General features: G+C 43.8%; 1 long non-coding RNA gene across 1 annotated transcript; it reads right to left on the bottom strand.

The window, feature by feature from the left end:
• Positions 1 to 16,881: 16,881 nt before the first annotated feature.
• LOC125078960 (uncharacterized) lies at positions 16,882 to 51,280 on the bottom strand. Its single transcript, XR_007121022.1, has 3 exons — positions 51,215 to 51,280; positions 19,090 to 19,937; positions 16,882 to 17,204 (listed from the first exon to the last, which is right to left on the bottom strand). It is a non-coding gene; the product is annotated as an uncharacterized LOC125078960 (long non-coding RNA).
• Positions 51,281 to 72,089: the final 20,809 nt, after the last annotated feature.

Here is a 72,089-nt window from a genome sequence, read left to right as displayed (position 1 = left end):
TGGTGACGCAGCAGAGGAAGGGTAGGGTCGCCTACGGTGAAGAGCTCAGGCTTTGGGGTCAGACTGACATGGCTTCAGCTCTTGCCTCTGCCCCTTTACTATTTATATCACTTTGGAAAATTTACTCAACTTCTCTAACACATTCCTTCAAACAACAGTGGGACTACTACTTAGCTTGTGGCATTTCTGTGAGGCATACGTGAGATAATGAATTAATGAGTTCACTTTCTGTTTGGTTGGCACATAGAAAAACTCCATTTTTAGTTATTATTGTGAAAACCTTGGAGAACAACGAAAAAATATTTCTCCCAAGACTGGATCTTCCCTAGTCCCCAGCCCACTCAGCAGACAAAGCCTAGAGATAAGGCTCTACCTCCCTTTCTGTTAAGTATCTTTCTGCACTTAGGAGCACTCCCACCCGGCATTTGCTGTTCTTGTGGTTATGTTAGCCTGTGTGTCTCGAAAGGTCCACAGCAAATGGATGCCCAAGCTTGCTTGTAGATATCACACCATCATCATCCCACAAATGCCTGCTTCCTGCTGAGCCCATGCCCTGAGTAGCACTTGGACCTCTCCAAGAACAAAGGCTTCAGTACTTGGGCTTGTTGCTCAAAATGGGTAAAATCTCTGTGATATTTGTAATGTAATTCCAGGACAGGGGAAAAAGTGTTTCAAATGGAAAGTGGATTGTAGGCTAAAAAATGAGCACTCGTTTCCTCCTTTTTGAAACCCAGGCTCATAATGAATGCTTCCCATTGAAAATACTGAAGAAGAATTAGAAAGGAAAAAAGTGTTTCTAAAGGAGGTATTTCAGACTGTGGGCTGGTATGTATGCCTGGTCATTCGTTCTATTATTTGCTAACTTCATTCTGCTGATCTTTCTTTTGAAGCTTTCCTTCAGTTGGACTCTTCTTTCAATTTCATCTTTGAATTTAATAAAAAGCCCTCTCTCCCCACACTATCTGCTCCCCTTAAGAGCTCTGGGCATTAAAAAACCTGGGGTTAACATCCCCAAAAGAAAGACACACATGGCAACTGTCTAATGGTTACAATTTCTTTGCAATTCACATTGGCGATGACGATGATAAACATTTACATGGTACTCACTGTATTCTGGGTCCTGTTCTCAGAGCCCCTGCTTTATTAACTCATTTGAGCTTAACAACCCTATGGATGAGGTAATATTGTCACTTTATTCTGCAGATGAAGAAAGTGAGGCACGGGAAGGTTAAATAATTTGGTCAAGGTCACATAGCTAGGGAGATACGGAGTTAGGATTTCAACCCAGACAATCCATCAACTCCCTGTCTGTAACCACCAGTTTTTGATGACCAAACCCCTCTGCATCCTTGTGATTTTATGATGTTAGCCTGTTACCTTATCACTGAAATTAAGATTAACGATCACCTCTGTAATAGTTTCATTAAAATTTCACAAGATAGCAAGACAAACCAGCATGGCATATAAACACTGCAGAATATTTCCATTCCCTAAAAATACCTCAGTCCGTGCCGTGGAGAGGCCAAGGCCCTTCATGACAGTGATAGATGCCATCTTCGTATTCCGGCCTTTGAAGTTCCTTTAGCTTCCAGGCGATCTCTTGCTTTCCTCATGGCTCCTCAAGTTCTGCCTTCTTTGTATTTTCTCACCTATTTCTTTTCATTCTCTCAATGTGTCTGCCTATGGCTAACATGCTGTAGCATAAGTTAACCTTCTTCCTAGAAAAGAAGCAACACATTTACCTCTTTAGGGATCACTCTTCTACCCCTGGGAGTGTGTGTCAATTACATCAATAACATTTAGACCGATTGTGACACCAGTTTTGATGTGTGTGTTCTTTCTCCACAGCAAGCAGTTCTTCTACATCAGCTGGGTGTCCTACAGTTCAACTCAGTTTCGATACTATTCATCTGGAGAGAGCATCGGATCCCAAAGGTTGAGGACTCGCTCCCATAAAACCATTCCCGCTTCAGACGCCAGTCCCACACCTCGTGTGTTAACTGTCCTATGGACAGCCTGGCTACACATCAGAGCTTCTCACAACCTTCTTCTGGGTTCGAGGAATTGTCGAGAGCAGCTCCAGGATCAGAAAATCTGTTTATTCACTAGATTACCAGTTTATTACAAAGATATTAAAGGATAGAATCAACAGCCAGATGAGGAGATACACAGGACAAGTCCCGAGCACAAGAGCTTCTGTCTCTGATTGAGTTTGGGGGCCCTGCTCAGAGGTACATGCATGCACTCTTGTTCACCAAGCTGGAAACTCTCTGAACCAGTCCTTTTGGGTATCTATGGAGGCTTCATTACACGGGCCTTACTGATTAAATCTTTGGCCATTGGTGATTGAACTCATCTCTGGTTCCTCTCCACTCCCTGGAGATCTGGTTGGTGGGAAGAGGGGATGAAAGTTCCAACCCCCAGTCACAGTGTTGGTTCCCCTGGCAACTAGCTCCCAACCTTTGGTTAGGCTTTCCAAAGGTCACCTCATTAACATAACAGAAGCTACTTTACCTTTCTCAACACTTACAAAAGTACCAAGGGTGCCAGGAACCAGGATGAAGACCAACATAAATTTACTATAAATTACATATCTATTATTTTTTACTATATGCTATCGTGTGTGTGTGTGTGTGTGTGTGTGTGTGTGTGTATGTGTGAGAGAGAGAGAGAGAGAGAGAGAGAGAGAGGATATGAAACTATTAGTGGGAATTTTCTTTAAAAAGAAAAAAGAAGGGGAGTGTTTTTGCATTGCCTTTAAAATTCTAATCTCTTATTATTGTTATTTTTTTAATTAAAAAGAATCAATCATATGGATTCATTTTCTAGGACTGCCATAAGAAAATAGCACAGACTGGAGGGCTGAAACAACAGAAATCTGTTTCTTCACAGTTCTGGAGGCTGGAAGTCAGATAGGAAGGTGTTACCCGGGTTGATTTTGTTGGAGGCCATGAAGGAAGGACCTAGTTAGTTCAGGCCCCTGGCCTCAGCTTCTAGTTGGCTCTCTTCTCTTCCTATCTTCATCTCATGTTTCCTTCTGTGTGTATCTGTGTCTCAATTTCCTCTTCTTATAGGGACACCAGTCATATTGGACTAGGGGTTCCCCTAATGATGTCATTTTACCTTAAATTATCTCTGTAAAAACCCTGTCTCCGAGTATGGTCGCATTCTGAGATATTGGGCATTAGGACTTCAACATATGGCGTTTCTAGAAAGGACATAATTCAGTGCATAACTACCATACAAAATGAAGATGGTTCATTAGTTGATTTACTTTTATCTTAGAAATAAGCATTCTTATGGGGAGGTTTTTCTTTCACTGGCACTGGCTAAAGAAATGATTGCAAGTTATAGACCATGCTGTGTTTCTGGAAATCATTGATGTGAGAAACAGAGGCAGAAGAAAATTATTAAATTTCCTTACTTACTGACAAGCCCTTGAAACAGGCAGAGTGACCCTCCTCGAGGGACTCAACTATCCTCATCTTGAGCTTTGCTAAGGGCAAAGGACAATCCTAGCCTGACTGACCCCTCCCCCCCAACCAGGATCCTGAAAGTCTACTTCAACAATTCCTTTGGAAACTTTATCTCTAAACCTCCAAGATAGTGTGGACAATCATTCCCAAGCATATGGCCCACTGATATACATCTAAAGGGTCTCACGAGAAGGTTTTATTACTGGTAATGAATAACCTTTCCCCCAGACAATAGTTAGCCCCTCAAGGTCCTAGAAACCTTGCTTCCAAAATTCCTTAGAGACTTACATCATCCCTAATCCCCTCCCTAACTTACAGGTATATAATAGACCACACCTCACATCCCAGGGGCAGCATCTCTTCCTGCCCATGGGTCCTGTCCCTCTGCTTTAATAAACCACCATTTTGCACCAAAGATGTCTTAAGAATTCTTTCTTGGTCATCGGCTCCAGACCTCGCCCCACCGAACCTCACCTATGTTCTAGAACTTTATCATCATCAGGATATCACCAGAATGTCTTAAGGTTGATTTTTTTTTTTCAATAGAGATAGTGCTATAAACTGGGGACTGCATTTCTGACAGAATATTTTTGGTACTAAATTCTTCCTCCATTTTTTCCAACTGGTATATGGTCTAGCTTGGATTTTTACCTTTTCTGTGTCTTCGTTTACTTTCTAAGACTTTCTTTTGCGCTTTCTGACTTTCTTTTTTCTTTATTATGGGTACCAAGGGCAGGCTGCCCCACAAGGAGTCACTTTGCATAAAGATTATTTTGAGTTAAAAGCAATCAAGACCCAGCAGATTCTGGAAAAGCTCTTTACCTCCCTGCCCCACCCTCCAACAACTGCCTAAAAAGAATTTAAACAGAGGACCTGCTCCAGGAAGAGAGCTATCCCCATGGGTAATGACAGTATACTATGAACTAAGCGGGGGTAGACTGGGAGGAATTCAGCATTCTGTTCCTTAAAATTCCTTTCCAAGCCCTATTGTTTCTGAATGGCCTAGAAAATATTTGTTTACCAACATTTACTCTTTTTCATCTTTCTGAAAACTGCATGGCTTCCCTTGAAGTCCTAGACCCCTAAACCCTTCTCCTTAGCTCAGGATGATAAATATATCTCATTTTGCTTGAACGTCCTCGGAATTTCCGTCCTGTGGATTCCTTGTGTGCACGAAATTAAATTTTATTTTATCCTGTTAATCTGTCTCCTATCCATTCGATTCTTAGTCTGGCTAGAAGGACCTTGAAAGGGACAGGAATTCTTGCTTCCTGACAGAATTGCAATTATATCTCAGGACTTCCCACTGAATGACCCTTTCCTCATTTGTTTAATAGTGATAATGACCTTCCCACAGGGCTGTGGAGGGTCACATGAAATGTACTATGGGGAAAGTCTTGTTCCTAACTGTACAGGGATTTTGCTCCCCACTTAAATTGTGAGCTTCTAAGGAACAGGAATGCATTCAATTCCCAATAGAAAAAACTAGGCACGAAAATAAAAGTTTGTTGGATAAAAAAATCAATTCTGTGATCAAGTATGTTAAACTTTATTGTAAATTATAAAATAATCTAACTCGAGCAAGAGGCAAGATCCAAAGAGAATATAATCTGGGAGTAGGCTGAAGGAATGACTTTTGGAAATGGAGGGTTGTAATGACAAGATTCCCAGATACGGAGCTGGGGTCATTCAAGAAAACATGTTCCCGGTAGATCTACGATGGAACAGTGGGTATTATGGGTTGAATTGTATCTTCCCTCCATTACCAAAAAAAAAAAAAAAAAAAAAGAAGAAGTTAGTCAGATGGCGGAGAAGTAGCAGGCTGAGACTACTTCAGGTAGCGGGAGATCAGCTAAATAGCTTATCTAAAGATTGCAAACACCTACAATCCAACGGGAGATTGAAGAGAAGAAGAACAGCAATTCTACAAACAGAAAATCAACCACTATCTGAAAGGTAGGACTGGCGGAGAAGTGAATCCAAGCGACTGGAAGATAGACGGTGGGGGGAGGGGCCGGCGAGCGGCGGAGCAACGGAGCACAAAATCAGGACTTTAAAAGTCTGTTCCACTGAGGGACACCGCTCCAGAGGCTTAACTGGGGTGAAGCCCAGGCGGGGTCAGCGCGGCCTCAGGTCCCACAGGGTCACAGAAGGATGGGGGTATCTGAGTGTCGCAGAGCTTACCGGTATAGAACAGGAAGCTGGCTACAGAGACAGAGCCGAGGAGTGACTCTCAGCTCGGGGTTGCGTTGAACCGGTCGCAGGCTGGTCAGCTCAGAGCGCGGCCGGAGGCCAGGGTGACGGGAAGTAATTGGGCGCTGTTCTCTGAGGGTGCACTGAGGAGTGGGGGCCCCGGGCTCTCAGCTCCTCCAGGCCGGCCGGACACCGGGAGGCCGCCATCTTCATTCCGTCTTCCAGAACTCTACGGAAAGCGCTCAGGGAACAAAAGCTCCCGAAAGCAAACCCAGCAAACCCGAGCGGATTACTCAGCGCGGCCCGGGTAAGGCGGTGCAACTCCGCCTGGGGCAAAGTCACTTGAGAATCACTACAACAGGCCCCTCCCCCAGAAGATCAATGGGAAACCCAGCCAGGACCAAGTTCACCTACCAAGGAGTGCAGTTTCAATACCAAGGAGAGCGGCGGAATTCCAGAGGAGAAGAAAGCAAAGCATGGAACTCATGGCTTTCTCCCATGATTCTTTAGCTTTGCAGTTAATTTAATTTTTTTTTTCTTTTTCAATTTTTTTTCTCTTCTTCTGCTAAATTTTTTTAACTTTTACCGTTTTCTTTTTTTAACGTTTTTAAATAGTTTATCTAATAATATATATATAGATATTTTTTTTTCCTTTTTATATTTTTTATTAGCTTTTTTTTAATAGTTTTTTTTTCTTTCTTTCTGAACCCCTTTTTATCCCCTTTCTCCCCCCTCACGATTGGGATCTCTTCTGACTTGGCTAAAGCATATTTTCCTGGGGTTGTTGCCACCCTTTTAGTATTTTACTTGCTCCCTCATATACTCTTATCTGGACAAAATGACAAGGCGGAAAAATTCACCACAAAAAAAAAAGAACAAGAGGCAGTACCCAAGGCTAGGGACCTAATCAATACAGACATTGGTAATATGTCAGATATAGAGTTCAGAATGATGATTCTCAAGGTTCTAGCCGGGCTTGAAAAAGGCATGGAAGATATTAAAGCAACCCTCTCGGGAGATATAAAAGCCCTTTCTGGAGAAATAAAAGAACTAAAATCTAACCAAGTTGAAATCAAAAAAGCTATTAATGAGGTGCAATAAAAAATGGAGGCTCTCACTGCTAGGATAAATGAGGCAGAAGAAAGAATTAGTGATATAGAAGACCAAATGACAGAGAATAAAGAAGCTGAGCTAAAGAGGGACAAACAGCTACTGGACCACGAGAGGAGAATTCGAGAGATAAGTGACACCATAAGACGAAACAACATTAGAATAATTGGGATTCCAGAAGAAGAGCAAACAGAGAGGGGAGCAGAAGGTATGTTGGAGAGAATTATTGGAGAGAATTTCCCCAATATGGCAAAGGGAACAACCGTCAAAATCCAGGAGGTTCAGAGAACCCCCCTCAAAATCAATAAGAATAGGTCCACACCCCGTCACCTAATAGTAAAATTTACAAGTCTTAGTGACAAAGAAAAGATCCTGAAAGCAGCCCGGGAAAAGAAGTCTGTAACGTACAATGGTAAAAATATTAGATTGGCAGCAGACTTATCCACAGAGGACCTGGCAGGCCAGAAAGAGCTGGGCATGATATATTCAGAGTACTAAACGAGAAAAACATGCAGCCAGAATACTATATCCAGCTAGGCTATCATTGAAAATAAAAGGAGAGATTAAAAGCTTCCAGGACAAACAAAAACTGAAAGAATTGCAAATACCAAACCAGCTCTACAGGAATATTGAAAGGGGTCCTCTAAGCAAAGAGAGACCCTAAAGTAGTAGATCAGAAAGAAACAGAGACAATACAGTAACAGTCACCTTACAGGCAATACAATGGCAATAAATTCATATCTCTCAATAGTTACCCTGAATGTTAATGGGCTAAATGCCCCAATTAAAAGACACAGGGTATCAGAATGGATTAAAAAAACAAAACCCATCTATATGTTGCCTACAAGAAACTCAGCTTAAACCCGAAGAACCTCCAGATTTAAAGTGAGGGGGTGGAAAAGAATTACCATGCTAATGGACATCAGAAGAAAGCAGGAGTGGCAATCCTTATATCAGATCAATAGATTTTAAGCCAAAGACTATAATAAGAGATGAGGAAGGACACTATATCATACTCAAAGGAACTGTCCAACAAGAAGATCTAACAATTTTAAATATCTATGCCCCTAACGTGGGAGCAGCCAACTATATAAACCAATTAATAACAAAATCAAAGAAACACATCGACAAGAATACAATAATAGTAGGGGATTTTAACACTCCCCTCACTGAAATGGACAGATCATCCAAGCAAAGATCAACAAGGAAATCAAGGCCTTAAATGACACACTGGACCAGATGGACATCACAGATATATTCAGAACATTTCATCCCAAAGCAACAGAATACACATTCTTCTCTAGTGCACATGGAACGTTCTCCAGAATAGATCACATCCTCGGTCCTAAATCAAGTCTCAACCGGTATCATAAGATTGGGATCATTCCCTGCATATTTTCAGACCACAATGCTCTAAAGCTAGAACTCAATCACAAGAGGAAATTTGGAAAGAACCCAAATACATGGAGACTAAAACAGCATCCTTCTAAAGATGAATGGGTCAACCAGGAAATTAAGAAGAATTGAAAAAATTCATGGAAATAAATGATAATGAAAACACAATGGTTCAGAATCTATGGGACACAACAAAGGCAGTCCTGAGAGGAAAATATATAGCGGTACAAGCCTTTCTCAAGAAACAAGAAAGGTCTCAGGTACACAACCTAACCCTACACCTAAAGGAGCTGGAGAAAGAACAAGAAAGAAACCCTAACCCAGTAGGAGAAGAGAAATCATAAAGATCAGAGCAGAAATCAATGAAATAGAAACCAAAAAAACAATAGAACAAATCAACGAAACTAGGAACTGGTTCTTTGAAAGAATTAATATGATTGATAAACCCCTGGCCAGACTTATCAAAAAGAAAAGAGAAAGGACCCAATAAATAAATCATGAATGGAAGAGGAGAGATCACAACGAACACCAAAGAAATACAGACAATTATAAGAACATACTAGAGCAACTCTACGCCAACAAATTTGACAATCTGGAAGAAATGGATGCATTCCTAGAGACATATAAACTACCACAACTGAACCAGGAAGAAATAGAAAGCCTGAACAGACCCATAACCAGTAAGGAGATTGAAACAGTCATCAAAAATCTCCAAACAAACAAAAGCCCAGGGCCAGATGGCTCCCGGGGGAATTCTACCAAACATTTAAAGAAGAACTAATTCCTATTCTCCTGAAACTGTTCCAAAAATAGAATGGAAGGAAAACTTCCAAACTCATTTATGAGGGCAGCATCACCTGATCCCAAAACCAGACAAGGATCCCATCAAAAAAGAGAACTACAGACCAATATCCTTGATGAAACACAGATGCAAAAATTCTCACCAAAATACTAGCCAATAGGATTCAACCGTACATAAAAGGATTATTCACCACGACCAAGTGGGATTTATTCCAGGGCTGCAAGGTGGGTTCAACATCCGTAAATCAATCAATGTGATACAACACATTAATAAAAGAAAGAACAAGAACCATATGATACTCTCCATAGACGCTGAAAAAGCATTTGACAAAGTACAGTATCCTTTCCTGATCAAAACTCTTCAAAGTGTAGGGATAGACGGCACATACCTCAATATTATCAAAGCCATCTATGAAAAACCCACCACAATATCATTCTCAATGGAGAAAAACTGAAAGCTTTTCCGCTAAGGTCAGGAACACGGCAGGGATGTCCGTTATCACCACTGCTATTCAACATAGTACTAGAAGTCCTAGCCTCAGCAATCAGACAACAAAAGGAAATTAAAGGCATCCAAATCGGCAAAGAAGAAGTCAAACGATCACTCTTTGCAGATGATAGGATACTATATGTGGAAAACCCAAAAGACTCCACTCCAAAACTGCTAGAACTTGTACAGGCATTCAGTAAAGTGTCAGGATATAAAATCAATGCACAGAAATCAGTTGCATTTCTCTACACCAACAACAAGACAGAAGAAAGAGAAATTAAGGAGTCCATCCCATTTACAATTGCACCCAAAACTATAAGATACCTAGGAATAAACCTAACCAAAGAGAGTAATAATCTATACACAGAAACTATAAAGTACTCATGAAAGAAACTGAGGAAGACACAAAGAAATGGAAAAAATGTTCCATGCTCCTGGATTGGAAGAATAAATATTGTGAAAATGTCTATGCTACCTAAAGCAATCTACACATTCAATGCAATTCCTATCAAAGTACCATCCATTTTTTCAAAGAAATGGAACAAATAATCCTAAAAATCATATGGAACCAGAAAAGACCTCGAATAACCAAAGCAATATTGAAAAAGAAAGCCAAAGTTGGTGGCATCACAATTCCGGACTTCAAGCTCTATTACAAGCTGTCATCATCAAGACAGCATGGTACTGGCACAAAAACAGACACATAGATCAATGGAACAGAATAGAGAGCCCAGAATGGACCCTCAACTCTATGGTCAACTCATCTTCGACAAAGCAGGAAAGAATGTCCACTGGAAAAAGACAGCCTCTTCAATAAATGGTGTTGGGAAAATTGGACAGCCACATGCAGAAAAATGAAATTGGATCATTTCCTTACACCACACACGAAAATAGACTCAAATGGATGAAGGATCTCAATGTGAGAAAGGAATCCATCAAAATCCTCGAGGAGAACACAGGCAGCAACCTCTTCGACCTCAACCGCAGCAACATCTTCCTGGGAACATCGCCAAAGGCAAGGGAAGCAAGGGCAAAAATGAACTATTGGGATTTTATCAAGATCAAAAGCTTTTGCACAGCAAAGGAAACAGTTAACAAAACCAAAAGACAACTGACAGAATGGGAGAAGATATTTGCAAATGACATATCAGATAAAGGGCTAGTGTCCAAAATCTATAAAGAACTTAGCAAACTCAACACCCAAAGAACAAATAATCCAATCAAGAAATGGGCAGAGGACATGAACAGACATTTCTGCAAAGAAGACATCCAGATGGCCAACAGACACATGAAAAAGTGCTCCATATCACTCGGCATCAGGGAAATACAAATCAAAACCACCATGAGATATCACCTCACACCAGTCAGAATGGCTAAATTAACAAGTCAGGAAATGACAGATGCTGGCGAGGATGCGGAGAAAGGGGAACCCTCCTACACTGTTGGTGGGAATGCAAGCTGGTGCGACCACTCTGGAAAACAGCATGGAGGTTCCTCAAAATGTTGAAAATAGAACTACCCTATGACCCAGCAATTGCACTGCTGGGTATTTACCCTAAAGATACAAACGTAGTGATCCGAAGGGGCACGTGCACCCGAATGTTTATAGCAGCAATGTCTACAATAGCCAAACTATGGAAAGAACCTAGATGTCCATCAACAGACGAATGGATAAAGAAGATGTGGTATATATAGACAATGGAATACTATGCAGCCATCAAAAGAAATGAAATCTTGCCATTTGTGACGACGTGGATGGAACTAGAGGGTATCATGCTTAGCGAAATAAGTCAATCGGAGAAAGACAACTATCATATGATCTCCCTGATATGAGGGAGAGGAGATGCAACATGGGGGGTTAAGGGGGTAGGAGAAGAATAAATGTAACAAGATGGGATTGGGAGGGAGACAAACCATAAGTGACTCTTAATCTCACAAAACAAACTGAGGGTTGATGGGGGAGGGGGGTTAGTAGAGGGGGGGTGGGGTTATGGATATTGGGGAGGGTATATGCTATGTTGAGTGCTGTGAAGTGTGTAAACCTGGCGATTCGCAGACCTGTACCTCTGGTGATAAAAATATATGTTTATAAAAAATAAAAAAAAAGAAGCATATGTTAAAATCCTAACCCCCAATAACTCAGAATGTGACTATGTAGAAATACGGTCACTGCAGATACAATCAGTTAACAGGAGATCACACTGAAGTAGGGTAGACCTCTAATCCCATTATGACTGGCGTGCTTATTAAAAGGGGAAATTTGGACACAGAGACAAGCATAGTGGGAGAATGCCTTGTGAACCTTAAGGCAGAGATCAGGGTGTTACTTCAACAAGCCAAGGAATGCCAAAGATTGTTGGCAAATCACCACAAGCTAGGAGAACAGACTCTCCCTCACAGGAGAATCAATCCTGCCAACACCTCAATCTTGGACTTCTGGCTTCCAGAACTGAGACAATACATTTCTGCCTTTAAGCCACTCAGTCTGTGGAGTGTTGCTGCAGCAGCCCCAGGAAATCCATACCAAGGTGCAGGCAGCAATTGGGCGCCAACAGGATAGGGTCCAAGTCTAGGGTCCCATCTTAAGGGTAAGGATTTGGGGAAGAGAGATAAACCAAGATATCTGAAAATAATGTAGGAATGAGGGTCTCATGGCTTGATGCATAAAAAAGCCCTTGAGGACTTCAGTTCTTCAGAACAGAGGTGTCAAAACTACTCATCAGGGATAAAACCAACTACCAAATTTCTGGCAGGATTCTGTTGGGTTTCAGAGGGTTGGGGTGAGAATGGACAACAGGCTGCTTTCAAATGCTGCTTGCCCTTTATGAACAGTGGGGATGGGGATGGAGACTGAAGATACCTATCCACAGGGGGAGGTTAACTTTGATACCTGTTGTGGCAACAGCCCCAAATCTTAGCAGTTTTTATTGACATAAGTTTGTCTTTACAGAAAGTAATCTTGGTTGTAAAACAATGAGAGCTCTCTATGATAAATGTATTCCCCTGTTCTATTATTTAATCACCATCCAGTAAGAATTCCCTAGTATCCCCTTCCCCCACTACCACATTTTTTTATCATCTTTTAATCTACAGTTTCTAGAGTTGCTACAGGCCCACTGCTTTCTTGGATTGATGAAAATAATCAGCATAAAACTTACTAGAGAAGTTTAAACAGGTATTTTAACATATTTTTTGATCAAGAAGTGCAGTAAAGAGTTAACTCAGCATACTGAGAAGATGAAGCACTGTCCTGGGATTCTCTTGGCCAAGAGCACCAGGAAACCCATGCTGGGTTCTTCTGGATTCCCCTCTATGTGCCTTTGTTATTGGTGACTTTAGTGTGCATCCTTTCACTGTAGTAAATCATAAATGTGAGTCTATAACAGCTTCTTGGAGTTCTGAGAGTCGTTTAAGCAAATCACAGAACTTGAAGGTGGTCTTGGGGACCCTCAACAAACCTTCCAAGTGGCAAGAAGAGGCATTCGAAATAATTCCATAGATGAATCTTTGAAAATGGCCATCAGGGAAACAGGAAGCTGGAAAGATGCTGTGAGTGGGGGCAAGCGCGTGAGGACAGCCTGATGGGACCCGTGGACGGTCTAGGACTTGAGGGGACACTTAGCTGTACAATAACGTAGACCCGGATAAATAATCAATCTGCATAGTGTATTGATGGCATAACTGAAGGTTATTTGGAGGTGAACATTCAGGATAGGAAAGAATAACAGTACATCTTCAAATTGGGCCTAAACGAGGACTTTTAACCCAAGGTAATTATTTGCTTATTTGCTAAACCACTGTCTTTTCTAATCATTCCGTTAAAAACAAATGTTAATGGAGACTTGCTACAGGTCATAAAACAGAAGACATGTGAGAGGCAAACACACCATGTTTGTGAAAGTGCCAGCGTGTTTGCAGTTAACAATTGGCAGTAATTATTGCCACTGTTTTCTCAAAAATTGGTTTACTTTTGGGAAAGAGAAGTAGAAATATCCTCAAGTTTAATGAGTTTGCCAACCGTTCCTACTGCATATCTGAATTTGTATAAGTCTCTATGTAATCGATCGATGAATAAAAATAAACTTTGAATTAAAAGAAGAGACTGCTAACTACTAACTCCTTCTGCAGATGTAGTTAAATGCACTTTGTCAGCGGTGCACACGCTTCCCTTCCTGACTGGAGAGGGTCCCAAGCGCCAGTTTGTAACACGGACTGGTTCTCCTGCTGCCATTTTGCTATTTGCATCTTGAACTGTTCATTCATTTTAAATGAGGGAATAAGTTAAACAGCTTTGTCCTCTGTGAAGTGTGACACAGAAGTAAGTATCGCTGGCTGCTCGTATGGCCCGGCCCGCGGCATCATGTGTCTAGCTTCTCATGCGTCCTGTGTTTTTGTCTCAAGCATAGATTTTTGGTAAATGGGGGTGTCAAGAGTTTGGGTTTGCCTGGATGTGATCTGGTTGACAGGAGCAGGCCGGGGCCAAGACAAGGAGCCGAGGGCCTGGAGAAAGGATCTGTCCACACGGATGGGGAAGCTGCCGCCGGGAGGGCGCAAGTCAGGAGGTTTTTGGGCAGACAGAACACAGACTCCAGGGGCAGAGCACTGTGTGCTAGGGCACCTGGACCTCCGGAGACCGTGGGGAAAAGGCAGCGCAGAAGCCAGCTGGTCGTGAAGAGGTCACTAACATGGTCCCTTGGGGGCACGCAGATTTGCATTTCAGCTTTACCAGCCAAAGGCTGTTGGCTTGGGGGTCATTGAAGGTCTCTAAGCCTGAATTTCCCCCAATACACAGTGGGATGAGAGCAGCCTCCTGCATGAGTTAACGTGAGGATGAACGCTGACCATATGTGGCAGGCATTAATGGAGCACCTGGTGACTGTCACGTGCTCATGAACTGTCAGCTCACACATATTTAGAATGACAATTTTCAAGTCAGAATCGGTTGGTTTCAGCTATGGGGAGAGGGCTCATTCTGCTGCTTAGGAGCTGCCAAGGGCTCCCCGGGAGGAGACAGAGGAGGAGGGGGAGAAAGGGGGCTAGGCCCGCCCTGCAGACCACGGGTTACCACGTGGAGGAAGAGGCACGAAACCTGGGGTAGGAGAGACGCGCTGCCACGTGTGCAGCCGCTGGGGAGGGTGCGTCGTCTCAACACCTGCTGGCCTCCCCTCGACCCGGGCACCGCCGAGCAGAGGGTGCTGCAAGGCTGTGCGGAGCGTCCCCCAAGCTCTAGCCTCTCTTGTATCGGCCTGGGACACTCTGTGACACTTGGTCGCGGGTGTGCGGCAGCTTTGTGACACACAGAGAAGTGGAGGTAGGGTGGGAGGGAGAGCCCCACAGGGACATTTCAGAGGAGAGGAGCAGAGCGACAACACACCCCATTCTGGAGTGTCAGAGGTAACGAGACGTTTACAACGCTCATGGTCCTCCGACAATGTGTTTCAACACTTCATTTGACTTGGAATGATCTTAATTACTCTTCACACTTGGGCACAACACATCCGGCCATTTGCAGGGGACATACGGGCCATAAAACGCATTAAAGGAGCACAAGGCAGGAGCCTCCGGGAAACACGAGGCACTTGCATGAGCTCTTCCCAGATCTGGGGAAGACGAGCCCGTTGAGTGACTGAAGGACGTGATGCTGAGTCAGTGTCCCTCGGGCGGCCAAGGGGGCAGCTCCGGGGCCACACAGTGCACCGTTACCATGGGCGCGCCTCACCATGGTAACAATGAACCGCAGAGATGCGGCCTCGCCGAGGAAGATCTTGGGAAAGTGGAACAGATGGCCTGTTGCCTGTTTCTACTTTGGTCATGACAGATGAGCAATGGACCCAATTATACCACGGGAAGGGGAGAGCCATCGAAGACATTTGTGATCTAGGGGGCTGGCCCTGGAGCCTTAGCACAGCCCCAGGTGCGTTCATGCTGGCCTCGCTGAGGAGCAGCTGGTGACGAGACGCCTGCACCAAGAAGTCGGCCGGGACTACACATCGCCTGGGGAAAGGGGTGAGGAGGGAAGGGGTGACCAGCAAGCCCAGCGGACGGTTCTCGCGGTCTATGCAGACAATGTGGGTGTGGATAATTCACCTTCACCACAGAAGACTGCGATAAGAACAAAAACCAACAAAAAACAGAAAAACCACCTTCATTCTCTACTCCTTTGTCAAAGAAAGATGAAGGGCTCATTTGTTGATGTTTGCGTTAATGGCTCAGAGATGCTCCGAGTGTTTCCCATGATTGTTGAGAAGATGATTATTTCATATTAAAGGAAACGAGGAGCCTATGTCTTAAAAGAACTTTCTCTAAAGCTGGTTTTGTAGTACGGAACAAGTGTAACTCAATAAAAGGTTTCTTGCCAAATCAATTTGGACCACCGAAAATGAAACATGTCCCTTCCTGAAAGGACCTCACAGTCTTCAGTGACATACATTCTGGTTATGCGGGCACAGCCGGTAAACCATGGCATCCTCAAAGCTTCTTTAAGTAAGAAGCCCTTTTTGTCTGGACTATTCGGCTGAGGAGGGAGCAGGGGTACATTTTAGACAAATGTTTTGCAGAAACCTCTTTGGAAAAGGCTACTTCAGGGCCCTTTAGGCATAATTACAGTTCGGAGCCGGTGACAAAAGTCACACAAATTAGCATGGTGAAAATGGTCGGGATTCTACTAATCTGGTCAAGATTAGGAAGGTTTCCCTCCTTGTACTTTCTTCATGTGTAAAATGAGAATAATATCCCAGTTTTGAGTTTTTTCAGGATAATCCTTCATGCATGTGGCTGATTCATGTTTCTAGTTAGTCATGGGCATGACATAAAAGCTGAGTCACGACCGTTTTCCAAAGGGGAGGTTCTAAAGGAAAATAAAAGTGATCTAGTGATTGACACCTACTACTTTGTATTTCAGGAGGCTTAGATTCAATGCCTTGACAGTCTCAAAAGCTGCGCTGAAAAATGCTATACCCTTAGGACAGGATCTGTGCTCTGTTCAATTAAATAGTTAAAATATTCATCCCCCAGTAATCTTTTGCAGCGAGAGTGTGGCAGATTCCCAATCAGAGACGTGATAAAGAAGCAGCTGTGCTTCAGAAAGCCTATCCCGAATAATGCAGGATGAACGGCTACGTGGCCCAGCCCCCGCCGTGTGTGCTAGGTAAGTGTGCGCAATTACATATGTTTTCAGACCACGAATAATCAAATCAGCCTAGAAATTCTCCTTGTTTGTATTCCTGGGGCACCAAATTGATAGCAGACCTCCAGCTCAATATTTAATGAATCTTCTCGGGAAATCTTCACCAGTAATGAAAAGCACCGCACAGCAGGCAGGGCAGCCAGGTCCCTGCCGAAAATACTGCCACTGGGCGTGGCGAGTCAGATGGAAAAAGGAACATGTTCACTCTGAGGCTGCCCGTGGCAAATGTGTTCTGCAGAGGAGCGGGGGTGGGGGGGGAGGCTGCCGACTCTGCCCATCCCAGGGCAGCCTGGGGCCTGAGAGGCAGAGCCGCAGTGGCTGGGGAGGGAATGCTGCACAGAGGCGAGATATGGTCTGAGGGCCAGGAACTGAGGTCCCGGCTCTGCTCCAAGCTCTGCTGCCGTAGGCCATTCTCCCGGGTGGCGGTCCCTGCCTTCCGCCTCCACCATGGAAATCACAAGCCAGGGTGGCTTGGGCTGCGGGGTTGCTAATGGGTTCTGAGAGCCGCCCACTCAGATGACCTCCACGGTCTTGTCACTGGGAAGAGAGCGTGCTGGAGAAGTAAGTGCTGTATTTGCAAAGAAAAAATTAATCATCCAAATTCAGTGGCCTGGTGCAGTGAAAGCGTTACTGAAGGAGAAGGAAGAGGTGGCAGGGGAGTGTGGGGAAGAATGTTCTGTGTATGTTGTTAAAGAATGAAATTCAACTGAGACAAACGTAAAGGTCTTATTGGCTTAATTCAATAACTCATGAGCCGGGCAGCATCCCGTCCGGCAAGCAGCAGGTAAGGAGCCCTGAGGAGATGTATGACACGGGCGGCCTCTACAGGCAGGAATGAGGAGAGTGGATTGCTTCTGTCCCTCGTCTGGGGGGCAGAAGGCATCTGTAGAGAGCATTGCCTCATTAGTAGTGCAGACCAGGTAATTAGAGATTCCTTGGTGATGGTTCCAGTCCCGGGACAAGCGGACATTGCAATTAGCTACTGCCTTGGTTTCCTGGTGTGGGGATTAGCACCAGCGACTCCATTTTGGGCCTTTGGCTCTTTGAACAACAGTGACTCTATGGTTGTACATAAGCACTCAAGCTCCGTATTTCTCTGGGTTTGGTGTGGTGAATAGTAGAGTCTCGACGTCGTAATATTAGAATAATTAACATTAAATAAGAGCACCCACTTCCCTAGGGCTTCTGATGTTTCAGGCACTGTGCTAAGGTCCCTGTGGGCTCCACCTCATTCCATTTTTACTGTACCAGGCACTATTATCCCCATTGTACTTATTAGGAAACTGAGGCTCAGAGAGGTTGAACAACTGACTCAAGCCCACACAGCTAGCAGGCAGTAGAGTGTGGTTTTCTAACTCCAATGATGGTTCTTACCCACAAAGCTATACTCATAATAAGTTGTAAAATTTGGGGTGAGGGGATAAAATATACTTTAAGGAGCAGAACACATACTGCTGTCACAGTGCTTATGCTTAGGAAGGGAAGATAAAGTATCTCAAATAGTAAATTAGGTGTCTCTAGGGGTGTGTAGGGCTGGGAAGGGGAAAAGCAGGGTGCTGTCGGGCATTTCATAGGCGCCCCTGGCCAAACCGCTCCCATACCTCTCTCTGCCTCTGTCCACAGCCCCTGCATGACTATAATCAACCAGGAAATTCAGGTGCAGCCCTCCCATTTCAAGTCTGATTTTAGAATTTCCACTGGTTCTCTGTTCCAGACAATGAAAATACGGAATCACTGCCTCTTACCATCTCCTGTTGCCTTCGCTGCATACAGAAGGAAAAAATGTATCTTTCTAACTGATTTATATGCTCGATCTCTCTGTCCTTTTGAGCCTCCTAGATGTGTCAAGGGAAGAGAGTGCGTCTAAAATTCTGAGTCCCCACCTTTTTCACAGGACAGACTGTGCTTATCTCTTTGGGGAGTGTCAGAGGCAGAGGGTGACATGCAACGCTGGGTGCCCTGGCTCATGCGGGTTTCTGGTGAGGTTGATTTAACCCTGGGACATGTGCAGTTGACTTGATGAGTTCCTTCTCTCCTGGGTATTTTAGGGATTCTGCCAAAGGGTCACAAGGATCTTCTAATGTGAACCCTGTCATTCTGCTCTTGTCTGTCCCATCACTGGGAGGGTATGTTTCTGTCTCCGGAGAGGTTCCCTAGGAACAGGCCTGAGGCCCGAGGATTTTGGAGTCTAAACGCGTGCATGGGTGTCTTCTGTGGAGACACGAGGGCTCTTATTTCCCCAGACCAGCCCCCGTCGCTTTGAGGGGAGCTCACCTCCTAGAGCTCTCCAGAAGCCAAAGGGTGAGGGGCGGGGGCTGACAAGAGCAGTATCCTCTCTGGTTTCACAGCAAGGAACACTCCCATCACCTCCGGACCCCGATACTTTGGTGGGGGCTGTAGAGCATTTTAGCCGGAAACACAACGTAACACACACTTACCTTCTGCAGCAGCTCGGCAGGGGGAGATGAGGGAACTCAGGTGCTGGACGCAGAAGGCTCCGCAGATCCTATTTGCTGCTTCGAGATGAAGGAGAAGGTGGTCCTGCCCGGCAGTGCCTCTCGATGATGACACAGAGCTGTTCTAGTGACCATCCTTCAGGACAGACGTCCTCTCAGATGGCGTCTCTGATGTGTGAAGTGACACTCTCCTCCTCAGGGACAAGTATCCACATGGGCCACAGAAGGAGGCAGCAGCTTTGACACATTTTGACTTCACTCTCACCAGCAAAACAATTGAAATTCTTCCTGCCTCTGTACATTCCTAACGGCTAATGTGGGAATACAGGCAATTCCCCCTTCCTTCACTTTTCTGGACTCGAATATTCAATTCATCAATAAACAGTTTAAATAATTGCTTCAGAAACGTTTGTTTGTGAATATCAGCCCATCCTAGAATGAATTCTTAAGCTGACAGCCAAGTAAAACTCTGTAAGTCTTTTCCCCAGAGTAAAGATCCCTTTAACGGAGATTTTTTTTCCAGCAAGGCTTGGAAGGTGTGGATATACGTCCATGTGTCCATAAATAAAACCTCCGAACTCCTTGCAGCCTATTTGGTGTCTCTGCAAATGAACACAAAGGTGGTTCTGAAGGTTGCTACTTTCTTCCCCTTGGTGTATGTTATCTTCCAAATTCCTGGATGCGGTGGTTCTGGGGTTAACGTGTGGGATTAACTATGCTTCATGGAACCGTCTTCTCTCCTCCTGTTCTTCAGGGAGCAATGTCAGTGGTTGCACATTGTATTTCTAATGACTATCGCCAATTGGTTGTTCCAGCTCCAAACTTTCCACCTAGATCGAAGTAACTATGGTAAGTAAATGAGATTATATAACCAAAACAGAGAACTGACTTAGCCCTCACTTATACACGGACACCCTTAACGTGTATGTGCCTCACTTACATCGATCACAGATTGTTCCCAGAAGATGTGCAGCCACAGCCCCGATTTACAGATTTGCTGGCTGTTTTGCAACATTGGGAAATTAACCTCATGTTGTGTCTTTAGCCATAATGGTTACAATTTCTGTTGTGTATGTCATCTGCTGCTGCTCTCCGATTGCCATGATTAACTGTGCATGACACGGACAATGACTTACACATTTTTTGAGCAGATGAAGACAATTTACGTAAAGAAGTGAATGCCCACAAAGAAGAAGAACTTGTGCGTCTGTGACTGGGGCTCCCTGCTTTCCCACATGCCTAGGCCGGGGCGGCGCCTTCCTCCGGGGTAGGGGCTTCTACCTCGACAGGATGCATTTTCTTATACTGTCCAGAAGCCAGGAGAAGACAGAGCCATAGTTCTTAATTTTGACTCCCAGTGAAAGCCAGTATTGGAGCCTGGGGAGAAAACTTTCTAAGTACACTGACTGGAGAGAAGGAAGTTGAGTCAAGAGAAGTAGAGATCAATGTGGACTCCAAGAAATGGCACATCTTGGTATTCCATAGAATAAATATATATGTTTATTCTTACTCACTTGAACAGATGAGCCAGAATTTAATGCATCCTGCAAAGGGGCCAGGTTTCTACTGGCCGGTAGCAGATGATGACTTATGCCAGGTAAGGAGTAAAGAAAAGCTAATTTAATTAATTTCATCACCAGGGTTTCTCCAGTAAGGAAGGATAAACTGGGAAAGAGACCATCACGATACTTTCTAATATTTATTTATTTTTATTTTTTTTTCAAGATTTTATTTATTTATTTGAGAGAGAGGGCGAGAGATAGAGCACGATTAGGGGAGAGAGGGAGAGGCAGGCTCCCCACTGAGCAGGGAGCCCGACATGGGGCTCAATCCCAAGACGCTGGGATCAGGACCTGAGCCGAAGGCAGACATGTAACTGACTAAGCCACCCCTGCGCCCCTCTAATATTTATTTATAAGAATAATTAAAAACAGCCTGCATTCCATTTATGATTGAGGTTTACTACCTGTCTTTAAGTTGTATGACCGCCTAGTCAACTCTGGCCGCAGTCAAAGCGAGGTCGTGAGTCATGATCTGGCTTTTTCAATTGACATAGTCATGAATCTCTCCTGTATGGACTGAAGGGCTGTTCATTCATTTCTTAAATAAAGAGTTGTTTAATGCTTATTCTCTAACAGGTGCCAGGGATGTGCGGTGACCCAAATCCACCAAGTCACCGTTCTCATGCAGTGACTTTTTAGTCCTTAGGATAAGTGAGAAACGAGGAACAAACATCTATATGTCAGGTAGTTCCAGAGCAGGAGAAACACTATCAAGAAAATGGATCAGAGCGAGGGGACCCAGTAGGAGAGGAGAGCGGGCTATTTTTAAAAGTCGCTGCCAAGGAAGGCCTCTCTAAGGAGGTGAACTTGGAGTGGAAACGTGAAATGACATAATCTGTATGATTATGCAAAGCATGTAAATCTGTACAAATTTGGAAAGATAATTAGTTAAGATGAGATCATATCAGAGTAGGGTGGATCTGAATCCCATGACTGGTGTCCTTAGAAAAGCAGGAACAGGACACACAAAGGAAAAGCAGCCACAGGAAGAAACAGACTCACCCGGGAAGAATTCTGTGTGGACTTGAAGGCAGAGACTGGGGTGAGGCATCTACGAGTCAGGGAAGGAGAGAGGAGGCAGGAGCAGACCTTTCTTCCAAGCCTTCTGAGGAACCAGCCCTGCCAACACCTTGACGTCAGACTCCCCGCCCCCAGAACTGTGAGACAGTGTGTGTCTCCTGTTTAAGCCTTAAGCACCCCCTCACCAACCCTCCAGGAGAAATAGTTGTGTACACTCTAACCAGAGTCCCACTGTCTTGTTCTTAGTTTTCTGACAATATCAAACACCACAGTCTAATTATTTGGGGCAAACTTTCTTCAGGATGGCACCTGGATGATTTTGAAGGTGACCTTCCTCATTTGGCTCTTCAGGGAACCTCATGAGCACCTCTGAAAACAGACCAGCCTCCAGTCAGACGCAGAAGGAGACATGAGTTGGACCGTTGCAATAGCCATATGACATAAAATTGACAGATATTTAATTGTGAGATGCTCTGCTCTACCGAGTGGTTTTCTAAAATAAGCCAAACAGATCAGCTGATCGACAGACTAGAAATCGATGGGAAATTAGAAGGGTAATGTCTGTCTCAAGAAAGATGACTTGACCCAATGTTCTAATAATGGAGAGCAACCAAAGCACTTGAAAAATTGATGTGAAACCTACCATCGATCATTTTAGATGTTTATGGCCAAGGAACTTTGTTGTATAACTGGATTGCCCAAATGCATAGCAACATGAGGCCTCAGACCCAGAGAAGGGGAATTAGATGGAATGAGCGCTGACCTTTCCTGCTGATGAGAATTAGAATCAGCATCTCTGAGCACTTCTTGTTTCACATTGTTCTTAATTGAACAATATTACAGAAACAACAAGAAATGACTTGGTATTGATGGAAGTGGCTCTCATGGATGGGAGTGTTCTGACACAGGAATTCCAACATTTTCTAATTTGAAAGGGGCTGAATTGTATTTTTTTTTAAACTAAATAGTATTTTTATAAACTAATCTCGAGAGGAGACATGTCCAACAAACGTCTAAAACTGATCTACAAAATGTCACTGTCTCAGGGATCCAATTACATGGAAATTCAGGCTATCTTACTATGCAAATGAAAAAAGTCAATTAATTGGTCAGGGGTCTAACAGCTTTAGACAGAAATACCAGACAAGTCTGAGAATTGCCTGCATCATACAGAAGCCACAAATTGGGCTGTCAAAAGCCAGTGCCCTTCGATAATTATCCTGTATACACCAAACATACCAGGATCTACAGAAAGGAGAAATCCCTGGGGGAAAAAGAAATCCTAATGGGGTCAGGCAAGGACTCCAAGTAAGCTACGGGCATGAACAGAGTCTGCCAAGGTCAGTCAGAAGTTGCACCTGACAAGCCCACAAAAAACTGGCCAAAGACCAAAATATCGGACACTCTGTGGCCAGTCCAGTGGTCAGGATCTTGCTAACCCCCGTCCGTGAGGGTCATAGCTTCTGCTCTGCACCCCAGCCTACTACATGCAACACCGTCCCCCCTCACACTCACAGAACATTCCCACTGTGCGCCACCCCTCCCCCAACAAAAACCAGCTTTGGCCAGGAAAATGGCGGAAAAATGGTTCTGTTAGCAAGATAATTGTTTCCTTAGCCTCCCTTTCTGACTCTTGATCTTCATAAGCATTCTCTTCCCGTCTTGGGTTCCAAGACCTCATTGCTTTCTGAGTCTTCTCCCAAGAAAAGCAAGCACTGGTTTACATCACCATTATCCTTTGATAGAAACTCACTCATCAGTATGAGAAGAGCTGTAAACCACCCTCATACTCGACACACCTTTCTTTGTGAAGGATGCTTTACCCCATGGGATGGTCATCTACGGGCCATCAGAGACATCTAGGAGGGCCACAACCGAAGAAGTGGATCTCCTGCTGGGGAAGGGAGGCATCGGGAAAAGCGGCACAGTACAGAAGAGTCTGCCAGGTGAGGCATGACTCCAGCAGGCACAGGAAGGAGTGGGGAGATGGATGGGTAGGGTTAGGGATAGGGAGCCAAGGTTATGCAGTGTAAACTAATGTGGGTTTGAATACTACTTCTAAAGCTTGCTAAAATCTAATGAATAAGGGAAATCTTGTGCTGGTGCCTAAATTCATCTTATACCTAGAGACGTCCTAAAAATTAACATTTTAGTCATTTTAGGCTATCCAAAGGAATAATTTCACTGTTGATACTTTGCACTGACCTCAAACATTAACCAGGACCTCAGTGGATTCTCTCCCCTTATCTATGTTTTTACTGCTCCATATTGCTCTCTCTGATTCACCACTGCTATCACTGTCACCATTACGGTGACTGCTGGAGAGCCAGCTCACAGCCTCATGGCCCAGGACAGCTGCCACACAAACCACTCCATGGCCAGGACACCCCGCAGACTTAGGCTGCGCACGGCTGCTGCAGAAGCCGCCGGTATGAGGCTTCGGGAGAGGACTGCTGCGGTGTCAGGACGTGTGAGAGCAGAACGCCCTCGGAGTTGGGCTCAGAGCAGTGGTTACAGAATGGGAGCTGAAATGGAAGGACTATTGTTTCAAGTCTTTGCTTCCCTCCCTGGGGAAGCATTCTCTCCCCTGCCCACTGCCTAGCCACGTAACTCACAGCAGCCGATGAAGGGAGTGTGAGGTCTTGGTGTCACTTCTGAGAAGTCTTAGGGGCAGGCATGTCACAGTCCATGTGTTCCCTTTACCACAATGACTGGACTGATCACTGTGCAGCTTGCCCTATGGGCTTAGGTCTGGGGGCGTGGAGAGCGGGGAGCACAGCTACACAGTAGATCCATCTCTGTCTGTCTGTCGGTCTATCTATGTACCTACCTACTATCTACCTTATCTATCATCTGTCTTATCTATCAATCTTATCTATTCTACCTGATTATCAATGAATAAGCTTCTGTTGTAAGCCGCTATGATTTGGGGTCTGTCATCTTGCCTCAACCTAGCCTGACCTGTTCTACTGTGCTAAGAGAATGTCAGGAATAGGGTAACTCTGGCCGCTGATGAATGATATTCTGCATGTGTGTGTGAGTGTGTGTGTACACATATGGGCGGTAGAATGATTCACAGGGAACAAGGTCAACAGTAACAAAGATGACAGATAATCAAGTAAAACGGAGATAAACTAAAAATATGACTTGGTTGGGCTATCACAGTGATACTGATGACAGTCACTGTTGTGAACTGCTTACCATTTGAGACTAATTTGTATGCAGCATAATCAAAACTATGCATAGCATTAAAACATGCACCTGATATAACTCTGTTGCAGGCTTTGTTTGATTACAACAATAACCTCTTTACGTGTATATTCAATCTCTGTAATTTGTTGTTCATGTAGTCATTTAAAATAATCTGTGAAAACAACCCCATTAAAAGGGTCAAATTAGGAAGCATGCTGTGGGTGAGTGCACAGAAGAAAGGGAAAACGTGTCCCTACAAAAAGAAAACTGGGGACCTGAGTAAATGGGCAGGACCAGTCTGACCCGAGCTCAAACCATGTAAATATGTATTAAGTGTTTGTGTTCCTTCTACCACAGGCCTCCCACTCTTCTAGTGAATCTCATCTATACTCATGGCTATGACTACCGGCAGTCGATCAGTATCTTCAAAAATTATGCCTGGGGCCCACACAGAATACAAGCTTCCTGGTCATCTCTTCCCCTTGGGTGTCTCCCAAGATACCTCAACCTCAGCATACCCCAGATCTCAGTCATGGTCTTCCTTGTAGTTTGGTTCTCCCACCCCTTTCTCTTTCTTACCCCAACTACTGTTGATTCTACCCTCTAAATATTTTCATCCCATCTCCTTATTTACAGCTCCGCTTGTGCAACCCTAGTCCAAGTTACCATCATCTCTGGTCTGAAGGAGCCCAGCTCGTCTCCCCACATCTACGGTGTCCCCTCCAGTTTATTATCCTTGTTGCACTTAGGGTGATTTGTATCAAAGTACAGATCTCACCGCATTGTTTAAAACCCTTAAGTAGTTTCCACTGCTCTTAGGGTGAAGACCGAAGTGTTTACTATACCATGAATCTCCCTGCAGTGGGTATCTGCTGCCTCCCTCACCCAGCCCCCTCTTTCAGAAATGCCTCTCCCCAGTCCAGTGGATTACCGATCCCTTAGCTCCATCTTCCCTACGGGGAAGAGCATGGGACCCCACCAGGCACATCAGAGTACTCCAGGGACTGGCTCAGAGCTGGGCATTATCTCCATGGCAGGGGTCAGGGTCAGGGAGAGCCCTACTTTGGCAATTAATATGAATCCTAGGAGAAGGAGGGTCTTTCACCTCCTGAGATAAGAGGTTTGAAGCCCACCTCTAGGGCTGACCTTTTCCACCATGTGAAGAAAGCCTGCCTGAGGAAGTAGGTCAGGCTGAAGGAAAGTGAGTCAGGAGATGAAGAAGAGACAGGGGAGTGGTGGCATTTGTTGGGGTTGATGCTGGAAGCCAGTGCCTGATCTCGGACCTCCCAGTCACGTGAGCCCATCTACTCCTTTTTGATTTAGGCTGATTTAAATTGAGTTGACATCACAAGGGGCTCTTCCTCTTACCTTAGTCTTTGTTCAACAGGCCTACCTCCTCCCTCGCTCACACCAAGTTGATTTCTTCAGCCCTTGGCTGTGACATCACTTCTGTGGGGAAGTGCTTCTAAATCCTCCAAACACGGTAAGGCCTCGCTATTATGCTCGCTCCTTCTCCTCAGGTCCATTTGGAATGAAATATTAATTGATGCGTTTATGCCTCCGCTAAAGTGATTCTTCTCCGTCTCCCCCACATGACTCTAGGCAGCATGAGGGCACACCGTGATGCCCCCGACCAGGCATGGTACTTGGTACAGTGCCTGTCAGGTGCCTGTGCTAAGTGCTTTTGAGCACATTATCTCACTGAAACCTCCCCACAATCCGGCGGCAAATGCTCTGGGGTCCATTTACAAACGCGGACACTAAGGCGCGGGTACATTAAGAAACACTGCGAGATGAATAGGGAGAGAGAGAGACCCAGGACACAAAATTACGTCCTGTTCCAAATGCAGAGATCCTCTTCTCGTGCCACTACTGAGGGGCGCCCTGTCTGTGTGCAGTCTCTCCTTTCCCTACTGAATGCTTACCTTGACTCCACTTCCTACAGTCTTTTACTCTCTTCTACCTTTTACTTAAATTGGTGGTTCAGGGGCACCTGGGTGGCTCAGCTGGTTAAGCCTCTGCCTTTGGCTCAGGTCATGATCTCAGGGCTCTGGGATCGAGTCCCACATCGGGCTCTCTGCTCAGTGCGGAGACTACTCTCCCTCTCCTTCTGCTCCACTCCCCCACATGTCCTCTGTCTCTCTCTCTCTCTCTCACTTTCAAATGAATAAATAAAATCTTAAATAAAATAAGTCGTTGTTCATTAGGTTCACACGTTCCAGTTATACTTTCAGCCTTACCTGAAACATGTGAAACATAACCCTTTCTCTCCAACAAAGCTTTCATGATCCAGAAGGAATTTTTTTTTTTTTTTAAAGCAATGGCTCTGGCTTGGGGGTGGAGGGGAAGGGAATTCTCTGTCTTGAGATTCTCCATATTTTTCTATATTGGTCAATGAATTCCTGTCTACTCCTCAACTGTCTGGTAGACGAGAGGAGAGAATAAGAGAAGGTACAGCCCACCTATGCCACGGAGCTGGGGTCACTTCAAAGCCCTTCCCTACCCCCCATGCCTCCAGGGACCCAGCATTTGGTCATTTGCCCATTTTAATGATCTGACAAAAATATGCACTTTCATGGCAGATGGGGTTCAAACACAGTGACGCTAGAATGTTCTGTAGACATGTGTAATCTGCTCGGCATGCGGTACTCAGCACTACAACAATAAGTGTTTAGATGAAGTGCCCAGGCTCCAAAGAGGCTGCATAAAAGGGAGAATTCCAAAGATTTCTGGATCTGCTGGGCCCACAGTAGTGCTATTCAAAGAAACCAGCTTCCGAAATTTTCGTTAGAGATGAGGAGACTTAACCTGAAGGTTGATCAATGAACCTTGTCTTTCACTGAGGCCATTTTGCCACAGAGACTATGCCGGCTGAACCGAAGGTGTAAGGACATGCTTGGGGCTGCTGTAAGCTTTGTCTGGTCTCATGTGGGTGACAAGCTCACGGACCAGCCTTGGCCTCTCTACTTTTGAGCAGCCATGGCCTTGAGATGTGTTTTGCAATGCTGGCTGAATGCCAGAAGCACCGGGGAGGCCTTACGGTAACCTAATGCTCAAGGAACTTATCCAGAGATCCCAGGGCAGTGAGTCTGGGGTGGCATCCGTACATTTTAGCACTTCCCTGGGTGATTCCAGCACTTAGTCAGCATCAAGAACTCCCGACCTCCCTTGCCGCAGGAGTGCAAGACCGTGAATTCTGAGTGTCGACCTTTGGCAAAGAATTGGGAGCTAAGGAGAGCTGACGTGGGTGGGAGAGCTTGTCCGTCGAAGCACTTCTTGCTTCTTGGCCCTTTCATGAGCCAGTTGGGGGAAGGAAATAGAACTGAACAGTTCCCAAGAGATAGGTGACACGCACGGCGGGGAAGAAACACCCACCGACTGTTCAGAACCTCAGGCTTTCAGAAATCTGAACCGAACGAGAGAACTGGAGGAGGGGATGCTCTCCCACGGCACAGGCAGAAGGACACAGAGGAGGCAGCTGAAGGACAAAAAAAAAAAAAAGCTATAACGGCCTCATGTTCTCACCACCTCCTCTGACAGTGGTTTTCTGGGGAGGATGAAGCCATCCGTGACACTGAAAGAAGGAAAAGGGAGGCTCTGGGGAGGCGAGGACTATAAATATGGCAGTCTGGAGAAGGGGGGGAACCTGTTACTTATTGAAAATACCTCAGGTCAGCACTGAGCCTGGAAACTATGTTGCTCAGGGTGACTGAGGGCAAGGAGCAGACCCCCAGGTCGGGCCACCATCACCAGAGCCCCACAGGCTCAGCAAATGCCAACCGGTACTCCACTCCCTCACTGAGGGGTGAGGACGGAACTCAAAGACAAACCTTATCAACATGTGTGGTGCCAGGGGGGCCTCTGCATAATTGTGACAGCCCCTCAGGCCCTGCATTCCAGAAAACCTCATTTGGGAGGCCAAAGTGATCCTCTTGGCAGCCCCGTGTGGCCCACAGTCATTGTCAGGCTGGCGTCACAGAAAACATCGCCACAGACAGCATCCTAGCATTCCTGTCCTTTGCATACTCCTCTGCTAGCTTATTAAGAGTATTTTTTAAACACCGAGTTCGTGAATATAGGTAGCCTGGCAAAATAGAAAGGTACAGGCTTTAGACACTGGCCCTTTAACTCGTTTATGGGACCAACCCTGGGTAAATTAATTTACTTCCTTGGACCTGGGGTTTCTTGTATGTACAGGTATAATAATCTCTATCTCTTAAAGATTGCTGTAAAGGTTAAATGTGAGGGGGGGCTGGGTGACTCAGTCAGCTAAAAATCCAGCTCTTGATTTCAGCTCACGTCAGGTTCTCAGGGTCATGGGATCGAGCCCCACATCGGTCTCTGCACTCAGCAGGGAGTCTGCTTGAAGATTCTTTCTCTCTTTCTCCCCCTCACCCTCTCCCCTGGTTTGCACTCGCATGCTCTCTCTCGTGCAAATAAATAATTTTTTTAAAAAATAAAGATTACATGTGAGCTAAAGTCAGCGACTGAGCCAGCTGCATTTGGGAGGATGCAAGTGGGAAGCGGCGTTATCTTCCGGCAACATTCCCTTTCCAATCTGGCCTGCTAAAACCCCCTTTCCCTCTACTCGGTAATGGTTCCGGCACATTCTCTAGCTATTCTTGCCACTTCCTGGCACGGACAAGCAGGCTCATCTGAAGTCCAGTCCACTTCCCACATCAAAACCTCGATTTCTCATGTAAGCTTGAAGCCCTGCACCTTCTCTGGACCGGGTCTGCGCAGTCTTTAGAAACCCGGCCTGGGGGCGCCTGGGTGGCTCAGTGGGTTAAGCCGCTGCCTTCGGCTCAGGTCATGATCTCAGGGTCCTGGGATCGAGCCCCGCATCGGGCTCTCTGCTCAGCAAGAGGCCTGCTTCCCTCTCTCTCTCTCTCTCTCTCTCTGCCTTCCTCTCCGTCTACTTGTGATCTCTCTCTGTCAAATAAATAAATAAAATCTTTAAAAAAAAAAAAAAAAAAGAAACCCGGCCTGCCCCCTTCCCCAGGGCTCTGTGGCTTCTGGATTCTTCGGGCCGGGGACTGGGGAGAAGCTGTAGTGTTCGGGATTTATGTGCGGAGGACACTGAGCGCAGGCGCTGCCTACTGTGGGCGTTTTGTAGTCTCTTCAGGGCACGGAAGAAAGCACAAGAAAACAAGGAAAGAACAGCACATACGACCTCTAAGTGACCGGTGTTGGGACTGAAGCGTGCAGCACAGGTTTCTGTGCACCCAGGAAGAACGTTCACCTGCTCTTTACAGAGAAAGTTCTAATAAAATATTCTGGGTGTCTGTTGTTCTCTATTTGACATTTCCCTTCACCATAACATACATGTTCGTTTCCTTGTTTTTCTCGCTCTCTTTTTAATTGTGGTAAGGTGTATATAACATAAAATTTACTGGTTTAACTATTTTTCGGTATTCAGGCAAGTGGCATTAAGAACATTCATACTGTTGTTCAACCATCGCAAGAATCCTAGAACTTTTGCATTTTTCCAAACTGGAATTCTGTATCCACTAAACATCAACTCCTCCTCAGTTGTCTTTCTCCACAGTCTCCGGCAACTGCCATCCTACTTCCCGTCTCTAAAATTTGACTGCTATAGGTACTGCATGTGAGTAAATCCTCCAATAATTGTCCTTTTTGTGTCTGGCTTATTTGTTCGCTCAGCAATGCTTCCAAGGTTAATCCATGTTGCAATACGTGTGAGCATTTCTTCCTTTCCACGGCTGAATGATGTTCTGTTGTACGCAGATACCACATTTGGTTGATGAATTCATGTTTTGATGGGCATCTGGGTCATTTCCAATTTCCTTGTCTCTTACATGCCATTTATTTTTAAGATTTTTTTTATTTATTTGAGAGAGAGACAGTGAGAGAGAGCATGAGCGAGGAGAAGGTCAGAGAGAGAAGCAGACTCCCCATGGAGCTGGGAGCCCGATGCGGGACTCGATCCTGGGACTCCCAGGATCATGACCCGAGCCGAAGGCAGTCGTCCAACCAAATGAGCCACCCAGGCGTCCCAGTCTTACATGCCATTTAAAATGAAGTCTTTGCCGTCTGTAATCATCAGTGGCTGGAGAAAGTGTCGGTGGAGGAGTCCTCCTTCTCTGGCCCATCCTTCTCCCTTCTTCTACATGGTGGGTCAGCACTGGGTAGCAGGTTGACCCCTGTTCTCTGAGAACTGCTTACCCTCAGGGAAGGTCCCTGATAACCCAGGCTTCTTCTCAGCGTAACTTCTCCCTTTCCCCTGCTCCCTAGACAGATCAATCCTTGACCTGACTTTGGCCCATCAGAAGTGAAATGTGCAGACAGTGGTCCCATCCAGCAGGAAGGTACAAGAACACCTGCCGTGATGCTGTCCATCCTGATGGACGGTGACCGTGGGGGACCTCGGGCGTGTTCCGCTCCGCACAGGAATTCTCAGGCCAGCCCGGAGAGATTTCCTTACCTGCAGCCCTATCACGTGACTAATGTCTTCTGTATTCTCTTCTAACTTTTCCTTTCTCCTACTTGCTTTTCTTCTCGGATTTCTCTTCCACTGGCCTGGGAGTTTTAGCCAACATCCCTTAGGGCTAAAGGCATTATAAACTCCAAGCTTGACTTTTTACATTCAGCTGAGCGCTTTCTCCACCCTGGCTCCCATCGGATCCCTTGGTAATTTAAGGGGACTGTCTGGCCTCCAAGGTCAGAAGACACAGTGCATCCACTCAGGCATTTACAGTGAAAAATACTCAGGGCTCTCAGCTCATGGTACATGAGATCTGGGAGCAAATGTCAACAGACTGGGTGTATGATCAGCTTCCAAAAACCATAATTTTCTCTCACTTTTTCAGCAAATTATGCCCCTGAAGCTCATACTTTAGCAAGAGCAGCAGAACATGTGTGACATAATTCATGCCTTAATTGGCTGGACATGTTGGACCCTAAAAGGTGTCTGTAGAGTTCATTCTCCTTTCTGCTGGTTGGATTTCAGAGTTAACGGCTTCTGTAATTTCGGCTTTTATGTGTGATTCCTCTTTCCCCTCCGTTCTTCTCTAATGGTTTAGTAGTTTAAGGTCCCCTCTCTTCCTTCCCTTTTCTTCCTTTCCCTTCCCTCATTCCTCCTTCCCTCCCTCCCTTCCTTCCTTTCCTTTTCTCCCTTTCTTTCTCTTCCTTCCCTTTCCTTTTCTTCTCTTTTTCTTTTCCCCTTTCTTTCTCTTTCTTCCTCCCTCCCTTCCTTCCTTTTTTTTCTCTCTCTTCCTACCATCTTCCCTTCCTCCCTCCCTCCCTTCCTAATTCCTAGGAAAGATGTATCAAAACAAGGACTGTCACTATGGGACCTGATTCTGGTGGATCCCTGGGCAGTAACCTTCCCTGGGCATTCTCTGTGAGTGGTACCATGAGCCCGGCCGTCAGCTTCTTTCTCTGCCCACTTTACTCCTCTTTGCACAAAATGCATCGTACAGCCAAGCATGAAATTCCCCATTTTCATTAGTCCATAGTGCTGTCCCTTATTGGAATGCTGTATTTGCTAAGGCTGGAGGGACAAAGATCTGCTTGTTAATAAAATGGCAATGCTTCCACTCATCCAGCATGTGCTGGTGCCCAGCACTTTACAGGCAGGAGCTGTAAGCCAACCCCCCAATCACCGCCAGATGAGATTTTCTTATCCCTGTTGGTAACTGAGCAAACTTAGGCTCACCAAAGTGGTAAATAGATTTGCCTAAAATCACATAGTTAGAAAGTAATAGGGCAAGGTTTTAAACTCAAAGCTTCTAACTTATTTTTTTGTTTTTAAAGGTTTTGTTTATCTGAGAGAGAGAGCAGGCAAGAGCACACTCGAGCTGGGGAAGGGGCAGAGGGAAAGTGAGAAGCAGACTCCCCTCTGAGCAGGGAGCCTGATGTGGGGCTCGATCCCGGGCCCCTGAGATCATGACCTGAGCAGAAGGCAACCACTTAACTGACTGAGCCACCCAGGCTCCCCCAGAGCTTCTAACTTTTAAAAAATATACAGGTACAGGGTGCCTGGGTGGCTCAGAGGGTTAAAAGCCTCTGCCTTCGGCTCAGGTCATGATCCCAGGGGCCTGGGATCGAGCCCCGCATCAGGCTCTCTGCTCCATGGGGAGCCTGCTTCCTCCTCTCTCTCTCTCTGCCTCTCTGCCTAATACTGTGATCTCTGTCAAATAAATAAATAAAATCTTAAAAAAATATACAGGTATGTCATGAGGTGTGATTGAAAAAGACTGGCCTTTTAAAAAAAACATCTTTTGGGGGCACCTGGGTGGCTCTGTCAGTTGACTCTTGATTTCTGCTCAGGTCATGATCTTAGGGTCGAGATATGGAGCCCCATGTCTAAGACTGAGCTCTGTGCTCAGCAGGGAGTCTGCTTGGGATTCTCTCGCTTGCTTTCCCTCTGCTCTGCCCCCCTCACCCTGAGCACATTCTTTAAGTAAATACATGAAATCTTTATAAAAAATCTTTGAATTCCCACACCAAAAGGCCCAAGGAGGGGGTACGTTCACTCATTATCACATGCGCAGGTGGGTCCTGGGACTTCCTGTGCTCTTGCCCTCACTGTTTGCCCATGGACCGTCTTTGAGCTGTGTCTACAGGGTCTACAGCTGACACTGAAGGACATCACAGGTGGGGCTCCTGTACCACGGCTGTTGGCCCACAGCCCCGTGTCTGGCTACACATGCGCCCCAGCTGATGGTCCCTGTTCTGTAAGCCTTATTCCTATAGTAGATCCAAATGGAAATTTGGACATCTCCCTGTCATAAAATAATTGATCACAGGAAGGAGTGAAATTCAGTGTTACTGAGCTCTTACCACAGCAAGGTTAGAAAAAGATTCGCGTTCTGTTTGGAAACAAACGCCAGTTTCTGTTGAAATTAAGAATGATTTACACTCATACCATTTGGGAGTCAAGTGAGATGACTCTCAAGAAGAAAACGTGACTCATCTTCCATGAGTATGGCATTTGCCATAAAGATGCCCTTCATGTGAGTCTGCCAGGGTCCTCGAGCAGGGGACAGAGAGCTGCTCAGCCAGTTCCCGCCAGTCCCCCGCGCGCTCTCCAGGTCTCCAGCTCCCTCCCACTCCCACCCAGCAGCTCATTCTGATCTCCTTGCCCTTCCTGGTGACCAACACGGCCTTCCTAAAACTCTCCCTTCCTGTCCGTTTTTGTGACACTGCAGCCCTTTGCACTCCTCGTCAGGGCCTCTGCTTTATGACTCCCTCACACTGTGATAGCATTCCCCAGTTTTCTGTCCCAGGCTTCTGCGACTTCTCTGGACACACTCTCTCCTCTGGTTAGCACATAGGTACCCCCCACTCCAGCCTCAGCATCCCTGCCTCGGGTTACTGTTGGCCTCTACCCTGATGGTCAGGCTCCTACTTTTTAGCCCTTGCTTCTGATATGTCCAATGACTGACCTTCACCTGCTTTGGAATTCCTTTCCACTCTCTTCCCTCTGTCTTGCTTGGGGAGGTCTGTCTTGTCATCCTGCTGCCCCTTCCTGATCTGGGGGCTGCAAAGGATCAGCTGTCCCGTGCCTTCCTTAGGGTCCTGTTTCCTTGTTGTACTGGAATTCATTCTGGAAGCTGGCCTGTCGGTCTCTCCTACTGTGTGCATCTAATTCCAAATCGTGACTCCTCCTGGTTCCTCTCCCAGCCACGACTGAGAGGTGATGTTCTCTATCAGGTGCTACACTCTTGCTGGACCTCATAGTCTCTGTAATGCCTATACACTCTCACCAGATTAGATTCTCCCTAAACAGCTTGATTTACTTAAGCAAATAACCAGCAAATTGAATTAGAGTGTTCACTGCCTCAGGATAACACCAGGTAAGGGGTATCCAAGAGTCAGAAAAAAAGAGAAAGGAGTGGGAGATTTAAATTTACTGTGTGGAGAAGAGACGGTCAGTCACATGTGTGTGGCTGTTGGTTGTTTATATGGTACAGAGAAGTTTCCGGACCTGTGTTCACCATGCTCCGATATGAGGATAAGGAGAGTCTCTTGGGTGGGTATTCTTTCCTCACTCAGAAAATTTGCCTTTAAAACTAAAACCTAAAATAAGTATAACTACAAAATTAAGTGATTAACTCTAACAGTGTCCCCTATTTCCTCGGCAGGAATCTTCTGGCAAGTTGAGGATCAACATTTCATACCATACAGGGTAGCGATTACAATCTTGCCGTGTTTTCTCCCCTCAGCTCCTGGGGGAGTCTGGTTTCCCATCATTATCCGCAGGAGCACCGAGCACGAGACAGTGACTATCTCCTGTTTGCACACAGCCCCAGCCAGAGCTGTACCGGGATACATCCCCAGACATGCCAGTAATTTGGCAGTTTTAAAAATTGATATTTTCTAAACATTTAATAAAGGTAAGGATAAACTGATTTTCTATTAACATGTATTTTATCCCGAAACAAATTCACTTACTAAATCATTTCCCCCAGGCAGAGACAGAGTCAATGTTGTGAAAACAATTCTGCAAAAAAACCACTTTTCTATAGTTCTGCTCTCTTTTCAGCTTTCATTTGTGATTTCCTGAAGCAGATGTGCCTTCCTTGGGAGACATACTAAAGATGTGAAATGTGTATAAAAATAAACCATTTGTTTTTGCTAAATAGTTCCATGTCACGCATGATACAGTTTTCAGATGTCGCTGCTTCTGAGGGTTGATCTCAGGCAACCGTTATCGGGCTTGCTCGGGGTTGTAGCTGTTTTATGCAACTTGCACAAATGCTCCACGGAGACGCGTCTGCCCTGGTGAGGAACACTATTTTTTAAACCTCCTTCAAGGACACTGCCTAGATCAGCAGCAGCGGAACCAATTCCATTCCCTGAGTCCGCGGTATGGCATGCACAGAAGCCCGAGTTAACTGGCCCCATGCCTCCAATCCATTTTGATGCTGTTTTATCCAGCTTCATGACAGGTTGGCGCCCTCTGTGGCCACCCTGCCTCTTGAATCTGGCTCTGACTCCATCCTGGGGCTCACATCTGCATTCTGTCTTCCTTCTGGCCTGACATTCTTTTTTTTTCCACGTAGACTTTGTCTTTTCCTCTCCATAATTAATAATGCTTCCCATAAGCTCTTAGATTTTTTAGGATTTCGGTCACAGAAATTGTCCTCTGTGGCCACCTCCCCTAAGGTCTGTGCCCAGGCCCTGGGTTGACATTGCCTCCCTCCCACAGCTGCTTCTGGCCAGGGCTAACTGAAGGGAAGAGTGCGGCCACATGGAGTTAAGGGGAACACACGGGGAGGTTGGATGAACCACTGTGATTCTCTCTCAGAGGCATTTGCAATGCAAGAGAGACTGAGCCAGCTGATGACAGCAAGTGCTCCTGAAAGACCAGGTTGATGTCAGGACTGCTGTCCCCATGTGGGGTCGCGGGAAGCAGAACCCAGACAAGGAAAGAGGAAAGGGAGCTGGAGAGAAGGGAGGGGAGAAGTCACAAGACTCCTGAGGACATGGAGCCTTCAGTCTGTCCTTGTTTGGCCCAAAGATGCTTCATCTTTGTTTGGTCCTGAGAAATACTACTTTAAAAATAACATCACATTTGACTTAAGTTACCAAGTTAAGTTACCAATCTGCTTCTTTCAACAAGACAGACTTTAACCGAAGCCCCTTTCTTCTTTCTTCTGCGCTGGCTGCCCAAGTGTTTTCTGCGCTCAGCCCTCCTTCTGTCTTTCTTTCCATCTCCTTCGCCAGGGGATGCAGCAGCTCGGCCCCCTGGGGACAACACTGGTGACCGAGAGTTACTTGCCCGCTTATTAATCAAGGTCATCAGTGAGAACTGCAACAGAAAGTCTCCTAAAACTTAGTAGCTCATATCACCAAAAGCATATTTCTCATTCACATCAAGTCAGGGATGGGTTAGGAGGCCGCCCTCCACCCAGGAGCTAAGGCATCTGGTACAAGGGACCTCTGTGGTTGCCCAGGTAGGTCCTGAGCCACACAGAGAAGGCAGAAGGACTCCTGACAATGGCCTTGGGTTGGGACTTGGTTGATGCCACTGTCACTTCTACTCAAAATCCATTGTCCTGGGCCCACCTTCCCTTTGTGAACATCTGGGAAGCAGAAGGGAGCACACGGACTGCAGGATAAGTACAACTGCTTACAGCACCCGGTTTGCCCCTGCACCTGTGACTTGGGCGGATCCTCTCACGGTTGGCCCTGGGGACGGTGGGGCGCTGGTACAGTGAGCTCCTGGTCTGGGTCACCGCAGCGAACAGCAGCCAGCGTGGTTGTTCAAGGAGACAGCAGGGCAGCTGCGAGGCCCAGTGGGAAGAGCACGGGCTGTGGAGGCGCCAGAGCACAGAGCAGCTGGATCAGGCCATTCTTCTCCCGCCAGGGGAAGCTGCAGCGCCCACGTCCAGGCGCACTCCTCCAGGTCACGCTGCTCTTGCCTGTCTCCCAGTCACACTCTGAGCACAAACCTTGTGCAGTTTCCCCAGTAAAGGCATGACTGTGAAGGAGCGTGACTTTAGAAAAAAAAGGAATTTAACCGAACTTCGACTTCGAAGTGGTTGTGATCAGAGGGCTGTCCAGCAAACGGCCGAGAGCCTGGGCTCTTGCCTCAGAACCTCTGGGTTGAGGTCCCTGCTCTGCCATGTGTTTGCCAGCTCGTGACCCAGTGCAAGTCAGCGGACCTCTTGCATCTCAGTTTGATCATCTGCAGACAAAGAACAGCGCTCCCCTTCCCGACGGGGATAAAGGGTAAAGTGGGCCGATACACCCAACACGCTTGGAGGCGGCCTGACACACGGCTCATGCTCTGCGTTATCGTCGCTATTTCGTGTGCGCACGCCGGGGGGCGCACAGTTATCCCAGTTCCACTACCCTGTCATGAAGCACCCTGGGAAGCACCCGTCCAAGCAGTTCTTTCAAGTCCAAGTCCTGATTAGATAAAATCAGTGTCTCACAACTCCTCCCGGACAGACGAGCTGAAGGTGTCACGATTTATTCCACAACTGTCCTCTTTACGCTCCCGGCTCCACCCAAAGGGAACTACTTCCGGTTCCTTCTGCGCTCCGCCTTGGGCTCCGCCCATCTCTACGCATGCGCAATGGCTGCTGACTCTTCCCCCAGGGACTACGCAAGAACGCGCCTTGCCCAGATTTTGGCTCAGCCTGTCTGCCTGAGCCTCGATCCCATTGTCTTTCATCTTCGCCAAGGCTTGGCTTCTTCAACTCTCTACCTCTCTTTTGGACCATCAATTTCCCCTGACTACCTATTCTTTTCTATTAGTAATAAAATATTTTGTGATACTTCCTGTCTTAAAAAAAAACACATTTTTTTCTCGACCAAATGTATCCCTCTAGCTATCATTTCTCTTCTTTGTTGCAAAAATTCCTACCAAATAGTCTATATTTAGGGTGTCCATGTCCTTTCCTCCCAAGTTTCCAAGGTCTAGTCAAGCTTTTGCCCCCACCCCCTCACCTCAAGTTCAAAGATCGGTAAAGACCTCCATGTTGCTAAATCTGATAGTCTCCATGGTAGGGACATGAGACTCAATGGATAAATTTCCTTCTTTCAGAAACACTTTTCTTTGTTCAGTTTCTAGGTCACGCTTTTTTGGTATTTACTTCTTTCCATGTTCCTTTGTTGTAATCCTCTCTTCCCAACCTGCAGGGCGGTTGCCTGGGCTGGGGATCAGTCCTTTGGTCTCTCTTTGCTCTTACTTCCTAAGTGATAACACCCATTTCTCTAAATACTCTCTTACTTTGACAGCTTCCAGATGTGTACTCAACGACTCTTCTCTTGAATTCCAAGAATGTATATCCTAAAAAGTAGCTGAACCTTAGAGGTCCAATCATCATCTCCAACTCCACTTTCCTAGAACTGAGCCCATGATTCCCAGTGCTCCCAATCCTGCTTCTCCTGTGTTTATTTCAGTCAAGCGAGATCCCCATCCACTCAGTTAGTTAGATTACAAATGCTGGCATGTCATCGTCCTTCTCTTGCACTTCCCCAGAAAATCCTGTCATCGGCAGCTTCAGAACACATTCAGAATCTGACCTCCCTGCTGCCACCTCGATCCACACCACCACCATCTCTGCTGGATGATCACCTCTAAGCCTGCCCTCTCATTTTCTTATACGGCCCCCACACTTTGCTTCACACTGCAGCCAAAGTTAGCTTCCAAAGAAGTTTTTACCAAAGTCTGTAAGACCAAAGTCTCTGAGACCCAGACCCAGGCTGCCTTTCCTACCCCTATCAAAACCACTGGTCTTCATGCCATTGCTCCAACATGGCAAGCATGCTGCTGACTCAGGACAGTACTTCTTGTTCTCTCATCTTGGAATAGTCTTCACCCAGAATATTTTAATGTGGTATTTCCATGCATTTCATTTCCATTAACTCCTAAGCCAATTCACATGTCTTACCCCCTCACTTCATTCAAATGTCACTTCCTCAAAGCTGTCTTCCATGGTAATTTTACCTAAAATATCAGTCCCCATCTTCTCTTCCCTGTATCTGCTTTCTTTTTAATCACAGCATTTATCAAAAATATGTATATTTCTTATATATAACATATATTTCTTAAATGTTTATATATAAATTTGTATCTACCTATCTATATATATATAATATAAATTTGTATTCTAAATATGTATTCTAAGTATATATGGCATGCTGAATAGGTAGGCACAGAAATACATATGAGTTGCCCTTGGCTAGCTCTGTATGGGTAAAGAATTTGTCTACTTTATCCACCACTGTATGGATGACTTGTACAGTTTCAACTCTCCCTGGACCTTCCCTTTCTCCAATTTTTCTTCTGGCCAACTCCTTCTTACTCTTAATATCCCAATTTATTTTTCCTTCCTTTGGGAAGCCTTCTCTAGGAGAGTGCTAAGTAATGTTTCTGCGTGCTCATAAGACACCCTTTACCCTCCTTATCATGGAGCTCCCTACACTGTATGGCAGTTTTGTGTTTCTCCAGCTGGACAGCCCACAAACCAGGCTTCCTGGTGCTTGGCTGAACCTGTCCCTGAGCCATTTCTCCAGCAGCCAGGCCATGAGATCTCCACCTCTCTGCAGCTAGGAGGAGACGTTATATTACCTTCTCCATACAAGAAGAGCTGCCCTCAGTGTCTCCTTCTTGTGTGGTCCAAGATCACCTTTATAGGACCCCCTGATGCGGCCCAGCCTTCCAACCCCCAGGAAAAGCGGGGCTCTAGTCCACCACCCCACACTGACTGTCATGAGGGAGCCTGCAAAGTTGCAGGGATAGTAAATGCCATCGAGCTATGAAGGGAGCAAAGTACTGCCTGGATGCAAGCCTGCAGCTACCATAACCACTTAGATTAGAGTGGAAGGAACTCCCGTTGTTTCTTAGTCTGTCAGTTTTTCTATTATCCTCAAGACTGAGCATGAAACATTCATTATAGCACTTCCTTATTGATTCAACTGATGAAAATATATTGGTATTAATGACACGAAACTCTAAGGCACTGGGGATAATAAAACAATTGATTGTGAGCATAACGTGTCTCAGAATATTTTTATGTTGTAGATCCATGCATTTCATTTCCATTAATTACTAAGCCAGCAAGTAGGTGATTTGAGCATCACAACATCAAGCTACATAACCATTTTTATTTGGCACTTATATGATTATCCAGAGGAAACAGTTTGATTGGTTGTTAGCAACAGACTAATTTGAGACAAAAATGATATGAAACTGTTGGAAAGGATTAACTCACTGATGAAAGGCATGGAGTTGGAGCTTCAAAGGCTTAAATATGGTCATTAAAAATGATGTCCTTTTGGGGTATTTTAAATATTGCATCCTCTTAGGAAGTTTCAAAAACAGAGTCTCCTTTGTTTGTCTCCTAAGTTGGACCCCAGGTCCTTGTCTTTTGATATTCAGATTATTATGATAAGGCAAAGGAAAGGAGAATTTTTTATTATACATTGTACTCTGTGGCTACACTTTTATCTGAGCAACATTTTTGCTAGATCATGTTTTTCAGTTCATTTTACTCAAGAAAAGGTTATTGTCAACTTCTGGCCAGACTGATCTCACCAAGATGTATGATGTCAAAGTACACCATTTTTAAGGCATTGCACAAAATAATTATAAAAATTATGGGAGCTGGGAGGCCTGTGTGGCTCAGTCAGTCAAATGTCTGCCTTCAGCTCAGGTCATTATCTTGGGGTCCTAGGATTGAGCCCCGTGTTGGGCTCTCTGCTCAGCATGGAATCTGCTTCTCCCTCTCCCTCTGCTCTTCGTCCCACTTGTGCTCTCTCTCCACTTTCAACAATAAATCAAATCTTTAAAAGAAAATTATGGAGCTTTAAAAGAAAAAAAAAATCTCTACTTAGTTGACCTCGAACTAACCGCTCTCATTTTGCCATATTGTCTTCTGGTTTTTATTTCCATGCCTACCTATTCAGCATATCATATGTATTTAGAATACATATTTAGAACGGCATTCACAAACTTTTCTATTTTGTTTTATTCTTTTATCATTTATCACATTTTGTTCATATATTAACTTTATAATGGCTACATAATATTTCATACAATTATATAGCTGTCACTTCCCTTTTCATTTTGTAAATAATATCACAATGGAAATATTCATTCTTATGGATTTTTCATATACTTTATTCTTTCTTTAAGATATTCCTATGAGAGAGGAGTCAAGATGGCGGAGAAGTAGAAGGCTGAGACTACTTCGGGTAGCGGGAGATCAGCTAAATAGCTTATCTAAAGATTGCAAACACCTACAAATCCAACGGAAGATTGAAGAGAAGAAGAACAGCAATTCTAGAAACAGAAAATCAACCACTTTCTGCAAGGTAGGACTGGCGGAGAAGTGAATCCAAAGCGACGGGAAGATAGACCGCGGGGGGAGGGGCCGGCTCCCGGCGAGCGGCAGAGCAACGGAGCAAAATCAGGACTTTTAAAAGTCTGTTCCGCTGAGGGACATCGCTCCAGAGGCTTAACTGGGGTGAAGCCCAGGCGGGGTCAGCGTGGCCTCAGGTCCCGCAGGGTCGCAGAAGGATCGGGGGTGGCTGAGGGTCGCAGAGCTTACCGGTATTGGAGCGGGGAAGCCGGCTACAGAGACAGAGCCGAGGAGTGACTCTCAGCTCGGGGTTGCCTTGAACCGGTCGCAGGCTCGGTCAGCTCGAAGCGCGGCCGGAGGCCAGGGTGGCGGGAGTCATTCGGCGCTGTTCTCTGGGGGCGCACTGAGGAGTGGGGCCCCGGGCTCTCGGCTCCTCCGGGCCGGAGACCGGGAGGCCGCCATCTTCATTCCCGTCCTCCGGACTCTACGGAAAGCGCTCAGGGAACAAAAGCTCCCGAAAGCAAACCCGAGCGGATGACTCAGCGCGGCCCCGGGTAAGGGCGGTGCAACTCCGCCTGGGGCAAAGATGCTTGAGAATCACTACAACAGGCCCCTCCCCCAGAAGATCAACGGGAAACCCAGCCAGGACCAAGTTCACCTACCGAGGAGTACAGTTTCAATACCAAGGAGAGCGGCGGAATTCCAGAGGAGAAGAAAGCAAAGCACGGAACTCATGGCTTTCTCCCCATGATTTTTTAGCCTTGCAGTTAATTTAATTTTTTTTCTCTTTTTCAATTTTTTTTTCTTTTTCTCTTCTTCTGCTAAATTTTTTTAATTTTTACCATTTTCTTTTTTAACGTTTTTTAAATAGTTTATCTAATATATATATATATTTTTTTCCTCTTTTTATATTTTTTCTTTATCAGCTTTCTTTTTTTAAATAGTTCCTTTTCTTTCTTTTTTTTTTTTCTTTTTGAACCCCTTTTTATCCCCTTTCTCCCCCCTCACAATTTGGGATCTCTTCTGATTTGGCTAAAGCATATATTCCTGGGGTTGTTGCCACCCTTTTAGTATTTTACTTGCTCCTTCATAAACTCTTATCTGGACAAAATGACAAGGCGGAAAAATTCACAACAAAAAAAAGAACAAGAGGCAGTACCAAAGGCTAGGGATCTAATCAATACAGACATTGGTAATATGTCAGATCTAGAGTTCAGAATGACGATTCTCAAGGTTCTAGCCAGGCTTGAAAAAGGCATGGAAGATATTAAAGCAACCCTCTCGGGAGATATAAAAGCCCTTTCTGGAGAAATAAAAGAACTAAAATCTAACCAAGTTGAAATAAAAAAAGCTATTAATGAGGTGCAATAAAAAATGGAGGCTCTCACTGCTAGGATAAATGAGGCAGAAGAAAGAATTAGCGATATAGAAGACCAAATGACAGAGAATAAAGAAGCTGAGCAAAAGAGGGACAAACAGCTACTGGACCACGAGGGGAGAATTCGAGAGATAAGTGACACCATAAGACGAAACAACATTAGAATAATTGGGTATCCAGAAGAAGAGCAAACAGAGAGGGGAGCAGAAGGTATATTGGAGAGAATTATTGGAGAGAATTTCCCCAATATGGCAAAGGGAACAACCGTCAAAATCCAGGAGGTTCAGAGAACCCCCCTCAAAATCAATAAGAATAGGTCCACACGCCGTCACCTAATAGTAAAATTTACAAGTCTTAGTGACAAAGAAAAGATCCTGAAAGCAGCCCGGGAAAAGAAGTCTGTAACGTACAATGGTAAAAATATTAGATTGGCAGCAGACTTATCCACAGAGACCTGGCAGGCCAGAAAGAGCTGGCATGATATATTCAGAGTACTAAACGAGAAAAACATGCAGCCAAGAATACTATATCCAGCTAGGCTATCATTGAAAATAGAAGGAGAGATTAAAAGCTTCCGGGACAAACAAAAACTGAAAGAATTTGCAAATACCAAACCAGCTCTACAGGAAATATTGAAAGGGGTCCTCTAAGCAAAGAGAGACCCTAAAAGTAGTAGATCAGAAAGAAACAGAGACAATATACAATACCAGTCACCTTACAGGCAATACAATGGCACTAAATTCATATATCTCAATACTTACCCTGAATGTTAATGGGCTAAATGCCCCAATTAAAAGACACAGGGTATCAGAATGGATAAAAAAACAAAACCCATCTATATGTTGCCTACAAGAAACTCAGCTTAAACCCGAAGACACCTCCAGATTTAAAGTGAGGGGGTGGAAAAGAATTTACCATGCTAATGGACATCAGAAGAAAGCAGGAGTGGCAATCCTTATATCAGATCAATTAGATTTTAAGCCAAAGACTATAATAAGAGATAAGGAAGGACACTATATCATACTCAAAGGAACTGTCCAACAAGAAGATCTAACAATTTTAAATATCTATGCCCCTAACGTGGGAGCAGCCAACTATATAAACCAATTAATAACAAAATCAAAGAAACATATCGACAATAATACAATAATAGTAGGGGACTTTAACACTCCCCTCACTGAAATGGACAGATCATCCAAGCAAAAGATCAACAAGGAAATCAAGGCCTTCAATGACACACTGGACCAGATGGACATCACAGATATATTCAGAACATTTCATCCCAAAGCAACAGAATACACATTCTTCTCTCGTGCACATGGAACATTCTCCAGAATAGATCACATTCCTGGTCCTAAATCAAGTCTCAACCGATATCAAAAGATTGGGATCATTCCCTGCATATTTTCAGACCACAATGCTCTAAAGCTAGAACTCAATAACAAGAGGATATTTGGAAAGAACCCAAATACATGGAGACTAAACAGCATCTTTCTAAAGAATGAATGGGTCAACCAGGAAATTAAAGAAGAATTGAAAAAATTTATGGAAACAAATGATAATGAAAACACAACGGTTCAGAATCTGTGTGACACAACAAAGGCTGTCCTGAGAGGAAAATATATAGTGGTACAAGCCTTTCTCAAGAAACAAGAAAGGTCTCAGGTACACAACCTAACCCTACACCTAAAGGAGCTGGAGAAAGAACAAGAAAGAAACCCTAAACCCAGCAGGAGAAGAGAAATCATAAAGATCAGAGCAGAAATCAATGAAATAGAAACCAAAAAAACAATAGAACAAATCAACGAAACTAGGAGCTGGTTCTTTGAAAGAATTAATATGATTGATAAACCCCTGGCTAGACTTATCAAAAAGAAAAGAGAAAGGACCCAAATAAATAAAATCAGGAATGAAAGAGGAGAGATCACAACGAACACCAAAGAAATACAGACAATTATAAGAACATACTATGAGCAACTCTACGCCAACAAATTTGACAATCTGGAAGAAATGGATGCATTCCTAGAGACATATAAACTACCACAACTGAACCAGGAAGAAATAGAAAGCCTGAACAGACCCATAACCAGTAAGGAGATTGAAACAGTCATCAAAAATCTCCAAACAAACAAAAGCCCAGGGCCAGACGACTTCCCGGGGGAATTCTACCAAACATTTAAAGAAGAACTAATTCCTATTCTCCTGAAACTGTTCCAAAAAATAGAAATGGAAGGAAAACTTCCAAACTCATTTTATGAGGGCAGCATCACCTTGATCCCAAAACCAGACAAGGATCCCAACAAAAAAGAGAACTACAGACCAATATCCTTGATGAACACAGATGCAAAAATTCTCGCCAAAATACCAGCCAATAGGATTCAACAGTACATTAAAAGGATTATTCACCACGACCAAGTGGGATTTATTCCAGGGCTGCAAGGTTGGCTCAACATCCGCAAATCAATCAATGTGATACAACACATTAATAAAAGAAAGACCAAGAACCATATGATACTCTCCATAGATGCTGAAAAAGCATTTGACAAAGTACAGCATCCCTTCCTGATCAAAACTCTTCAAAGTGTAGGGATAGACGGCACATACCTCAATATTATCAAAGCCATCTATGAAAAACCCACCGCAAATATCATTCTCAATGGAGAAAAACTGAAAGCTTTTCCGCTAAGGTCAGGAACACGGCAGGGATGTCCGTTATCACCACTGCTATTCAACATAGTACTAGAAGTCCTAGCCTCAGCAATCAGACAACAAAAGGAAATTAAAGGCATCCAAATCGGCAAAGAAGAAGTCAAACGATCACTCTTTGCAGATGATATGATACTGTATGTGGAAAACCCAAAAGACTCCACTCCAAAACTGCTAGAACTTGTACAGGAATTCAGTCAAGTGTCAGGATATAAAATCAATGCACAGAAATCAGTTGTATTTCTCTACACCAACAACAAGACAGAAGAAAGAGAAATTAAGGAGTCCATCCCATTTACAATTGCACCCAAAACTATAAGATACCTAGGAATAAACCTAACCAAAGAGACTAAGAATCTATACTCAGAAAACTATAAAGTACTCAAGAAAGAAATTGAGGAAGACACAAAGAAATGGAAAAATGTTCCATGCTCCTGGATTGGAAGAATAAATATTGTGAAAATGTCTATGCTACCTAAAGCAATCTACACATTTAATGCAATTCCTATCAAAGTACCATCCATTTTTTTCAAAGAAATGGAACAAATAATCCTAACATTTATATGGAACCAGAAAAGACCTCGAATAGCCAAAGCAATATTGAAAAAGAAAGCCAAAGTTGGTGGCATCACAATTCCGGACTTCAAGCTCTATTACAAAGCTGTCATCATCAAGACAGCATGGTCCTGGCACAAAAACAGACACATAGATCAATGGAACAGAATAGAGAGCCCAGAAATGGACCCTCAACTCTATGGTCAACTCATCTTCGACAAAGCAGGAAAGAATGTCCAATGGAACAAAGACAGCCTGTTCAATAAATGGTGTTGGGAAAATTGGACAGCCACATGCAGAAAAATGAAATTGGATCATTTCCTTACACCACACACGAAAATAGACTCAAAATGGATGAAGGATCTCAATGTGAGAAAGGAATCCATCAAAATCCTTGAGGAGAACACCGGTAGCAACCTCTTCGACCTCAGCCGCAGGAACATCTTCCTAGGAAAATCACCAAAGGCAAGGGAAGCAAGGGCAAAAATGAATTTTTGGGATTTTTATCAAGATCAAAATCTTTTGCACAGCAAAGGAAACAGTTAACAAAACCAAAAGACAACTGACAGAATGGGAGAAGATATTTGCAAATGACATATCAGATAAAGGGCTAGTGTCCAAAATCTATAAAGAACTTAGCAAACTCAACACCCAAAGAACAAATAATCCAATCAACAATTGGGCAGAGGACATGAACAGACATTTCTGCAAAGAAGACATCCAGATGGCCAACAGACACATGAAAAAGTGCTCCATATCACTCGGCATCAGGGAAATACAAATCAAAACCACCATGAGATATCACCTCACACCAGTCAGAATGGTTAAAATTAACAAGTCAGGAAATGACAGATGCTGGCGAGGATGCGGAGAAAGGGGAACCCTCCTACACTGTTGGTGGGAATGCAAGCTGGTGCAACCACTCTGGAAAACAGCATGGAGGTTCCTCAAAATGTTGAAAATAGAACTACCCTATGACCCTGCAATTGCACTGCTGGGTATTTACCCTAAAGATACAAACGTAGTGATCCGAAGGGGCATGTGCACCCGAATGTTTATAGCAGCAATGTCTACAATAGCCAAACTATGGAAAGAACCTAGATGTCCATCTACAGACGAATGGATAAAGAAGATGTGGTATATATACACAATGGAATACTATGCAGCCATCAAAAGAAATGAAATCTTGCCATTTGCGACGACGTGGATGGAACTAGAGGGTATCATGCTTAGCGAAATAAGTCAATCGGAGAAAGACAACTATCATATGATCTCCCTGATATGAGGGAGAGGAGATGCAACATGGGGGGTTCAGGGGGTAGGAGAAGAGTAAATGAAACAAGATGGGATTGGGAGGGAGACAAACCATAAGTGACTCTTCATCTCACAAAACAAACTGAGGGTTGATGGGGGGAGGGGGTTGGGAGAGGGGGGTGGGGTTATGGATATTGGGGAGGATATGTGCTATGGTGAGTGCTGTGAAGTGTGTAAACCTGGCGATTCACAGACCTGTACCCCTGGGGATAAAAATATATGTTTATAAAGCTGTAAAAAAAAAAAAAAAAGAAAGAAAAGAAAAAGAAAAAAGAAAGGATGAATACCCAAGTTTTGTAGCAACATGGACGGGACTGGAAGAGATTATGCTGAGTGAAATAAGTCAAGCAGAGAGAGTCAATTATCATATGGTTTCACTTATTTGTGGAGCATATCAAATAGCATGGAGGACAAGGGGAGATGGAGAGGAGAAGGGAGTTGAGGGAAATTGGAAGGGGAGTTGAACCATGAGAGACAATGGACTCTGAAAAACGATCTGAGAATTTTGAAGGGGTGGGGGGGTGGGAGGTTGGGGGCAGCAGGTGGTGGGTATTGTAGAGGGCACGGATTGCATGGAGTACTGGGTGTGGTGCAAAAATAATGAATACTGTTATGCTGAAAAAAAAATAAATAAAAGTAATATAATCATTTCAGGGGAAAAAAAAAGATATTCCTATGAGTAATTTTACTAGGTGAACTTGTATGAACTTTTAAAAAAATCTCATAGAATACATTTCCAAATTACTTCTCAAGAGAGCTGAACAAATTTAAATTGTCCCCAGCAGTATATCAGCAATATAGTACCAGTTTAAAAATATTTCCATCAGGATTATGAATTTTCATTTAAAATGCTTGTTAACGTAGCATGTGGAAATCACCTTGTTTCTGACAATTGGTTTCAGAGACTATTTCCCATGTTTGTTTAGCAATTGTTCTTCCTCTTCTGTGAACTCTCCTTTTAGATCCTTTGTTTATTCCCCTTGGGTCTAGATAATTTTCTTGACAATTCTATAAGCCTTCATGTTTGCTGTGAATATTTTCTTAGTCTTTTGGGGTTTTTTGCATTTTAGTTATATTAGTCTTTATTGTATCTGAGCTTTAGGTACTTACACAACTGAATTATTTCTTCTTACAGTTATCATTCTTTTAAAAATGGATATAATTTTTTTAATCCTATAGTCTGTTGGTTTTCTTGGATTAGAATTTTACATTTGCCTCTTTAATCATGTAGACTTTATTTTAGTAAATGGCCAAGCTGCTTATTTTACATTATGTACTTCCATTCTCAGATTGGTTATTAAATAAGGACAGGATCATTTAGAATGCCCTGTTGGAGGAGGGTATTTTTGAAGCTCATTCAATAATATGCATTGTTGAGTTGGGTAGTGCCCTAGTCACAAGGAAATGAAAAATGAAAATGATGCCATTTTGGTCATTAAGGAGCTTGGAGTTTAGGCAAGAGAAGAAGGAAGGCCACAGTCCATAAATAGCAATTAGATATTCTGATATTTCACACTGACCTACTGAGTCACTGTGCTGGGAAACTGAACTCTGTTCTCTTCTCATTCCTATTTCTTTTCTTTTTTGTCACACCCTGTTGCTTTTGCCTGTTCTGTCTGTTCTCTTGTTCTTGTGTCCTCTTTGGCTTGCTTTCTCCTTCTCTTCCTTGCTGTCCTTTTTCTTTCTTCCCACCTTGCTCTCTTTCCCTCCCCATTTGCTGTTCTCCCTTCCGATCCCTTCCTTCTTTCTTCCTTTATTCTCCCTACCTCCATCTCTTCTTCACCCATGCCACCTCCAGAGACAAAATCTTTACTCTCTCTTAGGAGACATACATCCTAAATCAATGGCAGGGTGTCAGTCAAAGTGGACTTAGGAGCTAAGCAGACTTGAATTCAAGTCTTGGCTCTCTCACCACCATTAGCGATATCAACATGAACAATTGCAGGAAGTCCTTACGTGGCCCAGTTATGACATGCACGAATTTAAGTTACCACAATTTAGTTAAATAATCCTACTCCTTTAATAACATGGCTCAGATTTAATGCTATATTGACTGTGAGTAATTGTATAAATCAACAAACTTTCCCGTTAGTTTCTCAGTCCACAAATCACATCATAGATAACAAACGGACATCATGATCAATGACCAATCCTCTCACTTCTCTTAAAGTCTGTGGGGGATTGATTGGTCACTACGCATCTCTTATTCCATTTACAACAGGCAGCAAAGAATGTAGTTGTGTTGACTTCTTGTGCCCCAGTGATAAACTAACATGAATTTTACAAAAATGAATCATCAGAAGAAGAAACTGACCAACAAAGATGAAAGTGCAACAAATAAATGAAAGCGATATTCCTGGAAGTGAAAGTGGAAGTGAGCATAAATGGAGCTTGTGGAAGAAGCAGCTGACCTTGGGAATACCACCACTCACTTTCCAAAATGCTCCAGGTACACAGCCTGAGGAACCCAGTGAAGGTGAACGTATGGACAGAAACGAGGAAAGTGGTTGTGATGAGGAGGACGAAGGTGTCCCAGAAGAAGTGGTGTCAGCAATTAACTTCACATTTAAAGAACATTCAAAGATATTTCACATCATTAAAGGAGCAAAAGATGAGATGTTGGGAGTTCACTCAAACATAGAAAAGAGTATAAATTGGGGCACCTGGGTGGCTCAGTCAGTTAGGCCTCTGAATCTTGATTTCAGCATGGGTTATGATCTCAGGATCATAGATCAAGCCCTATATTGGACTTCTTGATGGGCTCCAACAAGATTGAAATTCTCTCTCTCCCTCTGCCTCACACCCCCACCGCCCGCCACATGCTTGCACATGCTCGCTCTCTCTCTTTAAAAAAAAAAAAAAATGAAAAGAGTATGTATCATAAGTTATATGACAGGAAGGGAATAATCGCTGTTCAAACTAGTCTTGATACTTTTTTTTCTGAAGAAATAACAAACTTTAATTCTCTTCTAGTGTAGTAAAAAAAATATTAGTTTTACCCTTTTTCATTATCCTGTACACTTAAAGCAGTTATAGAGTTCTCAATCTTTTGAGAGAAATTTTTTTAAAGGTCACAAAACAATAGCAATGTTCCCCATTGGTTATTAAGATTATTGAGATTGTCGTTTTCCTGGCCCCAAACTAGTGTCCTGAGTGGTGACCTTGTATTTGTAACTTCTCTCGACATCAGTTCTCTGTATGTAAAATGAAAGAGTACGGTTTCCTAGCATGGCTGTGAGTGTTAAATGAGATCATGCTTCTAAGGTGCTTGGAGCAGTTGGAGCTTGATAGACTTTCAATAAAAAGTAGCTATTAGTAATGTTAACATCATTATTATCAACCAACAATCAAAGCAAATTGGCATAATTCTACCAAATTGGTAGATTAAATTCTACCAAATTTAATGCAGCTTTTTATTTTTTTAAGCCAAAGAATGTGTGTAAAGTATCAGAATTAAATGAGAAAACGCAAAAAATGCACTAGTGGAAAAGTAACTATTTTTCCAGCCATCAGGCAACGTCTCCCACCCTCCAGATGCCTCCCTCCCAAACAATCACACCATCAGTTCGGATAATAAAAGAGAGTGTCAAATTCACGTTCTTGGACTTGCCTGGAGTGTTCCTTTCAGGAAGCTCAAATCTCGGTTCAAACTCTACTACTTAATTTCTGCTTTCTTTCCGTGCTGAGACAGGCCTGTGTGGAGGAGCCCAGAAGCCATTATTAGAAGACTGGAGGGTTGTAGGGGTGGGAATGCAACCAGATGGCCCTGTCCACTGTTTCTACAGAGGCTCATAACGGGTCTCTGACTGAGCTGGGCCCACCTATTTATAAAAACAGGGATTCGTGAAGACGAGGGAGGGAGAATTTCATTAAAATCCACACCACGAGCCATTGTTGTAAGAGGTCCCCCCTCGTAGGCAAGTAAATATGGTTCATTTAATGGTTTGATGCCTTCTCTAGTTTTGAAACCATGACTTAGAAGTACAAAAGCAGTGTAGCTTCCCCAAAGCAGGAAGGACTCTAGAGCAGTCATGGAGCCTCCGTTCGGATCCCAGCCAAGGGCTGCCCACTGCCAACATTCACATCTGCACGCCTGGGCCAGGCATCGAGGCCTCAATTTCAGTACCACCTGCTCATCCAAACTCATCTGACTCCCTGTCCTGTATTTCAGCCCCATTCCCCTCCTCTCTGTCCTCCAAACAACGCTCGTTTCCTGGCTCAGTGTCCTTGCCACTGCTTTTTCCTCACTTCAAACGACCTTCCCTCTCTTCTCTGTCCACACGACGCCCACTCTCCAAGTCCAGGGAGGTCCTCCTCACTGCTCTATTCCTCATCTCCCCACACCTGCTCTGGTACCTATGGTCTACGCTGGTGGCCACTGACACTAAATCTTTCCAGGTCTTTTCCTATTATTAATCCTTGTTCAAGCTCCTGGGTGGGGGGCTGGCAGCCTTCTGCCTATTTCCGGTTAGTTCACCACTAGTTGTGCACACACGGGAGCTCCTGGAAGGCAGGGGCATGTCTTGTCTATCTCAGTATTCTACACGGCCTGGCCTATAGGAGAAACTCAACCAATAATTCTTAAATAATGAAGAATACTGTTTAGCTTGATTTTTCCCCCTTCCACATGGGGACACATGTCTGCCCTTATTATTCCAAATAAACCCATCCTTTGTCTCTTTTCACAGTCTTTCTGGGACACAAATTTCTCGGAGAGATATGTTAGCAACTTGGGCACAATTACATGATGCATTACTGGCCCCTTTGTGTACGTCCACAGGGGACTGCCATTCTCCTTAGGTTTACTGAACCGTGAACCACAACATAACTCATTTTTTTTTTTAAAATTACTTTAAGGGGGTGGCTGGGTGGCTCAGCCAGTCAAGCATCTGCCTTTGGCTCATGTCGTGATCCCAGGTCCTGGGATCAAGTCCCGCATCTCTCTCTGCCTCTTTCTCTCTCTCTGTCTTTCATGAATAAATACACAAAATTTTTAAAAAATAAGTTAAGATACTGAACAGTTGAAAAGTGAAAAGTAGAATCAAATATTTTTTTTGTTCTAAATAAATGCAAGGTAAAAAAAATAAAAATAAACACAACCAGATAATACATACATTTTTACTTTCTGAATTGATTATTTTTGTATCACACAGTCATAGCCTAAGCAGCCTCCAATCAGCTAATTCAAGATACCATTACCATTCTAACCTTCCAGTGGCACAATGAACAGAACCAGTAAGCTCTGCCTTCTAAAATTAAATGGGTTTCTCTGTAAGTCCATGTGTATTTATTCTACATATGCACACACACATACCTACCTAGGTTTTGTACATAAATATGTGCCCATTTATACAACCTGCTACACAATTTCTCTTGAAAATACTATGTACATTGATGCAAGTAAACACAAACCACAGGGGAAGAAAATTTAAATTTCATAAGATATTTGATACTCAGAAAGGGTGGTAGACAGACTAAGATTTAAAAGTTCAGAAATGGGTCCCTAAGGGATTGATGGGGGTGGTCATTTGAATGTTCTGAGGAGAAAAGGCAGGGGATGTCTAGGGTAAAATGCTCAGTCTGGACTAATTTTTCCATCTTTCTCCCTTTAAGAGGTTTCAGTTGACACCAATAAGGAGAGGAGAGAAGCTCTTCAGAGTTTTCCTGAGTTAAATATGTCTGCCTTAGTGGCATTTCATCTGAGGTACCAATAAAGTAAAAGTACAACTGGATACCGATCTTGTCATAAAAATCCACTCTGTCCTAAAAGATTTCGACTTGCCGATCAGTTAAACCCCATTTAAGTGATGGCTGCTGACCTTTTCACAGACACCTCAGCTGTGGCTGAATCACACAGCTGCAGCCAGCCCCACACCAGGGGGACCACACCACGTGCCTTTCTGGAGCTCTGCTGCCCCAATGGCTTGAACACCCACTACATGCAGGCCACAGGGCTAAGTGTGTGGGAGGAAACTTAAGAAAATCTCTTTTTCTGTGCTTAATCACAAAAGACAGATCACACTGAAATAAAAAGTTTACCTTGTTTAAGAATAAAAAAGAAAAGAACCCTGTCTTCTTTTTTTTTAATGTTTGGCGGTCCGTGCCTATGAGAGTGTACATTTCAAAAAGAGACTGCTACCATTTTCAGACACTTACAGCGCAGCCAAGAGGCTTACGATGTCTTATTTCCCCATTTTTCCCTTTGCTGGGAGCTATTGGAAACAAGCATGTCTGATTTATGAAGCCATTCCAGGTCCACAGAACTCAGAGTCACAAGGTTTGGTGTTGTCCGGGTCTTGAACGAGTTTTGTGAAACTGCTGGGCTGCTTTGCCGGTCACATTATCAATCAGCTTGGTGACGACAATGGTCAGGGAGGGCCAGACTTTAATTGTGCCATATTCCCAGCAACTCCTGCATTGTCATTGGGCACGAATCCCTATTTACCCAGAGGAAACGCACTAGAGCTCTAACCCATTCATGTTCACTTGGTGCGCTGTGGTTCTCTCACGAGGCAAGGGCAGCGGAGGGCTGCTTACGACGCTGTTTCTGACAACCGATTAGAATTCAGGGATGGCAGTGAATATTCTTACAGACCATGACACATAACAGCAGTAGCCTTCCTAATTACAAGGAAAGACTAATGCATTGCGACAGAAATCACGGGAAAGAATGGCTGAGTGGTTCCCCGTGACTGTAGCTGCTCAGGAGGAGAGCAGTTATAAGACAGGTGTCTTTCCTGGTGTGACAGACCCCTGATGGATGGAATTCCGAGTCCGGGGCAGCAGCGTTGGAATGGGGAGAGGCCCCCAGAGCCTGGAGCCTGGGAGTGGGATGCCACAGGATCTGTGGAGCCAGATGCCACCCTTCCAAGGCCCAGAAGCAGGCAGAGAAGAGCTCTTGTTCTCAACAGATTCTCTGAGGCAAAGGTGTCCCTTGTCACCTTCTAAGTTGTGTGACCAAAATTTAATTAACGTGTAAAATTTACTTTGGCTGCAGTGTGGATCTGTGCACAGTGTCTGTACCTTGGAACTTGAGTTTGGATGGTTGGGTAGCAAACAGAGCGGGGTATGAAATTGTCTGCCATATTCCAGTCAATAGGCCATCTTTCTTGGTTACTGGCTTCGTCTCTTCTTCCGTTAGCTCTGAAATTTATTAGCCACACAGGAACACTTGCCCTCTTCACACATCCCACATACTCCTTGGGCAATCTTCTGCATGCCTGTGGCTTCATTTAGCACTTGGGCACTGATGATAATTTCTCTCAGTCTTGCATCATGATTCTGCCACTTACTACCACTGAGATTAAAGAAAAAAGGCCTTACCTTACCTATACAATGGGAATTCCAACAGCAGCCTCGCAGACTTGACAGAAGCATAAGACAGAGTGAAGCGCCTGCACAGAATCAAATCTAAATAAATATCAGCAAGTATTACTGTGAGCAAACATGCCTCTAGCTCGGTTCCCTCTCCTGACATGGGTTTCATCCAACCGTCCGCTGGACATCTCCACTGGCTACACATCATTCACTGGGTCCTCTATGCAAGTCCCTGTCACCCTGTATCTTCTCTTCATGAAATCTCTGTCATTTGTGAATGCCTCGATCATGAACCTGCCAGATATCTGTGGATCATTCTTGATTTCCTTCTCTTCCATTCGAGACACCCTATTAATCATCGACTCTGGCCAGTTTCACTTGGACTCCGAACGCACATTGCTGTCCCTTAAACTGTGCCACCTCGGCTCAGAATCTTTGCAGCTCTCAGATTACCGCAGAGACTTCCCAAATTTGTCAGCCCATTTCAAGTCCCGATCCCCTCAAATTCATTCTTCATTCTGCTGCCACATGACTACAAGGAAGAGAAAAATCTGCCCAAGCATCTCCCTGCTTGAAAACCTTCGGAGGATCCGCACGTCCTGTGAGAGAACTGGAGCACAGAGTACGTGGTCCTCTTCCTGCTTCTCTGGGTTTGTCTCTTGTTCTCAGACATACGTGAGACCTACATCCTTCCTCCTTCTCTTCTCTTACAATGAGCATATTTCTTTGGCCACGTCTGGGGCTGCTCCCTCACTCTCTGCTCTGAAACCTGTCCTCCTCTGAATATTTGCCCATCAGTGATTCCTTTTTCTATCCTGTACTGACATTTCTCTCTTCTCACTTATTCTTGTCAGACATTTAAATGTTCTTGTGTATCTAACTGTCATGTACAGTCCTAGGTTTTCTCCTCTTCAAAACCGTGTTTTCTGGGAGAGATGTCTACACGTCCGGTTCCCTCCAGCTTCCTTCCTAGCCATCTCTCCTCCCAGTGCAGCCTGGCTTCCTCCCTTTCCAACTGAGCAAGCCCATAATTCTCCTGTCCTTGACTTCTTGCTAGGATCTGATGCCACTGGCTAGTCTCTTTGAAAACCCTCTCTTCACTAGACCTTTAGGTACCCTGCACTCCTGACTTCACATCAACTTCTCTGGCTTTATCTTCCCTCATTTCCTTCGGAGGTCCCTCTTCTTCTACATACTGGTTTTCTTCAGGGTTCTAGCCTTCTATTGTCTCTATGGGGAATCTCTCTCCCACCACCTCAGGAACTGTTTATGTGCTGACGGTTCCCAATCTCTGTCTACAACCCAGATCTCTCTTCTAACTTTACATCATCTGGACTTTTCCATGTTGAGACTGAACAGAAACCTGTACCTCAATATGTCCCAAACTGAGCTCATTTACGATCGGTTTTCCTACCTTGCCTGCAAGCTTAAAGACAGTGAGGTCTTTAAAACACTCACTGCTGCTCTGTCTTCATCAGAACAGGGGCAGGAAGGTAGCGGGCACTCATGAACTCTCTGTCAAGAATGAATAAAGTGTGTTTGATCTCCATGAATGATACCACCTGGTTGCCTCAGCAGAAAACTCAGTTTCAATTTTCACTCTTTCATCCCCCTTACCTTCAAAACACATGAAATCCATTATCAGTTCACTAATTTTACTTTCTGAAGTATTCACCAAAATATTTCAGTTTGCTTTGCTTGCTTGTTAGGTGAGGTGTCAAATCCAACCAGGAGTAGAGCGGGAACCCAGACGCAGGATGTGCCCCTCTCACCACATACAGCCTCTGTCTACACACAAACCAACCAACCAGGAATCCTTCCTGTCCCTAAAGAAAACTTCAAGAGATCATATGGCACTCGATTCCAGAATATTCTAACCTGTGATATTTCTTTTTCTCTCTTTTTTTTTTTTTTTTTTTTTTGAGAGAGAGAGAAAACGCACATGTGTGAGTGCAGGGAGGGGGGCTGGAGGGTTGAAGTAGGGACTGGGGAGGGAGAAGCAGCAGAGGGGGAGAGAGAGTCTTAATCACGCTCCATGCCCGGAGAGAAGCCCAATGTGGGGCTCCATCTCACGACCCTGAGATCATGACCTGAGCCAAAATCAAGAGTTGGATGCTTAACCAACTGAGCCACCCAGCCGTCCCAGTATCATTTCATTTTGAAAATTTGTTGTGGGAAGTAGTGATTGCGTTGTTTCTCAGAAAGTAATTTCAACATGTAAAAATCATCACTGTCAGAAAGCTCTTCCTTTAAACCTAATCTGAGGTATGTTTGCTGGGCTTTACGCTCATGTTTTTTGCCTGTAACACAAAGACAGGATGGCCCAAATGACCTTGTTTTTTATTTTAATGACAAACCTGGGGTTTCTCTTAGGAACCTTGGAAGCCATGATCAGAGAGGGCACCAAAGAAAACTTGAATTTATAAAAACAATGGGTAGCATGTATTAAGCATTTAGCATGGATCAGGAAGTAAACTAACTCCTAGTGTGTTAACTCCTATCATTCTTGGAACAGCCATGTGAGCACTGTTACATCCACCTCTGAAAGCTGGAGCAGAGGATGGCTGCAGAAAATGTCCCTGGAGGTGGCAGGCGGGGATCCAGAGCGGTATGGAGCAGCCTGGCTCCAGTCTCTGCCTGGGGCACTGCAACAGAACTTTTATTGGTGACAAATTAATTCCGAGTCACATTTGCTACTTCATTTTATGCCCATAACTCGTTCTTCTGGGAAGAGAGCTAGAAAATCTAGCCAAGGCCAATAGGAGACTAGCTTTGGAAGGGAGAAGAATGGTTTAATTTAATGCTTTAATTTAAAATATTCTTTCCATAATCCACAAAACAACCTATAGTTAGTATTAAGACCATGAGTACTTGGGTGCCAGGTGTTGTGTAAGGGTTCGAGATGAAACCCAGGGTAGAACAGGTCCCGGGACTAAGAAATCGATTCTCACTATGTTGTTAAGGGATTTATATCCTAGAAAACACTTCAATAAGATTTTTACCACATACTGTCATTGTTTAAGAGCCTACAAGAATGCTGGGAGAAGTAGCAGGGAACAAAAATATTATTTGTAGATTGCACTATTCTTTTTGAAATCCCGGATCTGTCACTGGGGGAGGGGTAGTGAGAAACGCCCACAACGCCACCGCACTTAGGCTACGCCACTCAGTAGGACTCCGAATCCTAAATACATGTAGGTCCCAATCAAAGCCAGCGCCATGATTTAAAATGAGATTGGACCATGTCATTTTCCTGTTCAAAAGTGTTTCTAGGATATCAGTGACCTGAAGGATAAAGTCTAACATCTTTGACATGTTACTGGCACGTAAGGCCATTTGTAATGCAGCCCCAGCCAATGTTTCCAGCATCATCATCTCCCACTTTCCACCATTCCCATTGAAATCCAAGAACCCATCCCCTGAAACACCTGCTCCTCTGTGGCAATGAGCCAGGCTTTCGGATTTCTGTGCCTTTGCAACACCGTTTCTATTATCCAAAGCTGTGCTGTTCAGTGATTTAAAGTTAATTACAAACTAATTAAGACTAATAAAACGAAGCATGCAGCTCCTTGGTCTCAATGTCCACATTTTCAAGTGTCCCCTGCTCGTATGCACTGAAGAGCGCCAATAAAGAACATTTCATCAGAGAAAGTTCTATTGGAGAGTCCTGCTTTAAAGCACCTCTACTTCCTCCCATCTTTCAACTTCTGGGCCCTTCAGATTCTTACTGATTTTCAGGTTTTCATTCAAAAGTCACCCCTTTTGAGACGCTCTTTCTCCCTCCGAGCTACCACTCACTGCATTTTTCTCACACCTCTGGGGCCGTGAATATCAGTTTTGCTGGTTGTGTGTCTGGCTATTTCCCCCACTTGGGTGTCAGAAACATGAGAGAAGGGACTTCATGTTCTCATCTTTATATCCTCATTACAGGTCCTGAATTATAGCAATTATCCTGGGATGGATGAATGGTTTGGCATTGAAGACAAAGGTCCTGAGGTCAGTATGATTTCTCTTCTTCATTCCTCCATAGGAGGAAAAGAGAATGCTGTATCATGTTTTCCTGGTGTTCTGTGGAATGCTGAGGAAAAGCAGGAGCCCATCTTCCTGACCCTTCTCTGAACGTGAGTTCGTATGGTGTGCTGAGCTCAGGGAAGCTGCGTTCCCCGCTGCCTTTAACTCTTCCCTGATCCCCGGCATGTGAACGTGGAGACGCAAGTGACAGTGTTCACTAGTTGTACCTCAACCCACGTCCTGTACCAGTGTGTCTTCACTTCTGCTTCATCCAAAGCTCTGCAGACCAGATTACAAAAACGTGCAGGGGAAAGCCATCTACCTACATGATACTGACCAACCTCTGCGAATGCTTTATTTCCCAGAAATTTATGAAAAGAAAAAGGTTTAATTGTGTGGTTAAAATGGAGCATTTTACGGTAGCAGTCACAATCTCTAAAACTACATATAAAATTATGTGTGTGCACTTTGAGAGGGGATAATCTTTGGCTGTTTTTATTCCTATTGGAACAAAATTTCCTTGCCTCGCTGCCATTCAACACAAGGAGACTACAGAAAGCTATGACTAGACTATGAAAATTATTTCTAAACAGGACAAATCCTTCTAGCATGCCTTCAGGGAGGTCTCTCATACAGAAGAGGGAAAGCAAGACAGTCTGGCAGAAAGGAAACAAAGAGATGGTAGGACTGGTGTTCAAATCTCAATCCAGCCCAGGGTACCTGGATGGCTCAGATGGTTACGCGTCTGCCTTTGGCTCAGGTCCTGATCCCAGAGTCCTGGGATCCAGCCCCATGTCAGGCTCCTTGCTCAGGGGAATCTGCTTCTCCCTCGTCCTCTGCCTCTCCCCCTTCTCATGCTCTCTTCTCTCTCTGTATCTTTCTGGCTCAAATGAGTAAAAGAAATCTTTAAAAAAAATTCTCAACCCAGCTCATGTATAGATTTTCCTGAACTCATTTTGTTGGGAAAAATAGGGCTTGGGTTATGGTCTGATTTACCTACAGTCAGAGAACCACAGTTATGCTCAGGTAGAGAAATAAGACAGGAGTGTTAAATTTCTCTGCTTAATTAATAAAATGAGAATGATGCATTTCCAGAGACAGACTAGGACAAACATTTTGAGTCATGTCAAACTCTAGTCTGTGGACCACTTCCATCAGAATAACCGATGGAGGTAGGTGATTTTATGCCTTTTCTAGGGCTCCCATAACAAAGTCCCGCACCCTGAGTGGCTTCAAACAATAGAAATATATTTTCGCACAGACTGGAGGCGGGAAGTCTGACATGAAGGTGTCAGTGGGACCATGCTTTTTCTCCCAGCTTCCAGTGGTTACCAAGAATCTTTGGTGTTCCTTGGCCTCCAGCTGATGACTTCAGTCTCTGCCTCCAATATCATGTGGCCTTCACTCCTGGCTGATCATGCTGTTCTCTTCTGTGCATGTGTGTTTATGTCTGTGGCTCTCCTCCTCTTCTTATGAGGATACTGTTCATACTGGATTATAGGCCCACCTGTTCCAGTATGACCTCACTTTAACTTACACCTTGAATACACCTGCAAAGACCCTATTTCCAGGTGAGATTACATTCATAGGTAGCAGGGTTTAGGACGTCATCATAATTTGTTGGAGGAAACAATGCAAATCACCATAATGATTATTAAAAATTCAGATGCCTAAGGCCCACCTCAGACCTACTGAGTCACCTCCTGTCATTCCTGATACTGTCTCCCATGCCCCTTCAATGTACCATAAATCTGAGCATGCTGGTGTAAGAGAGCACTGAAGGGCTGAGATGATGGGTGGTTGGCAGGGCCAGAATGATGGTGAGGCAAGTGAGGAACTTTCTACAGATGTGAAATATAATGTTAGTTTGTTTTAAGTCATCTCTATCCCCTACATGGGGCTTGAACTCACAACTCTGAGATCAAGAGTCACTCTCTCTTCTGACTGAGCCAGCCAGATGCCCCTCAGGTATGAAACCTAAAGGATCACCAAAAAGGTCAGTAACCAAGATAAATAGAATTTTAGTGGAATATTTTTAAAAATTGAAATCAAGGGGCACCTGGGTGGCTCAGTGGGTTAAAGCCTCTGCCTTCGGCTCAGGTCATGATCCCAGGATCCTGGGATCGAGCCCCACATCTGGCTCTCTGCTCAGCAGGGAGCCTGTTTCCTCCTCTCTCTCTCTGCCTGCCTCTCTGCCTACTTGTGATCTCTGCCTGTCAAATAAATAAAGAAAATCTTTAAAAAAAATTGAAATCAATGCAAAAAAAAAAGTCCATGAAGAGCAAAATATCAAAATTTTAAATAAGGACAGGATCAATATTACCCTATGTTTTCCTTTTGCATCAGGCCCCCATGTGGGTGGTAAGGTGACTAAGAAAGTCTGCCTCTTGGGGTACCTGGGTGGCTCAGTCAGTTAATAGTCTGTCTTCGGCTCAGGTCATGATCCTGGGGTTCTGGGATTGAGCCCCATATCAGGCTCCCTGCTCAGCAGGGAGCCTTCTTCTCCCTCTCCAGCTCCCCCTGCTTGTGTTCCCTATCTTGCTATCTCTTTCTGTCAAATAAATAAATAAAATCTTAAAAAAAAATTAAAAAGGAAAGGCTGCCTCTGGACAGTTAAGAACATTACTACCTGATAGTTTAAAGATGTGGTCTTGTATTCCTCTTGCTTCCCCAAAGCCCAGTAGAATTCCTCTGTGAACATCTGCCTTGTTGTAGTGAAATTCAGGCAAATCAAAGGAGCTTTGCCCACATTTGAGTCACAGCAGGCAGGCAAGAGTCTGTGACACAGACTGAATGACACAGGACTGAGTCACAGGTGAGGTAAAGTGAAGGGAGCCCAAGGCACTTTGAAACACACATTCCTATCAGTACTGGGGCAAGGGGTAGGGCAGACATTAGTTCTCCATTTCAGTGTTAGCTGGGAGATTTAGCCATTTACATTTTACAATTAAAGGTTAGGGTGGCTCGAAAAGGCTAGAAATACTTCAGCTGTAGGTGACATGAATTTCACACAGTACCAGGTTCACTGGATATTGTATTTATAGCTGGTTCTTCTACCAAGACCAAAAAGTGATGACTTTTGAAAGCAGACATTTTATTTATTTATTTTTACTTTTTTTTTTTTAAGATTTTATTTATTTATTTGACAGAGAGAGATCACAAGCAGGCAGAGAGGCAGGCAGAGAGAGAGGAGGAAGCAGGCTCTCTGCTGAGCAGAGAGCCCGATGCGGGGCTCGATCCCAGGACCCTGAGATCATGACCTGAGCCGAAGGCAGCGGCTTAACCCACTGAGCCACCCAGGCGCCCCTACTTATTTATTTTTAAAGATTGTATTTATCTATTTTAGAGAGAGAAAGACCGAATGCAGGGGAGGAGCAGAGTGGGAGGGAGAGGGGCAAGCAGACTCCACGCTGAGCCCAGAGTCTAATGCAGGGCTAGATCTCAGGACCCTGAGGTCATGACCTGAGCCAAAATCAAGAGTCAGAAGCTCTAACTAGACTTTTCAGTTTGTATTGCAAAGAGGTAGACATGACTCTCTGGGACCCAAGGGTTTCTCTGCAGAGGGTGGGGCTGGCAGCAGGACGAGGTATCTGGGTGAGGCAGAGATCTAGATGCAGAGTTGAGAAGACAAGGGATCATGGCCTGAGAGAGGTTGATAGGAGGCAGAAATTTCTCTTTCTGGATTTGTCCAAGTTCACCATGTCACTAGAGACTTAGGTAAATCTCTTACTCTTTCTAGGCAATTTGGGGATAATACACGAATTTTTGTTACTGGATAATTTTTGAAAAATTAATGCATATGACCAGAATGTTTGATATGTGAAATCTGTATTAGTTAGGATACATTTTGGCAGCTGCCACCAAGAGCCTCCAGATGAAAGTGAATTAAACAAGACAGAAGCCAGTCTTACATAGATACTTGTTAAATGGATAATCGGCTTGAGGCACTGTCTCTGCCCACGTTGCTGATATTTTCTATCGACTTTATCTCTTTCAATTTACAAATTAATTCTACATTTAATTCAATTCTACAAACACTTACTGAACATCTACAATGCCAAGTGATGGGGATACAGAAATAAATACAAGCTCCTTTCCTCAAGAGGCTAATTGTCCTCAACACACACACACACACACACACACACACACACACACACACTATCTGCTATCCCACATATTATAATTAAAAACTTCATTCCAAGAAGGGAGGACTATTTCATTACAAAAAACCACTGAAATACTGGAAAGATTTTTCTGAATGTACGTTAGGCATGTATTTCAGGGAGTTTGTGTCCTATAAATTTTAGCTGTCAGAAAACTATGAGGAAATCATAAAGTGAATGGACTGTGTTGCTACCCAGGGCAAAATCCTATTGAAAATGGGCTGTCCTCTGGGATTCACCAACTGGAATCGCACAGTAAGTGCAAACTGGTAATCCATCACCGGTGTCTCCGCTCACCAACAACATCACACCCTACTCATGAGCCACTCGTGACTGCAAACTGGCAGCATTTGTCTTACTCAGTCCAGCACGCCCACTCTGTCACTGGGTTGGCTGAATATTTCTTTTTTTGTCTTTGACCCCAGGGGGATGAGTGACACTGAGCAACGTCATCCTGGAAGCCAACAAAAGGAGCTGACGTGAGGTTAGCTTGGTATTGCTAAGTCTTGCTCTCATACAATCTAGAATTGCAGAGCAAAAAGCAGTCACATTATTAGCTAAGCACGGCTGCATTCAAACCATGCAGAAATGTGGCCGTTGAAGAGCTGGTAAAAAGATAATTTTGTCCATTTCATTTTTCGTAGGCATTTTTGTATCTAACACATGCCATGTACAACCAGGGGTTTGATAAAGACTGTTAGCTTTACTGGGTAAACCAAGTCTGGTTTATGGCATCCCATTAAAGACACAACATCAGTCTGCCAGTGATTGTCCAGCTGGTGGGTAATTGACACTTCTCTGGTTTCCAACTGCTTCTTAACATTTTCTATGTTATTTCATTTTTCCTCACTCCTCTATAGGCGGTGGGTGGAGAGTCAGTTTCCCTGTGAGCATCACTCTTTAAAGGGCTTTGGCTCTGGCAAGAAGAGGGACAGGAAGCTTCCCCTCAGGGTCCTGTGCGGTCCCTACCTTTGGGTCATCACAACTGTGAGTGCTGATGCTGTGGTCCAAGGGCACCATCTCCTTATTGTTTTTTGGCTTTAGGACCATCCAGATCCCTAGTGCCCTATACTATCAGACTGACTGCCTGCTGTGCATGGACGCACATTTTTTGTAATATTCACTATCTTGAAATGGAAATTCACCCATCATTTTTTTAAATCAATAAATGTCCTAGTTGGGAGGCCGGGTGGCTCAGACTGTTAAGTGGCCAGCTCTTGATTTTGGCTCAGCTCACAATCTCAGGGTCCTGGGATCAAGCCCCACGTCGGGCTCCACATTCAGTCTCTCTCTCCCTTTCCCTTTGCTCCTCCACCTGCTCGCAGGCTCTCTCTGTCTAAAATAAATAAAATCTTAAAAAAATTAATATGCCCCAGTTAAAAGAGAACTAAAAGGAGAAATAAGAGTAAATATAATAAAATACTTTCCTATAAAATAATATATATTTCAATATGCAAATGTGGGAAAATGACCGTACCAGAAAACAAAACGAGGGAGTCAGATGCATTTGCGTGAAGAAGTGTTGTGAGGGCAGGAGCCTCAAAACGTGCTGACTAGACGCTGGCTGCACTGGCGGCACAAACAACACGAGCGGCATTGCCACAGCAACACAGGTTTCTCAAATGATGAAACACTCTCGGCACAGTTCCAAACCCAACAAAGTACAGTCTTCTTTCAAGTTATGTGGTAGTTGCATTCCTGGAAATTCAGTATATATTGAAATAAGATGGTACAGAAAATACTTTGAATTTATACATTATACAGAGCTAGATTATAAGCTTAAAAATTATCATTTTTTTTAACTTCTATGAATACCCAGTACAACGTTCAAAAGTCATGGAAGTGGACAAATGTGGGACATGGGACAGTTCTTTTCAGCCTTACAGACCGTCTAGTCTGGCCTCGGTCTGCTAAACACCTGTCGGGCTCCTTAATAACCGTGACAACCGAAACATCTCCACACATTCCCACACTGATCTCTTGGAGAAATTCTGATTTAGAGAAGAAGGAAGGAAGGAAGGAAGGAAGGAAGGAAGGAAGGAAGGAAGGAGTAAAGAAAGAGAGGGAGGGAGGGAGGAAGAGGAAGGAAGGAAGGAAGGAAGGAAGAAAAAGAAAGAAAGAGAAAGAAAGAAAGATATTAGTCAAGAAAGAATAAACAGTGGAGAGTCCTGGGAAAATGGCCGTCGAAGTAGCCCCATTTTTGAACTACTCTAAATTCATCTATTAAGGTAGAGAGATGCTAGGAGACACAATGTAGCTGGAGAACAACTACCAAAATGGGGTGGGAAAGGATGATGGGGAGAGCACATGAGAGGTAGAAGAAGACTGACTGCTGGTTGCTTTACAGTTGGCCATTAACAGTAAAAGGATAGTGCTTCAAACCAGAAGCTGGGAAAGGAGGAGAAAGAAAAGAAGAGGTTATAGCCCAATTTCAATATATTTATAGTGGGGAATCACTAGAAAATAACAAAAAAAACCCAGCTTAAAATGATGAAAAAATATTAGTATAAAACTAAACTTTGGTAAAAATGCAAACTCTCCTACATAACTAAAAATATAATTAGGAAAAAGAAGGGAAAAAATGGAGCATCTAATAATGCTGTCAAGATAACTGGATACATATATGGAAAAAGATAAATTTGGATCCATCTCTCATATTATTAAAAAAGAAAAATTCCAAAAGGACCTGGAATTTAAGATTAAAAAAATAGAATCTAGGGGCGCCTGGGTGGCTCAGTGGGTTAAGCCGCTGCCTTCGGCTCAGGTCATGATCTCAGGGTCCTGGGATCGAGTCCCGAATCGGGCTCTCTGCTCGGCAGGGAGCCTGCTTCCCTCTCTCTCTCTGCCTGCCTCTCTGTCTGCTTGTGATCTCGGTCTGTCAGATAAATAAATAAAATCTTAAAAAAAAAAAGAATCTATATAAGTACTAGATGTATGGATTCAGAAGTACAGATGAATGGATTCCTTTATAACCCAGAAAAAGGGAAAACATTTCTACCACAGTTCCAGATCTAGCAGCAACAAGAGAGAGAGATAAATTTAATTATACATTAAAAATTTAGCATGGCAACACACACACACACACACACACACATACACACACACAATGTAAAGAAAGGAAAAAGACAAATGACAAATCAGGGAAAATATTTGCAACTGTATATCACAAAGAATTAAAACCTTTAAAATAAAAAGTTCCTAAAAGTAGAGAAAAATCTCTCACACAGAAAAAAAAAAAAGAGTTTCTAAAGATAGAGAAATGAAAATCTAGTGAAATGAATACAGAGTTGGAAGAAAAAGACACACAAATTTCTCTTAACCAGATGAAGGATGATCAACCACACTTCTCATAAGAGATAAACAAATTAAAACCACACTGAGCTACCATTTATCGCGGCTCTAAACCAATTAGATTGGTTACCATTTAGAAGTCAGACAACAATCTTCCAGCAGGGCTTGGAGAAAACAGACACTGTCATGCACTGCATGGGAGACAGAAGATGATGCACGTTGTCAGGAGGGCAATCTGTCAACACCAAGCAAAATAACTAATGCACTTACTTTCTAGCTCAGCAACCAAACTTCTAGAATTTCATTCCAAAGATGTACTGGCAAAAATAGGAAAAGATGTATGAGCAAAGCTATTCATTGCAGAACGATTTATAATAGCAAAAGACAGGAAGCCGCATTAATGTCGATCACAGGGGGCTGGACAAGTCAGCTAGGGCACATCCACTTAATGGGGTCCAATGCTGCCGGAAAAGAGTTAGAAAAACCTATATACTGCTGTCAAGTACCTTCCTGAATAGATGGTTAAGTGGAAAAAAATGAAATACTTGTACAGAATGTTCAATCTGATGGAAGAAGGAATATGAATGCATTTTTGTTTTTGTTTTTTTTTTTTAAAAGGAAAGGATAAACTATAAAAAGCAGGTTCCTGACAGGGGGAAAGGGAACAGGCAAGTAACAGGGTAAAAAGCTACACTTACTTGAATACATTGTATTATAGATTTGACCTTGAAATCATGAGTATATTTTGCATAATGAGGAAATGAAATTTTTAGAAATAATCAATCTCTAAAAATTTAAAGTAAATATGCCCTTAGTAGGTTGGTATGGCCATACAGAGAACTAGTCCAAGTGATCGTGTAGCACATTATTTGCATGCATTTCCTACTGGGATGTAACCTAAAGATGAAATACACGGAAAAAAACAACTCAAGTGTTTACAGTAATTGTAGTTTTGGTGGTAGTGTTGGTTTTGCTTTTCTGAGATTGGCATTTGTCTATTACAGGATAAAACAAATGAGCACTTGTGTACTGTTCCGCTTCTCTCATTCCCAGTGTTTTCAAGAATTGAAATTCTTTGTGTGGAAGAAGGAGATGTAAACATAAGGTATAAGAGATTAAGTAAAATCACTGTGATCCTTGATTTAATCAGAAGTATGAAGATGAACTCATGATTTATTTTAACTTGCATTTATTTTAACTCTTGTTTTATAGCTCTGTTTACTGGAAAGGCCCTGAAACAATGGGTACACAGTAATGATAATATCTCTAATCCCACGCTGTGGTATTAAAATACTATTTCCCACCAGGAGAAACCAAGGCTTCCTGGAGAACTGACAGATTTCTGGTTTGGGACAGAAATTCACAAGATGAGCTTGAACATCCTGTCATTACCAGAAAGCAAGAAAAATATCAAAGGCTGTAAAGTCATATGAAAAGGAGGAGGAAGCTTAAATAGATCTCTACCCGCTAAAGGGGGTAAGTTTGAATATCCGTAAGGATAAGAACTCATATTATTGAAACATATCAATTATGGGGCATCTGGGTGGCTCAGTCAGTTAAGCCTCTGCTTTTGGCTCACATGATCTTGGGGTCCTGGGATTGAGCCCTGCATGGGGCTCTCTGCTCAGCAGGGATCCTGCTTCCCCCTTTCCCTCTGCCTGCCACCTTGTACTCTCTTTCTCTCGATCAAATGAATAAATAAAGTCTTTTTAAAAAAGCTATAAAATATGTCAATTTTGATACAATTCATGAGTTAGTTCATAATGATATTTAAAAAAAAACCATTCTGATTGATCACTGTTGAGAGATGTTATTGAACTAAATCATCATTTCAAAACCTGACAAATTAGGTAAAAAATAAGATGCTGATCCTATCATTTCTGTTAGAACTATCCCAGCACATGACTGAAAAAGTGATAAAATGGTTTCTTTTTTTTTTTTGAAAGATTTTATTTATTTATTTGACAGAGAGAGAGGTCACAAATCAGCAGAGAGGCAGGCGGCGGGGGGTTGGGGGAAGCAGGCTCCCCACGGAGCAGAGAGCCCAATGTGGGGCTCGATCCCATGAACCAAGAGATCATGACTTGAGCCAAAGGCAGAGGCATAACCCACTGAGCTACCCAGGTGCCCCTAGAAGCGATAATGGTATTGGGCTTATACATGTATCTAAACACATTATGTTTTAGAAATTCATACTGAAATATTTGAAATGGTATTATGTCTGGAGTCTGCAGGAAAACAAGGCATGACTGTGGGAGTGCATAAGAATAGAGGTGAACCCAGAGGAAACCATATATTGCTAACTTTTGTTAAATCACGGCTTTGCCAATTTCACCATACTATCCTTTCTACATCCTACGGTATTGTATTATAAAAAGCATCTCCGTATATAGAGAAAGAATATATATTTTTTAATGCTTGCAAGGTTATGGTGATACGGGTACACTTACAGATTGTACACTTACACTTTGTAACAGTGTAAGTTACACCAAAGTGTAAGTGTACACCACTTACAGATCGTACACACTTGCAGATTGTAAATTTCAGTGTATACTGGTAGAATCTATCAGGAAAGACAGTCAACGCTTCAAAAACCTTAAAAATGCCTATACTCATATTCAATTCCCTTTTTTTATTTTTATTTTTTTTTAATTTCCAGCATAACAGTATTCCTTGTTTTTGTACCACACCCAGTGCTCCATGCAATCCGTGCCCTCTCCAATACCCACCACCTGGTTCCCCCAACCTCCCACCCCCCGCCGCTTCAAACCCCTCAGATTGTTTTTCAGAGTCCATAGTCTCTCATGGTTCACCTCCCCTTCCAATTTCCCCCAACTCGCTTCTCCTCTCCATCTCCCCTTGTCCTCCATGCTATTTGTATGCTCCACAAATCAGTGAGACCATATGGTAATTGACTCTCTCTGCTCGACTTATTTCACTCAGCATCATCTCTTCCAGTCCCGTCCATGTTGCTACAAAAGTTGGGTATTCATCCTTTCTGATGGAGGCATAATACTCCATAGTGTATATGGACCACATCTTCCTTATCCATTCGTCCGTTGAAGGGCATCTTGGTTCTCTCCACAGTTTGGCAACCATGGCCATTGCTGCTAGAAGTCTAGAAGATATAGTGGAACAAGTTCTTCATGAAAATTTTCCCAATATCAATTCCCTTTTTTTAAAAAGTTTTTTTATTTCCATTCCAGTGTAGTTAATACACGGTGGTATGTTAGTTTCAGGAGAATGACACAGGGATTCGACACTTCCGGGCATTACTCGGTGTTCAGCAAGATTAAGTGTGAATGACACAGATATTCAGAAAAGTAGCAGATAAAATCATCACCACTCCAGCACAGACACACAGTTCTCTCCAAAGTTCCTGAGTCTCTCTGACCTTGTCTGGATCCTGTTCTGTACCCACTTCCTTCTCAAGGGCCCTTTCCCCTTTCCCTCTTCAGGAATATTCTTTTGTTCTCTGTTATGTCCACCTTGTCTCCTCCCTGCTTCTCTCTCCTCTTTTCTTCTTCCACACCGTTCTCTTTTCCTTTCTCTGCTCTCCTTTTTTCTGCCCTGATCCCTTTAACAAACGACAATGACACTGAACTGAAAAACTGTTTTCTTTTTAAACTGGTGAACACGATGGATTAAAGTTTTATGCTTTTGATTTTGTTTGGAAAGTAGACAAGTTGAATGCTTTCCTCCCAATTTGAAAGAGAACAGCCTCTACAACACTTTGCACAAGATCTTCAGTCCACTCTAGCCACTGTCCACGGTGAGAGGGGAGTTCTTCTGAGACCAGCGCATTAACTGCATTCCCGGGAGCTGTGGTCACCGTGTGTAGTCTTAGCATGCAGTGCTCAGATAATACGTGGCTCATGGGGCGGTTCCAACTCTGTCGTGGAAAAGTTGACATTAAGACCAAAACACTATTCCAGCTCCCTCTCTGCCTCCAACAGCTGAGAAGAGGAGCATCCACGCACGTGGAAAAAGGAAAGACTAAGGGGTACTGAATCTTCCCACCTTGCAACCCACTTAAGTGACATCTCACAGAAGACCTGAGCATCCGGAGCTCTGCCCTGAGAAACCAAAGTTTCTCCATGAGCAGGTACAGGTGTGTTTCTGACATTTCCCTATCAGCAACCCAGATGATCACTGCAGATAAATAGCCAAGCTCTGGAGAAAGTTCCTTCTTTTTCTTCTTTATGTCTACTCATGTGAAGTCAGTTGAAAGCTGCCCTTGATCAAAGGCTCTGGCAGAGGACGGCAGGACTTTTATTATTTATTATTTAGAGAGTATCACAAGTGTCATCTGGTTGTTTCCAAAACATAAAACACCAGAGAAAAGATTCATGCTGTGAGGAGGTGACAATGGAAATGAAATGTAAACATCACCCTGGAAGTCCCTTGAGAGGTAGAATTAGGGGCTCTACAGTTCGGGGGAGTCTGGATGGAAGTAGATTCCCAGGGGAAAGTGCCTAGAGAAACATCAATGGCAGAATACCAGCAAACACGAATCCCTGAAACAATGTAGAGTGAAATGTTCAGCTGACCTATAGAACCAGTGCAAATGAGAACAAAGTTTTTCCACAGTAAATTATCAAAGGCTTAAAAACCTATACTACGTAATTCTTGCAAAGCTGCGGAAATAGTGTCACCATTATTCATTTCTGGAGGTGTCATAAATTGGTAGAACACTTAAGAAAAGCAATTTAGTATTATGTATCTGTTAGGATTCTTATGTAAGACTTTAATCCTTTTGCAGTATTTATAACTTTAACATATTGCAGAAGACAGCTCGGCACAATGCAGCCTTTCTGTACAACACAGCAGTGAACACCCCGTGTTCCTATTACCAAGTGCATTTCTTCTATGATAGCACACTTTCAGACAATTTATCCTCATCTCGACGTGCTTTTACATATCCCAAGTTTTTTTGTGGCACCCCAAATCTATCAATAATATCAAGAGGCATGAAAGTGTTTTTGCCTTTTAACCCTGTATTTCAATTTCTAGGTTCATAGTCTAAAGAAATAAAACTGAAATATGGGAAAATCATCTGTATAGATGAAGATATTTGTAACATTTATAGTATAAAAATAGAATACCCTAACTGGTACCAAGTGGAGGAGTTACTAAGTAATTATGACACATTTCACTTGATATATTTTTTTATAGTCCTTAAAAAATGTCTTTGAAGTTTATCTGATTATATGAAAAAATACTTGGACTATAATATTAACAGATAAAAACAAAAGCAAAAATTAAATATCAAATGTTGCTACAACCTAATTGAAAAAGTACGCAGAGGAAAAAGAAGGCAGTCACCCCTAACAGCACTGGTCACAGAAGGAAGGCGGGACTACTGATGACCTCCTGTTCTCCACTATCTACTATTTTAAAATGTGCTAATAAATGTGTGTTTCTACTAGTGCACTTTTGAAATGAAGGAAACAAAGAAGAAATAAGTGATAGAAATAGAAGTTGTAGGTCACCTTTCATGAAAAGCATTATCAATAGAACACCAAGTCCAAAAGGAAGGTAATAAATCTTTATTATTTTTTAAAGATTTTATTTATTTATTTGACAGAGAGAGAGAGACAGTGAGGGAGGGAACATAAGAGGGATAGTGTGAGAAGGAGAAGCAGATCTCCTCCTACGAAGCAGGGAGCCCAATGTGGGGTTCGATCCC

This window comes from Lutra lutra, chromosome 10, assembly GCF_902655055.1.
Source record: "Lutra lutra chromosome 10, mLutLut1.2, whole genome shotgun sequence".
Lineage (NCBI taxonomy): Eukaryota > Metazoa > Chordata > Mammalia > Carnivora > Mustelidae > Lutra > Lutra lutra.
Note: the sequence above shows the minus strand (reverse complement) of the source record. Positions and strands in the feature narration are given on the sequence as shown.